General features: G+C 45.2%; 2 protein-coding genes across 2 annotated transcripts; both read right to left on the bottom strand.

Annotated features, from left to right (window-relative positions):
• Positions 1 to 26746: 26746 nt before the first annotated feature.
• LOC125535995 (uncharacterized GPI-anchored protein At3g06035-like) lies at positions 26747 to 28817 on the bottom strand. The gene is made up of 2 exons (XM_048699079.1): positions 28584 to 28817; positions 26747 to 27556 (listed from the first exon to the last, which is right to left on the bottom strand). The coding sequence occupies exons 1-2, from the start codon at positions 28660 to 28662 to the stop codon at positions 27045 to 27047; spliced, it is 591 nt and encodes a 196-aa protein (XP_048555036.1). The 5' UTR covers positions 28663 to 28817; the 3' UTR covers positions 26747 to 27044.
• A 2861-nt stretch (positions 28818 to 31678) lies between these two features.
• Positions 31679 to 54818, bottom strand: LOC125535994 (transcription-associated protein 1-like). Its single transcript, XM_048699078.1, has 36 exons — positions 54470 to 54818; positions 53167 to 53894; positions 52965 to 53093; positions 52799 to 52884; positions 52108 to 52216; positions 51405 to 51500; positions 50478 to 50540; positions 50339 to 50398; positions 49166 to 49234; positions 48951 to 49032; positions 48791 to 48843; positions 48561 to 48623; positions 47253 to 48482; positions 45242 to 46234; positions 44817 to 45152; positions 44388 to 44646; positions 43846 to 44068; positions 42777 to 43176; positions 41256 to 41405; positions 40941 to 41162; positions 40638 to 40859; positions 39901 to 40551; positions 39318 to 39578; positions 38841 to 39197; positions 37713 to 38116; positions 37209 to 37638; positions 35753 to 37054; positions 35406 to 35666; positions 35032 to 35322; positions 34488 to 34931; positions 33786 to 34217; positions 33356 to 33634; positions 32833 to 33235; positions 32572 to 32720; positions 32197 to 32403; positions 31679 to 32090 (listed from the first exon to the last, which is right to left on the bottom strand). Exons 1-36 carry the CDS (start codon positions 54531 to 54533, stop codon positions 31971 to 31973), a joined length of 11628 nt encoding a protein of 3875 aa, XP_048555035.1. The 5' UTR covers positions 54534 to 54818; the 3' UTR covers positions 31679 to 31970.
• Between the last annotated feature and the right edge of the window lie 17271 nt (positions 54819 to 72089).

Here is a 72089-nt window from a genome sequence, read left to right as displayed (position 1 = left end):
GGGGACGAGCGATGGTCTTTTCCTACCAATCTATCCCCCTAGGAGCATGCGTGTAGTACCGAGGTTTTTGATGACTTGTAGATTTTTGCAATAAGTATGTGAGTTCTTTATGACTAATGTTGAGTCCATGGATTATACGCACTCTCACCCTTCCATCCTTGATAGCCTCTTCGGTACCGTGCATTGCCCTTTCTCACATTGAGAGTTGGCGCAAACTTCGCCGGTGCATCCAAACCCCGTGATATTATATGCTCTTTCACACATAAATCTCCTTATATCTTCCTCAAAACAGCCACCATACCTACCTATTATGGCATTTCCATAGCCATTCCGAGATATATTGCCATGCAACTTTCCATCATTCCGTTCATCATGACACATTCATCATTGTCATATTGCTTAGCATGATCATGTAGTTGACATAGTATTTGTGGCAAAGCCACCATTCATAATTCTTTCATACATGTCACTCTTGGTCCATTGCATATCCCGGTACACCGCCGGAGGCATTCATATAGAGTCATCTTTTGTTCCAGTATCGAGTTGTAATCATTGAGTTGTAAATAAATAGAAGTGTGATGATCATCATTTTCTAGATCAATGTCCCAAGTGAGGAATATATAAAAAAGAGAGATGCCCTAAAAAAGAGAAGGCCTCAAAAAAAGAGAAAGGCCATAAAAAAAGAGAAGGCCCAAAAAAATATGAGAGAAAAGAGAGAAGGGACAATGTTACTATCCTTTGCCACACTTGTGCTTCAAAGTAGCACCATAATATTCATGATAGAGAGTCTCTTGTTTTGTCACTTTCATATACTAGTGGGAATTTTCATTATAGAACTTGGCTTGTATATTCCAACAATGGGCCTCCTCAAGTGCCCTAGGTCTTCGTGAGCAAGCAAGTTGGATGCACACCCACTAGTTTCTTTTGTTGAGCTTTCATACATTTATAGCTCTAGTGCATCCGTTGCATGGCGATCCCTACTCCTTGCATTAACATCAATCGGTGGGCATCTCCATAGCCCATTGGTTAGCCTCGTTGATGTGAGACTTTCTCCTCTTTTGTCTTCTCCACATAACCCCTCTCATTATATTCTGTTCCACCTATAGTGCTATGTCCATGGCTCGCGCTCATATATTGCGTGAAAGTTTATAGGTTTGAGATTACTAAAGTATGAAACAATTGCTTGGCTTGTCATCGGGGTTGTGCACGATGAGAGCATTCTTGTGTGACGAAAATGAAACATGACTAAACCATATGATTTTGTAGGGATGAACTTTCTTTAGCCATGTTATTTTGAGAAGACATAATTGCTTAGTTAGTATGCTTGAACTATTATTATTTTTATGTCAATATGAACTTTTGTCTTGAATCTTTCGGATCTGAATATTCATACCACAATTAAGAATAATTACATTAAAATTATGCCAAGTAGCACTCCGCATCAAAAATTCTGTTTTTATCATTTACCTACTCGAGGACGAGCAGGAATTAAGCTTGGGGATGCTTGATACGTCTCCAACGTATCTATAATTTTTGATTGTTCCATGCTATATTATCTACTGTTTTAGACATTATTGGGCTTTATTATCCACTTTTATATTATTTTTGGGACTAACCTATTAACCGGAGGCCCAGCCTAGAATTGTTGTTTTTTTGCCTATTTTAGGGTTTCGAAGAAAAGGAATATCAAACGGAGTCCAAACGGAATGAAACCTTCGGGAACGTTATTTTATCAACAGATAAGACCCGGGAGACTTGGACCCTACGCCAAGGCACGTAACCGGAGGCCACGAGGTAGGGGGGCGCGCCCTACCCTACCAGGCGCGCCCCCACCCTCGTGGCCCCCCTGTTGCTCCACTGACGTACTTCTTCCTCCTATATATATCCACGTACCCCCAAACAATCAGAGCAGGAGCCAAAACCCTAATTCCACCGCCATAACTTTCTGTATCCACGAGATCCCATCTTGGGGCCTGTTCCGGAGCTCCGCCGGAGGGGGCATCGATCACGGAGGGCTTCTACATCAACACCATAGCCCCTCCGATGAAGTGTGAGTAGTTCAACTCAGACCTACGGGTCCATAGTTAGTAGCTAGATGGCTTCTTCTCTCTTTTTGGATCTCAATACAATGTTCTCCCCCTCTCTTGTGGAGATCTATTCGATGTAATCTTCTTTTTGCGGTGTGTTCGTTAAGACCGATGAATTGTGGGTTTATGATCAAGTCTATCTATGAACAATATTTGAATCTTCTCTGAATTCTTTTATGTATGATTGGTTATCTTTTCAAGTCTCTTCAAATTATCAGTTTGGTTTGGCCTACTAGATTGATCTTTCTTGCAATGGGAGAAGTGCTTAACTTTGGGTTCAATCTTGCAGTGTCCTTTCCCAGTGACAGTAGGGGCAGCAAGGCACGTATTGTATTGTTGCCATCGAGGATAACAAGATGGGGTTTTCATCATATTTCATGAGTTTATCCCTCTACATCATGTCAACTTGCTTAAGGCATTACTCTGTTTTCATTAACTTAATACTCTAGATGCATGCTGGATAGCGGTCGATGAGTGGAGTAATAGTAGTAGATGCAGGCAGGAGTCGGTCTACTTGTCTCGGACGTGATGCCTATATACATGATCATACCTAGATATTCTCATAACTATGCTCAATTCTGTCAATTGCTCAACAGTAATTTGTTCACCCACCGTAGAATACTTATGCTCTCGAGAGATGCAACCAACGTAGTGCTCAAGAGGTAGCAAGAAGGATTTCTGGCGCCGTTGCCGTAGAGGTCTACGCAAAAGTCAATATACCAAGTATCCATCACATACCCTTATCTCCCGCATTACATTATTTGCCATTTGCCTCTCGTTTTCCTCTCCCCCACTTCACCCTTGTCGTTTTATTCGCCCTCTCTCTCTCTCTATCCTCCTTCTCTTTCACGTTTGCCTCTTTTTGCCCGCTTGCTTTTTCTTTGCTTGTGTGTTAGTTCGTTTGCTTGTTGTTATGGCTAACCCCTTATCTTCTCCATTGTCTCCCGAGAATGAAATTCTAAATTTTAAGCAAAGGGAGGGGGAAAATCTAAAAGACGCTTGGTATAGAATTTGCAATGCTCAAAATAGATCTACCAGGAAGCAATCTACTTCCGTTCTTCTTTGCAATTTTTATGTAGGCGTTATTCCTTGGCACAGATATGTCCTTGATACTATTAATGGAGGGAACTTCTTGGGTAGCCATACTTTTGATTCTTATAATGCTATGATAGATTTGTTTGGCTCACCCCCTCTTTTGGTTAATGGAACTGTATTAACTTTGGAGCATGTAATGCAAAGACTTGAAATTATTGAAAATAAGGTTGCCACCGTAGAGTTAATTGAAAATTTGGATAAAAAGATCCACAACCGAATCTCTCAATATGGATCTAAAGTAGGAGTCACTTTGAAAAATATTAAATAGAAGGAACCCATAGTTAATGAGAAAATAAATCACGATTCCACTAGAATCGATAAACTTGAGGATATTATTACCAACTTGGGAATCGCTTTTTCTTCCATAAAGAATACTCCAAGTCCTCCCACTAAAATTGCCAAGCTTATGTATGTTCCTAAAAATAAGGGTGAATCCTCTAGTAAGGAAACTGTGGATCTCAAATCCATAAGTATTCATCCCAATCTTTTTGCTAGCATTAAGGAACCATTTGTTACAAATGATTTTTTCGATCTTGTGCCAAAAAGTTTGATAATCAATAAAAATAAAGAAATTCCTAAAGATGATAGATGCCTCATTGAATAATTGCCTACCAAAGATGGCAATACCTAGATCTATCCTTGCTTGTTATGCCTAGCTAGGGGCGTTAAACGATAGCGCTTGTTGGGAGGCAACCCAATTTTATTTTTATTCCTTGCTTTTTTCTCCTGTTTAGTAATAAATAAATAATTTATCTAGCCTCTGCCTAGGTTGTGTTTTTTGGTGTTTGATTAGTGTTTGTGCCAAGTAGAACCGTTGGGAAGACTTGGGGAAAGTCTTGTTACACTTGCTGTAAAAAACAGAAACTTTAGCGCTCACGAGAACTGCTGCCATTTTTATTTGGATAGTTCTATTTAGTTAATTAATTTTGCATATGATTAATATATAAATTACTCACGTCCAGCAATTTATTTTAGAATTTTTGGGGTTCCAGATCTTGCGCTAGCTAAATATTACTACAGACTGTTCTGTTTTTGACAGATTCTGTTTTTCGTGTGTTGTTTGCTTATTTTGATGAATCTATGGCTAGTAAAATAGTTTATAAACCATAGAGAAGTTGGAATACAGTAGGTTTAACACCAATATAAATAAATAATGAGTTCATTACAGTACCTTGAAGTGGTCTTTTGTTTTCTTTCGCTAACGGAGCTCACGAGATTTTCTACTTTGAGTTTTGTGTTGTGAAGTTTTCAAGTTTTGGGTAAAGATTTGATGGATTATGGAACAAGGAGTGGCAAGAGCCTAAGCTTGGGGATGCCCATGGCACCCCCAAGATAATATAAGGACACCTAAAATCCAAAGCTTGGGGATGCCCCGGAAGGCATCCCCTCTTTCGTCTACTTCTATCGGTAACTTTACTTGGAGCTATATTTTTATTCACCACATGATATGTGTTTTGCTTGGAGCGTCTTGTATGATTTGAGTCTTTAATTTTTAGTTCACCACAATCATCCTTGCTGTACACACCTTTTGAGATATCCATACATGATTTGGAATTTTTTAGAATACTCTATGTGCTTCGCTTATATCTTTTGAGTTATATAGTTTTGCTCTAGTACTTCACTTATATCTTTTAGAGCATGATGGTGGATTTGTTTTACAGAAACTATTGATCTCTCATGCTTCACTTAGATTATTTTGAGAGTCTAAAATAGCATGGTAATTTGCTTTAAATCCTAATATGCTAGGTATTCAAGATTAGTAAAATTTTCTTATGAGTGTTTTGAATACTAAGAGAAGTTTGATGCTTGATGATTGTTTTGAGATATGGAGGTAATAATATCAAAGTCGTGCTAGTTGAGTAGTTGTGAAATTGAGAAATACTTGTGTTGAAGTTTGCAAGTCCCGTAGCATGCACGTATGGTAAACGTTATGTAACAAATTTGAAACATGAGGTGTTATTTGATTGTCCTCCTTATGAGTGGCGGTCAGGGACGAGCGATGGTCTTTTCCTACCAATCTATCCCCCTAGGAGCATGCGCGTAGTGCCGAGGTTCTTGATGACTTGTAGATTTTTGCAATAAGTATGTGAGTTCTTTATGACTAATGTTGAGTCCATGGATTATACGCACTCTCACCCTTCCATCCTTGCTAGCCTCTTCGGTACCGTGCATTGCCCTTTCTCACATTGAGAGTTGGCGCAAACTTCGCCGGTGCATCCAAACCCCGTGATATGATATGCTCTTTCACACATAAACCTCCTTATATCTTCCTCAAAACAGACACCATACCTACCTATTATGGCATTTCCGTAGCCACTCCGAGATATATTGCCATGCAACTTTCCACCATTCCGTTTATCATGACACATTCATTATTGTCATATTGCTTAGCATGATCATGTAGTTGACATAGTATTTGTGGCAAAGCCACCGTTCATAATTCTTTCATACATGTCACTCTTGGTCCATTGCATATCCCGGTACACCGCCAGAGGCATTCATATAGAGTCATCTTTTGTTCTAGTATCGAGTTGTAACCATTGAGTTGTAAATAAATAGAAGTGTGATGATCATCATTTTCTAGAGCATTGTCCCAAGTGAGGAATTAAAAAAAGAGAAAGGCCATATAAAAAAAGAGAAAGGCCAAATAAAAAATGAGAGAAAAAGAGAGAAGGGACAATGTTACTATCCTTTGCCACACTTGTGCTTCAAAGTAGCACCGTAATCTTCATGATAGAGAGTCTCTTGTTTTGTCACTTTCATATACTGGTGGGAATTTTCATCATAGAACTTGGCTTGTATATTCCAACAATGGGCCTCCTCAAGTGCCCTAGGTCTTCGTGAGCAAGCAAGTTGGATGCACACCCACTAGTTTCTTTTGTTGAGCTTTCATACATTTATAGCTCTAGTGCATCCATTGCATGGCAATCCCTACTCCTCGCATTAACATCAATCGGTGGGCATCTCCATAGCCCATTGATTAGCCTTGTTGATGTGAGACTTTCTCCTTTTTGTCTTCTCCACATAACCCCCCTCGTTATATTCTATTCCACCCATAGTGCTATGTCCATGGCTCGCGCTCATATATTGCGTGAAAGTTTATAGGTTTGAGATTACTAAAGTATGAAACAATTGCTTGGCTTGTCATCGGGGTTGTGCATGATGAGAGCATTATTGTGTGACGAAAATGGAGCATGACTAAACTATATGATTTTGTAGGGATGAACTTTCTTTGGCCATGTTATTTTGAGAAGACATAATTGCTTTGTTAGTATGCTTAAAGTATTATTATTTTTATGTCAATATGAACTTTTGTCTTGAATCTTTCGGATCTGAATATTCATACCACAATTAAGAAGAATTGCATTAAAATTATGCCAAGTAGCACTCCGCATCAAAAAATTCTGTTTTTATCATTTACCTACTCGAGGACGAGCAGAAATTAAGCTTGGGGATGCTTGATACGTCTCCAACGTATCTATAATTTTTGATTGCTCCATGCTATATTATCTACTGTTTTGGACATTATTGGGCTTTATTATCCACTTTTACATTATTTTTGGGACTAACCTATTAACCGAAGGCCCAACCCAGAATTGCTGCTTTTTGCCTGTTTTAGGGTTTCGAAGAAAAGGAATATCAAACGGAGTCCAAACGGAATGAAACCTTCGGGAACGTGATTTTCTCAATGAACAAGACCCAGGAGACTTGGACCCTACGTCAAGACACAAAAGAGGAGGCCACGAGGTAGGGGGGCACGCCTCCCCCCCCCAGGCGCGCCCTCCACCCTCGTGGGCCCCCTGTTGCTCCACCGACGTACTCCTTCCTCCTATATATACCTACGTACCCCCAAATGATCAGATACGGAGCCAAAACCCTAATTCCATCGCCGCAACTTTCTTTATCCACGAGATCCCATCTTGGGGCCTATTCCGGAGCTCCGCCGGAGGGGGCATCGATCACGGAGGGCTTCTACATCAACACCATAGCCCCTCCGATGAAGTGTGAGTAGTTCACTAAGACCTACGGGTCCATAGTTAGTAGCTAGATGGCTTCTTCTCTCTTTTTGGATCTCAATACAATGTTCTCCCCCTCTCTTGTGGAGATCTATTCGATGTAATCTTTTTTTTGCGGTGTGTTTGTTGAGGCCGATGAATTGTGGGTTTATGATCAAGTTTATCTATGAACAATATTTGAATCTTCTCTGAATTATTTTATGTATGATTGGTTATCTTTGCAAGTCTCTTCGAATCACCAGTTTGGTTTGGCCTACTAGATTGATCTTTCTTGCAATGGGAGAAGTGCTTAGCTTTGGGTTCAATCTTGCGGTGTCCTTTCCCAGTGACAGTAGGGGCAGCAAGGCACGTATTGTATTGTTTCCATCGAGGATAACAAGATGGGGTTTTCATCATATTGCATGAGTTTATCCCTCTACATCATGTCATCTTGCTTAAGGCGTTACTCTGTTTTCATTAACTTAATACTCTAGATGCATGCTGGATAGCGGTCGATGAGTGGAGTAATAGTAGTAGATGCAGGCAGGAGTCGGTCTACTTGTCTCGGACGTGATGCCTATATACATGATCATACCTAGATATTCTCATAACTATGCTCAATTCTGTCAATTGCTCAACAGTAATTTGTTCACCCACCGTAGAATACTTATGCTCTCGAGAGAAGCCACTAGTGAAACGTATGGCCCCCGGGTCTATCTTCATCATATTAATCTCCCAATAGTTAGTTATTTCCTTTGCTTTTATTTTACTTTGCATCTTTATCACAAAAATACCAAAAATATTATCTTATCATATCTATCAGATCTCACTCTCGTAAGTGGCCGTGTAGGGATTGACAACCCCTTATCGCGTTGGTTGCGAGGATTTATTTGTTTTGTGCAGGTGCGAGGGACTCGCGCGTAGCCTCCTACTAGATTGATACCTTGGTTCTAAAAAACTGAGGGAAATACTTACGCTACTTTGATGCATCATCCCTTCCTCTTCGGGGAAAACCAACGCAGTGCTCAAGAGGTAGCAACCTCCCTGCTAAACTAATAGCAAGGCACACATCAAGTCTAGTACACAGCATTGCATACATGATAGAGCCTATGGCTAAAGCATAGGGAATGAGTTTCATTTTCTCTCTATCTTCTACAGTGGTCGGGCATTGAGTCTAACTCAACTTCACACCTTATAACACAGGCAAGAACCCTTTCCTTGCTTGATCCATTTTGAACTTCTTCAAAACTTTATCAAGGTATGTGCTTTGTGAAAGTCCAATTAAGCGTCTTGATTTATCTCTATAGATCTTGATGCCCAATATATAAGCAGCTTCACCGAGGTCTTTCATTGAAAAATTCTTGTTCAAGTATCCTTTTATGCTATTCAGAAATTCAGTATCATTTTCGATCAAAAATATGTCATCCACATATAATATCAGAAATGCTACAGAGCTCCCACTCACTTTCTTGTAAATACAAGCTTCTCCAAAAGTCTGTATAAAACCATATGCTTTGATCACACTATCAAAGTGTATATTCCAACTCCGAGAGGCTTGCACCAGTCCATAAATGCATCGCTGGAGCTTGCACACTTTGTTAGCACCTCTTGGATTGACAAAACCTTTTGGTTGCACCATATACAACTCTTCTTTAAGATATCCATTAAGGAATGCAGTTTTGACATCCATTTGCCAAATTTCATAATCATAAAATGCGGCAATTGCTAACATGATTCAGACGGACTTAAGCATCGCTACGTGTGAGAAGGTCTCATTGTATTCAACTCCTTGAACTTGTCAAAAACCTTTTGCAACAAGTCAAGCTTTGTAGACAGTAACATTACCGTCAGTGTCAGTCTTCTTCTTGAAGATTCATTTATTCTCTATGGCTTACCGATCATCAGGCAAGTCAACCAAAGTCCACACTTTGTTCTCATACATGGATCCCATCTCAGATTTCATGGCCTCAAGCCATTTTGCGGAATCTGGGTTCATCATCACTTTCTCATAGTTCGTAGGTTCATCATGGTCAAGTAACATGACCTCCAGAACAGGATTACCGTACCACTCTGGTGTGGATCTTACTCTGGTTGACCTATGAGGTTCGGTAGTAACTTGATCATAAGTTTCATGATCATCATCATTAGCTTCCTCACTTACTGGTGTAGGAATCAATGGAACTGATTTCTGTGATGAACTACTTTCCAATAAGGGAGCAGGTACAGTTACCTCATCAAGTTCTACTTTCCTCCCACTCACTTCTTTCGAGAGAAACTCCTTCTCTATAAAGGATCCATTTTGAGAAACGAATATCTTGCCTTTGGATCTGTGATAGAAGGTGTACCCAACAGTCTCCTTTGGGTATCCTATGAAGACACATTTCTCCGATTTGGGTTCGAGCTTATTAGGTTGAAGCTTTTTCACATAAGCATCGCATCCCCAAACTTTAAGAAACGACAACTTGGGTTTCTTGCCAAACCACAGTTCATAAGGTGTCATCCCAACGGATTTCTATGGTGCCCTATTTAATGTGAATGCAGTCGTCTCTAAAGCATAACCCCAAAACGATAGCAGTAAATCAGTAAGAGACATCATAGATCGCACCATATCTAAGAAAGTGCGGTTACGATGTTCGGACACACCATTATGCTGTGGTGTTCCAGGTGGCGTGAGTTGCGAAACTATTCCGCATTGTTTCAAATGAAGGCCAAACTCGTAACTCAAATATTCTCCTCCACGATCAGGTCGTAGAAACTTTATTTTCTTGTTACGATGATTTTCCACTTCACTCTCAAATTCTTTGAACTTTTCAAATGTTTTAGACTTATGTTTCATCAAGTAGATATACCCATATTTGCTCAAATCATCTATGAAGTTTAGAAAATAACGATACCCACCACGAGCATCAACACTTATTGGACCGCATACATCAGTATGTATTATTTCCAATAAGTCCATTGATCGCTCCATTGTTCCGGAGAACGGAGTCTTATTCATCTTGCCCATGAGGCATGGTTCGCAATCATCAAGTGATTCCAAAAGTCCATCGGCATAGAGTTTCTTCATGCGCTTTACACCAATATGACCTAAACGGTAGTGCCACAAATAAGTTGCACTATCATTATTGAACTTATATCTTTTGGCTTCAATACTATGAATATGTGTATCACTACTATCAAGATTTAGTAAAAATAGACCACTCATCAAGGGTGCATGACTGTAAAATATATTACTCATATAAATAGAACAACCATTATTCTCTGATTTAAATGAATAACCGGCTCACATCAAACAAGCTCCATATATAATGTTCATGCTTAACGCTGGCACCAAATAACAATTATTCAGGTCTAATACTAATCCCGAAGGTAGATGTAGAGGCAGCGTGCCGATGGCGATCACATCGATCTTGGAACCATTTCCCACGTGCATCGTCACCTCGTCCTTAGTCGATCTTCACTTAATCCGTAGCCCCTGTTGTTGGTTATTGTTGCATAAAACAAAAAAAATTCCTACGTTTTCACCAAGATCCATCTATGAGTTCATCTAGCAACGAGTGATCGGATGCATCTACATACCATTGTAGATCACGAGCGGAAGCGTTCAAAGAACGGGGATGAAGGAGTCGTACTCGTCGTGATCCAAATCACCGGAGATCCTAGCGCCGAATGGACGGCACCTCCGTGTTCAACACACGTACGGTCAGCGTGACGTCTCCCCCTTCTTGATCCAGCAAGGGGGAAGGAGAGGTTGATGAAGATCCAGCAGCACGACGGCGTGGTGGTGGATGCAGCAGTCACCGCAGCAGGGCTTCGCCGAGCTTCTGCGAGAGGGAGAGGTGTAGCAGGGGAGAGGGAGGCGCCAAGGCTTCAGGGTGCGGCTGCCCCTCCCTCCCCCCTTTATATAGGCCCCCTGGCGGGGCGCCGGCCCTGGAGATTGAATCTCCCAAGGGGGGCGGCGGCCAGGGGGTGGAGTACCCCCCAAGGCAAGTGGGGCGCCCCCCCACCCTAGGGTTTCCAACCCTAGGCGCAGGGGGTGGGCTAAGGGGGGCGCACCAGCCCACTATGGGCTGGTTCCCCTCCCCACTTCAGCCCATAGGGCCCTCCGGGATGGGTGGCCCCACCCGGTGGACCCCCGGGACCCTTCCGGTGGTCCCGGTACAATACCGGTGTCCCCCGAAACTCTCCCGATGGCCGAAACTGAACTTCCTATATATAATTCTTCACCTCCGGACCATCCCGGAACTCCTCATGATGTCCGGGATCTCATCCGGGACTCCGAACAACTTTCGGGTTACTGCATACTCATATCTCTACAACCCTAGCGTCACCGAACCTTAAGTGTGTATACCCTACGGGTTCGGGAGACATGTAGACATGACCGAGACAACTCTCCGGTCAATAACCAACAATGGGATCTGGATACCCATGTTGGCTCCCACATGCTCCTCGATGATCTCATCGGATGAACCACGATGTCGAGGATTCAAGCAACCCCGTATACAATTCCCTTTGTCAATCGGTACGTTACTTGCCCGAGATTCGATCGTCGGTATCCCAATACCTCGTTAAATCTCGTTACCGGCAAGTCACTTTACTCGTATCGTAATGCATGATCCCGTGACCAGACACTTGGTCACTTTGAGCTCATTATGATGATGCATTACCGAGTGGGCCCAGAGATACCTCTCCGTCATACGGAGTGACAAATCCCAGTCTCGATTCGTGCCAACCCAACAGACACTTTCGGAGACACATGTAATGTACCTTTATAGTCACCCAGTTACGTTGTGATGTTTGGTACACCCAAAGCACTCCTACGGTATCCGGGAGTTACACGATCTCATGGTCTAAGGAAAAGATACTTGACATTGGAAAAACTCTAGCAAACGAACTATACGATCTTGTGCTATGTTTAGGATTGGGTCTTGTCCATCACATCATTCTCCTAATGATGTGATCTCGTTATCAATGACATCCAATGTCCATAGTCAGGAAACCATGACTATCTGTTGATCAACGAGCTAGTCAACTAGAGGCTTACTAGGGACATGTTGGTGTCTATGTATTCACACATGTATTACGATTTCCAGATAACACAATTATAGCATGAATAAAAGACAATCATCATGAACAAGGAAATATAATAATAATCCTTTTATTATTGCCTCTAGGGCATATTTCCAACAGTCTCCCACTTGCACTAGAGTCAATAATCTAGTTACATTGTGATGAATCGAACACCCATAGAGTTCTGGTGTTGATCATGTTTTGCCCTAGGGAGAGGTTTAGTCAACGGATCTGCGACATTCAGATCCGTATGTACTTTACAAATATCTATGTCTCCATCTTGAACATTTTCACGAATGGAGTTGAAGCGACGCTTGATGTGCCTAGTCTTCTTGTGAAACCTGGGCTCCTTGGCAAGTGCAATAGCTCAAGTGTTGTCACAGAAGAGTTTGATCGGCCCCGACGCATTGGGTATGACTCCTAGGTCGGTGATGAACTCCTTCACCCAAATTGCTTCATGCGCTGCCTCCGAGGCTGCCATGTACTCCGCTTCACATGTAGATCCCGCCATGACGCTCTGCTTGCAGCTGCACCAGCTTACTGCTCCACCATTCAACATATACATGTATCCGGTTTGTGACTTAGAGTCATCCAGATCTGTGTCGAAGCTAGCGTCGACGTAACCCTTTACGACGAGCTCTTCGTCACCTCCATAAACGAGAAACATGTCCTTAGTCCTTTTCAGGTACTTCAGGATATTCTTGACCGCTGTCCAGTGTTCCTTGCCGGGATTACTTTGGTACCTTCCTACCAAACTTACGGCAAGGTTTACATCAGGTCTGGTACACAACATGGCATACATAATAGACCCTATGGCTGAGGCATAGGGGATGACACTCATCTCTTCTATATCTTCTGCCGTGGTCGGACATTGAGCTGAGCTCAATTTCACACCTTGCAACACAGGCAAGAACCCCTTCTTAGACTGATCCATATTGAACTTCTTCAATATCTTATCAAGGTATGTGCTTTGTGAAAGACCTATGAGGCGTCTTGATCTATCTCTATAGATCTTGATGCCTAATATATAAGCAGCTTCTCCAAGGTCCTTCATTGAAAAACTCTTATTCAAGTAGGCCTTAATGCTGTCCAAAAGTTCTATATCATTTCCCATCAAAAGTATGTCATCTACATATAATATGAGAAATGCTACAGAGCTCCCACTCACTTTCTTGTAAACGCAGGCTTCTCCATAAGTCTGCATAAACCCAAAACGCTTTGATCATCTCATCAAAGCGAATGTTCCAACTCCGAGATGCTTGCACCAGCCCATAAATCGAGCGTTGGAGCTTGCACACCTTGTCAGCATTCTTAGGATCGACAAAACCTTCCGGCTGCATCATATACAATTCTTCCTTAAGGAAACCATTAAGGAATGCCGTTTTGACGTCCATTTGCCATATCTCATAATCATAGAATGCAACAATTGCTAACATGATTCAGACGGACTTCAGCTTCGCTACGGGTGAGAAAGTCTCATCGTAGTCAACCCCTTGAACTTGTCGATAACCCTTAGCGACAAGCCTAGCTTTATAGATGGTCACATTACCATCCGCGTCTGTCTTCTTCTTAAAGATCCATTTATTTTCTATGGCTCGCCGATCATCGGGCAAGTCAGTCAAAGTCCATACTTTGTTTTCATACATGGATCCTATCTCGGATTTCATGGCTTCCAGCCATTTTTTGGAATCCGGGCCCGCCATCGCTTCTTCATAGTTTGAAGGTTCACCGTTGTCTAACAACATGATTTCCAAGATAGGGTTGCCGTACCACTCTGGTGCGGAACGTGTCCTTGTGGACCTACGAAGTTCAGTAGCAACTTGATCTGAAGTTTCATGATCATCATCATTAACTTCCTCTCTAGTCGGTGCAGGCACCTCAGGAACATTTTCTTGAGTTGCGCCACTTTCCGGTTCAAGAGGTAATACTTCATCAAGTTCTACTTTCCTCCCACTTACTTCTTTCGAGAGAAACTCTTTCTCTAGAAAGGATCCATTCTTGGCAACAAAGATCTTGCCTTCGGATCTGAGGTAGAAGGTATACCCAATAGTTTCTTTAGGGTATCCTATGAAGACGCATTTTTCCGACTTGGGTTCGAGCTTTTCAGGTTGAAGTTTCTTGACATAAGCATCGCATCCCCAAACTTTTAGAAACGACAGCTTAGGTTTCTTCCCAAACCATAATTCATACGGTGTCGTCTCAACGGATTTTGACGGAGCCCTATTTAAAGTGAATGCGGCAGTCTCTAAAGCATAGCCCCAAAATGATAGCGGTAAATCGGTAAGAGACATCATAGATCGCACCATATCTACTAGAGTGCGATTACGACGTTCGGACACACCATTACGCTGAGGTGTTCCAGGCGGCGTTAGTTGTGAAACTATTCCACATTTTCTTAAGTGTGTGCCAAATTCGTGACTCAAGTATTCTCCCCCACGATCTGATCGCAAGAATTTGATTTTCCTGTCACGTTGATTCTCAACCTCACTCTGAAATTCCTTGAACTTTTCAAAGGTCTCAGACTTGTGTTTCATTAAATAGACATACCCATATCTACTCAAGTCATCAGTGAGGGTGAGAACATAACGATAGCCACCGCGAGCCTCAACACTCATTGGACCGCACACATCAGTATGTATGATTTCCAATAAGTTGGTTGCTCGCTCCATTGTTCCTGAGAACGGAGTCTTGGTCATTTTACCCATGAGGCATGGTTCGCACGTGTCAAATGATTCGTAATCAAGAGACTCTAAAAGTCCATCTGCATGGAGCTTCTTCATGCGTTTGACACCTATGTGACCAAGGCGGCAGTGCCACAAGTATGTGGGACTATCATTATCAACCTTACATCTTTTGGTATTCACACTATGAATATGTGTAGCATTACGCTCGAGATTCATTAAGAATAAACCATTCACCATCGGAGCATGACCATAAAACATATCTCTCATATAAATAGAACAACCATTATTCTCGGATTTAAATGAGTAGCCATCTCGAATTAAACGAGATCCTGATACAATGTTCATGCTCAAAGCTGGCACTAAATAACAATTATTGAGGTTTAAAACTAATCCCGTAGGTAAATGTAGAGGTAGCGTGCCGACGGCGATCACATCGACCTTGGAACCATTCCCGACGCGCATCGTCACCTCGTCCTTCGCCAGTCTCCGCTTATTCCACAGCTCCTGCTTTGAGTTACAAATGTGAGCAACTGCACCGGTATCAAATACCCAGGAGCTACTACGAGTACTGGCAAGGTACACATCAATTACATGTATATCACATATACCTTTCGTGATGCCGGCCTTCTTGTCCGCTAAGTATTTGGGGCAGTTCCGCTTCCAGTGACCACTTCCCTTGCAATAAAAGCACTCAATCTCGGGCTTGGGTCCATTCTTTGGCTTCTTCCCGGCAGCTTGCTTACCGGGCGCGGCAACTCCCTTGCCGTCCTTCTTGAAGTTCTTCTTACCCTTGCCTTTCTTGAACTTAGTGGTTTTATTCACCATCAACACTTGATGTTCCTTTTTGACTTCTACCTCTGCTGAATTTCAGCATTGAAATACTTCAGGAATGGTCTTTTCCATCCCCTGCATATTGAAGTTCATCACAAAGCTCTTGTAGCTCGGTGGAAGCGACTGAAGGATTCTGTCAATGACCGCGTCATCCGGGAGATTAACTCCCAGCTGAGTCAAGCGGTTATGTAACCCAGACATAGTGAGTATGTGCTCACTGACAGAACTGTTTTCCTCCATCTTACAGCTGAAGAACTTGTCGGAGACTTCATATCTCTCGACCCGGGCATGAGCTTGAAAAACCATTTTCAGCTCTTCGAACATCTCATATGCTCCGTGTCTCTCAAAACGCTTTTGGAGCCCCGGTTCTAAGCTGTAAAGCATGCCGCACTGAACGAGGGAGTAATCATCAGTACGTGTCTGCCAAGCGTTCATAACGTCTTGTTCTGCAGGGAGAGCAGGTGCTTCACCTAGCGGTGCTTGTAGGACATGATCTTTCTTGGCAGCTATGAGGATGATCCTCAGGTTCCGGACCCAGTCCGTATAGTTGTTGCCATCGTCTTTCAGCTTGGTTTTCTCTAGGAACGCGTTGAAGTTTAGGACAATGTTGTCCATTTGATCTACAAGACATGTTGTAAAGGTTTTAGACTAAGTTCATGATAATTAAGTTCATCTAAATTATTCAATGAACTCCCACTCAGACAGACATCCCTCCAGTCATCTAAGTATAACATGATCCGAGTTAACTAGGCCGTGTCCGATCATCACGTGAGACGGACTAGTCAACATCGGTGAACATCTTCATGTTGATCGTATCTTCTATAGGACTCATGCTCGACCTTTCGGTCTTCTGTGTTCCGAGGCCATGTCTGTACATGCTAGGCTCGTCAAGTCAACCTAAGTGTTTGCATGTGTAAATCTGTCTTACACCCGTTGTATGTGAACGTTGGAATCTATCACACCCGATCATCACGTGGTGCTTCGAAACAACGAACTGTCGCAACGGCGCACAGTTAGGGGAAACACTTTCTTTAAATTATTATGAGGGATCATCTTATTTACTACCGTCGTTCTAAGTAAATAAGATGCAAAAACATGATAAACATCTCATGCAATCAAATAATAGTGACATGATATGGCCAATATCATATAGCTCCTGTGATCTCCATCTTGGGGCTCCATGATCATCTTGTCACCGGCATGACACCATGATCTCCATCATCGTGTCTCCATGAAGTTGCTCGCCAACTATTACTTCTACTACTATGGCTAACACGTTTAGCAATAAAGTAAAGTAATTTACATGGCGTTTCTCAATGACACGCAGGTCATACAAAAAATAAAGACAACTCCTATGGCTCCTGCCGGTTGTCATACTCATCGACATGCAAGTCGTGATTCCTATTACAAGAACATGATCTCATACATCACATATATCATTCATCATTCATCACAACTTTGGCCATATCACATCACAAAACACTTGCTGCAAAAACAAGTTAGAAGTCCTCTAATTGTTGTTGCAAGTTTTACGTGGCTGCAAGAGGGTTCTAGCAAGAATGTTTTCTTACCTATGTTAAAGCCACAACGTGATTTGTCAACTTCTATTTACCCTTCATAAGGACCCTTTTCGTCGAATCCGCTCCAACTAAAGTGGGAGAGACAGACACCCGCCAGCCACCTTATGCAACTAGTGCATGTCAGTCGGTGGAACCGGTCTCACGTAAGCGTACGTGTAAGGTTGGTCCGGGCCGCTTCATCCCACAATACCGCTGAAGCAAAATAAGACTAGTAGCGGCAAGAAAGTTTACAACATCTACGCCCACAACAAATTGTGTTCTACTCGTGCAAAGAGAACAACGCATAGACCTAGCTCATGATGCCACTGTTGGTTATTATTGCAGAAAACAAAAAAATTTCCTACGTTTTCACCAAGATCCATCTATGAGTTCATCTAGAAACGAGTGATCGGATGCATCTACATACCTTTGTAGATTGCGAGCGGAAGCGTTCAAAGAACGGGGATGAAGGAGTCGTACTCGTCGTGATCCAAATCACCGAAGATCCTAGCGCCGAACGGACGGCACCTCCGCGTTCAACACACGTACGGTCAGCGTGACGTCTCCTCCTTCTTGATCCAGCAAGGGGGAAGGAGAGGTTGATGAAGATCCAGCAGCACGACGGCGTGGTGGTGGATGCAGCAGTCACCGCAGCAGGGCTTCGCCGAGCTTCTGCGAGAGGGAGAGGTGTAGCAGGGGAGAGGGAGGCGCCAAGGCTTCAGGGTGCGGCTGCCCCTCCCCCCCCCCCTTTATATAGGCCCCCTAGGGGGGCGGCCCTGGGGATTGAATCTCCCAAGGGGGGCGGTAGCCAGGGGGTGGAGTACCCCCCAAGGCAAGTGGGGCACCCCCCCACCCTAGGGTTCCCAACCCTAGGCGCAGGGGGTGGGCCAAGGGGGGTGCACCAGCCCACTATGGGCTGGTTCCCCTCCCCACTTCCGCCCATGGGGCCCTCCGGGATGGGTGGCCCCACCCGGTGGACCCCCGGGACCCTTCCGGTGGTCCCGGTACAATACCGATGACCCCCGAAACTCTCCCGATGGCCGAAACTGAACTTCCTATATATAATTCTTCACCTCCGGACCATTCCGGAACTCCTCGTGACGTCCGGGATCTCATCCAGGACTCCGAACAACTTTCGGGTTACTGCATACTCATATCTCTACAACCCTAGCGTCACCGAACCTTAAGTGTGTAGACCCTACGGGTTCGGGAGACATGTAGACATCACCGAGATGACTCTCCGGCCAATAACCAACAGCGGGATCTGGATACCCATGTTGGCTCCCACATGCTCCTCGATGATCTCATCGGATGAACCATGATGTCGAGGATTCAAGCAACCCCGTATACAATTCCCTTTGTCAATCGGTACGTTACTTGCCCGAGATTCGATCGTCGGTATCCCAATACCTCATTCAATCTCGTTACCGGCAAGTCACTTTACTCGTACCGTAATGCATGATCCCGTGACCAGACACTTGGTCACTTTGAGCTCATTATGATGATGCATTACCGAGTGGGCCCAGAGATACCTCTCCGTCATACGGAGTGACAAATCCCAGTCTCGATTCGTGCCAACCCAACAGACACTTTCGGAGACACATGTAATGTACCTTTATAGTCACCCAGTTACGTTGTGACGTTTGGTACACCCAAAGCACTCCTACGGTATCCGGGAGTTACACGATCTCATGGTCTAAGGAAAAGATACTTGACATTGGAAAAACTCTAGCAAACGAACTATACGATCTTGTGCTATGTTTAGGATTGGGTCTTGTCCATCACATCATTCTCCTAATGATGTGATCTCGTTATCAATGACATCCAATGTCCATAGTCAGGAAACCATGACTATCTGTTGATCAACGAGCTAGTCAACTAGAGGCTTACTAGGGACATGTTGGTGTCTATGTATTCACACATGTATTACGATTTCCGGATAACACAATTATAGCATGAATAAAAGAAAATCATCATGAACAAGGAAATATAATAATAATCCTTTTATTATTGCCTCTAGGGCATATTTCCAACACCTGTTTCGAGTTGCAAATATTAGCAACTGAACCAGTATCAAATCCCCAGGCGCTACTGCGAGCATTAGTAAGGTACACATCAATAACATGTATATCAAATATACCTTTCACTTTGCCATCCTTCTTATCCGCCAAATACTTGGGACAGTTCCGCTTCCAGTGACCAGTCCCTTTGCAGTAGAAGCACTCAGTCTCAGGCTTAGGTCCAAACTTGGGCTTCTTCACTTGAGCAGCAACTTGCTTGCTGTTCTTCTTGAAGTTCCCCTTCTTCCCCTTCTTCTTGAAACTGGTGGTCTTGTTGACCATCAACACTTGATGCTCCTTCTTGATTTCTACCTCCGCAGCCTTTAGCATTGCGAAGAGCTCGGGAATTGTCTTATCCATCCCTTGCATATTATAGTTCATCGCGAAGCTCTTGTATCTTGGTGGCAGTGATTGAAGAACTCTGTCAATGACACTATCATCAGGAAGATTAACTCCCAGCTGAGTCAAGTGGTTGTGGTACCCAGACATTCTGATTATATGTTCACTGGCAGAACTATTCTCCTCCATTTTGCAGTTGTAGAACTTATTGGAGACTTCATATCTCTCAATCCGGGCATTTTCTTGAAATATTAACTTCAACTCTTGGAACATCTCATATGCTCCATGACGTTCAAAACGTCGTTGAAGTCCCGGTTCTAAGCCGTAAAGCATGGCACACTGAACTATCGAGTAGTCATCAGCTTTGCTTTGCTAGGTGTTCACAACATATGGAGTTGCTCCTGCAGTGGGTTTGGCACCTAGCGGTGCTTCCAGGACGTAATTCTTCTGTGCAGCAATGAGGACAATCCTCAAGTTATGGACCCAGTCCGTGTAATTGCTACCATCATCTTTCAACTTAGCTTTCTCTAGGAACGCATTAAAATTCAACGGAACAACAGCACGGGCCATCTATCTACAACAACATAGACATGCAAAATACTATCGGGTACTAAGTTCATGATAAATTAAAGATCAATTAATCATATTACTTAAGAACTCCCACTTAGATAGACATCCCTCTAATCATCTAAGTGATCACGTGATCCATATCAACTAAACCATGTCCGATCATCACGTGAGATGGAGTAGTTTTCAATGGTGAACATCACTATGTTGATCATATCTACTATATGATTCACGCTCGAACTTTCGGTCTTAGTGTTTCGAGGCCATATCTGCATATGCTAGGCTCGTCAAGTTTAACCCGAGTATTCTACGTGTCCAAAACTGGCTTGCACCCATTGTATGTAAACGTAGAGCTTATCACACCCGATCATCACGATGTGTCTCAGCACGACGAACTGTAGCAACGGTGCATACTCGGGGAGAACACTTATACCTTGAAATTTAGTGAGAGATCATCTTATAATGCTACCGCCGAACTAAGCAAAATAAGATGCATAAAGGATAAACATCACATGCAATCAAATATAAGTGATATGATATGGCCATCATCATCTTGTGCCTTTGATCTCCATCTCCAAAGCACCGTCATGATCTCCATCAAAGCATCGTTGTCGTATAGCCAACTTTTGCTTCTACGACTATCGCTACCGCTTAGTGATAAAGTAAAGCAATTACATGGCGATTGCATTTCATACAATAAAGCGACAACCATATGGCTCCTTCCAGTTGCTGATAACTATGTTACAAAACATGATCATCTCATACAACAATTTATATAATCATGTCTTGACCATGTCACATCACAACATGCCTTGAAAAAACAAGTTAGACGTCCTCTACTTTGTTGTTGCAAGTTTTATGTGGCTGCTACGGGCTTCTAGCAAGAACCATTCTTACCTACGCGTCAAAAACCACAACGTAGTATAGTGATTGCTTTTTGATCTTCAGAAAGAACTCTGTTCATTGAAACCGATTCAACTAAAGTTGGAGAAACAGACACCCGCTAGCCACCTGTGTGCGAAGCACATCGGTAGAACCAGTCTCGCGTAAGCGTACGCGTAATGTCGGTCTGAGCCGCTTCATCCAACAATACCACTGAATCAAGAATCAACTAGTGACGGCAAGCAATATGTATATACTCACGCCCACAACTCCTTTGTATTCTACTCGTGCATATAACATCTACGCATAGACCTGGCTCGGATGCCACTATTGGGGAATGCGGAAATTTCAAAAAAAATCCTAAGCACACGCAAGATCCATCTAGGTGATGCATAGCAATGAGATGGGAGAATGTTGTCCACGTACCCTCGTAGACCGTAAGCGGAAGCTTTATGACAACGCGGTTGATGTAGTCATACATCTTCACGATCCGACCGATCCTGGCACCGAAGGTACGGCACCTCCGCGATCTGCACACGTTCAGCTCGGTGACGTCCCATGAACTCTAGATCCAGCTGAGGTCGAGGAAGAGTTTCGTCAGCACGACGGCGTGATGACGGTGATGATGAAGTTATCGACGCAGGGCTTCGCCTAAGCTCTACAACGATATGACCGAGGTGGAAATCTGTGGAGAGGGGCACCGCACATGGCTAAACAATCAACTTGTGTGTTTATGGGGTGCCCCCCTCCCCCGTATATAAAGGAGTGGAGGAGGGGAGGGCCGGCCCTCTCATGGCGCGCCCAAGGGGGGGTCCTACTCCCGGTGGGAGTAGGATTCCCCCTTCCCTAGTTGGAGTAGGAGAGGAAGGAAGGGGAAGAGAGAGGGAAGGAAAGGGGGGCCGGCCCCCCACCCAATTCGGATTGGGCTTGGGGGGTGCGCCCTCCACCTTGGTCTCCTCCTCCTCTCTCCCACTAAGGCCCATTGACTCTCCGGGGTGTTCCGGTAACCCCCCGGTACTCCGGTAAATGCCCGAACTCATCCGGAACCATTCCGATGTCCAAACATAGCCTTCCAATATATCGATCTTTATGTCTCGACCATTTTGAGACTCCTCGTCATGTCCGTGATCACATCCGGGACTCCGAACTACCTTTGGTACATCAAAACACATAAACTCATAATACCGATCGTCATCGAACGTTAAGCGTGCGGACCCTACGGGTTTGAGAAGTATGTAGACATGACCGAGACTCATCTTTGGTCAATAACTAGTAGCGGAACCTGGATGCTCATATTGGTTCCTACATATTCTACGAAGATCTTTATCGGTCAAACCGCATAACAACATACGTTATTCCCTTTGTCATCGATATGTTACTTGCCCGAGATTCGATCGTCGGTATCATCATACCTAGTTCAATCTCGTTACCGGCAAGTCTCTTTAGTCGTTCCGTAATGCATCATCTCGTAACTAACTCATTAGTCACACTGCTTGCAAGGCTTGTAGTGATGTGCATTACCGAGAGGGCCCAAAGATACCTCTCCGACAATCAGAGTAACAGATCCTAATCTCGATCTATGCCAACTCAACAAACACCATCGGAGACACCTGTAGAGCATCTTTATAATCACCCAGTTACGTTGTGACATTTGATAGCACACTAAGTGTTCCTCCGGTATTCAGGAGTTGCATAATCTCATAGTCATAGGAACATGTATAAGTTATGAAGAAAGCAATAGCAACAAACTAAACGATCATAGTGCTAAGCTAACGGATGGGTCAAGTCAATCACATCATTCTCTAATGATGTGATCCCGTTCATCAAACGACAACTCTTGTCCATGGCTAGGAAACTTAACCATCTTTGATTAACGAGCTAGTCAAGTAGAGGCATACTAGTGACACTCTGTTTGTCTATGTATTCACACATGTACTAAGTTTCTGGTTAATACAATTCTAGCATGAATAATAAACATTTATCATGATATAAGGAAACATAAATAACAACTTTATTATTGCCTCTAGGGCATATTTCCTTCATATATAGGTGGGGGAGAGGGGAGGCAGCCAAGGGGCGCCCTAGGGTTGGCCGTCGCCCCCTAGGGGCCCTGCCTTGCCATGCGCCCCCCCCCCCTTCCATGTATGCATGAAGGGGAAGGAAAGAGTGGGGTGAGGGAAGGAAGTGGAATCCTAATCCACACTTTCCTTTCCCTTCCTCCATTTCCTTCTCCTCCTATAGCCTTATAGGGCGCACCAGCCCCTTGTGGGCTGGTTTGTTCCTTCACAAGGCCCATATGGCCCATATGATTGCCGGGGGTACCCGAAACACCTTCCGGTGACCCGATAAGTACCTGATACCCTCTGAAACACTTCCGGTGTCCGAATACCATCGTCCTATATATCAATCTTTACCTTTCGACCATTTCGAGACTCCTCGTCGTGTCCGTGATCTCATCCGGTACTCCGAATAACATTCGGTCACCAAATCACATAACTCATATAATACTATATCGTGATCGAACGTTAAGTGTGCGGACCCTACGGGTTCGAGAACTATGTAGACATGACCGAGACACCTCTCCGGTCAATAACCAATAGCGGAACCTGGATGCTCGTATTGGCTCCTACATATTCTACGAAGATCTTTATCAGTCGAACCATTATGACAACATACGTTATTCCCTTTGTCATCGGTATGTTACTTGCCCGAGATTCGATCGTCAGTATCTACATACCTAGTTCAATCTAGTTGCCGGCAAGTCTCTTTACTCGTGCCGTAATACATCATCTTGTAACTAACTCATTAGTCACTTTTCTTGCAAGTCTTCTTATGATGTGTATTACCGAGAGGGCCCAGAGATACCTCTCCGATACTCAGAGTGACAAATCCTAATCTCGATCTATGCCAACCCAACAAACACCTTCGGAGATACCTGTAGAGTATCTTTATAATCACCCAGTTACGTTGTGATGTTTGATAGCACACAAGGCATTCCTTCGGTATCCCGGAGTTGCATAATCTCATAGTCGAAGGAATATGTATTTGACATGAAGAAAGCAATAGCAATAAAACTGAACAATCAATATGCTAAGCTAACTGATGGGTCTTGTCCATCACATCATTCTCCTAATGATGTGATCTCATTCATCAAATGACAACACATGTCTATGGTTAGGAAACTTAACCACCTTTGATTAACGAGCTAGTCTAGTAGAGGCTTACTAGGGACACCGTGTTTTGTCTATGCATCCACACATGTATCAAGTTTCCGGTTAATACAATTCTATCATGAATAATAAACATTTATCATGGTATAAGGAAATATAAAATAACAACTTTATTATTGCCTCTAGGGCATATTTCCTTCAAAATCCACAAGTCCCTTGATACCATTGCTTCTAATATGGTGGTCGCCTCTTTGGTGTGACATTGGTACACCATGTGTAAATCTTTGGGGCAGTTCTTCCATTGTCAATGCATGCAAACAATTTTTTTGACTATTTACTGTGAAGCAACAGCTCCACTACATGCAATCAATTGAACCAAGTATACATGGAAAACCTCTTGCTGCTCCAATAGCCATCAACCTTCCTCTATATTGCATAGTTGGTTCTCTCAGATACTCCACTCCAAACACTTGCACCACGATGCAGTCAAATCTCAGTGGTATCAAGTCATGTGCTCTCCCCCATCCGGACTATCTTCACGACTGTATCAATGGTGGTACCTACAACAAGCATCATTGGTGTAGCCATGCATTTCTGCAAAGGAAAGAACGAGAGTTTTCCGCAACAATCCTTCTTGATACTGAAGTAGGGATCATGTGCCTCCACTCTCTCCGTCACGCACAAGAATAATGGTTCGCGCATAGGGTGGCATCGACGAAAAAATGTTTCAGCGAATGTTGGTATGGGGTGAAAATAGTCCTTGTAAAGCAGCTTTGCGATCCTATCCCGGTTGTAAGCTCTCATCCCTTTGATCGAACCCTTGAAGTTCAGAATCTGCTCCATTTCCCCCTGGATGCTCATCATCATCTTATCATCTTCGTCGTCTGAATCTGAAGAATCAAAGAACTCCTTTTGAATTAATTCATCAATCTCCTTGTGTTGATACTCTTCATCTGACAAACCCTCCAAATCCATCGTTTTGCCTACAAAACAATCAAAAAAACTTCTCGAACAATTTTTTGCGCACATAGGGGGCAAGGCATACTATGAGAAGAGCCGGACGTAGCATGGCGGCGACGCTGATGGGAAGGAGTTTTATGGTTGTGGGGGCGGCGCTGAGTGGTCGGGATGGCAGTGGAGCTAGGAGAAGGCCAGCGCGGACGAGGAAGAAGAGAGGGGAGGAAAAGGACCGGTCCGACTAGGTTGGGGGAGGAGGAGAATTTGATGAAATTTTTGGTGAGCCCTTTCTGTCAGATCTTACGTGGTGGATGCATCCAGGCCTTCCCATATTTTCCCTAGATATGGCTGGATATGGGAGTGCTGGTCAGCCTGGACCTCCCATATTTGGTCTAGATATGGGCTGGATATGGAAGTGCTGGTCAGTCTGGACATATAGGGCTGGTTTGAGGATATCGGCTGAGTTGTAATTTTATGACAGGTCATTAACCAGACCGTTCGTCTGGACGTATCGCGGGGCATTTGAGGAGCCTGGTTGTAGATGCTCTTACATTACAAGGTCCCTTTGAGGAGGTGTGCGGCCTCTCCCCTCTAATTGAAAATCTACTGGTTATCTATGTGGTTTGTGAATAAGAGTCATTTTGACGAAGGATAAACTGCAAAGCGTAGTTGGGAAGGTAGTAGACGATGTTGCTTTTGTGATCACGACGAAACAATAGAACATGTGTTTCTCCTTTGCCCACTTGCAAAGTTACTATGGCGGATCATTCACGTATCCTTTAATGTTGCTCCGCCCGTCTCGGATACACATTTATTTGGGACTTGGTTAACCGGGATTAAGCCTAAAACTACGGCACATATTTGAGTAGGAGTGTGTGCGTTACTTTGAGCCATTTGAAATTGTCGGAATGATGTTGTCTTTAACAGACAAACCATCACAAAAAATTTGCAAGTTATCTTCAAGGCGTCAGCTTGTATACCTACATGGTCCTTATTCAGCCATGTGGACCACATGGAGCTTTATGGATATTGGGTTGCAACCGATGAAAGATGGTTGCACGAGATATATATATATATAACCGGTTTGGATGGCGGTCCAACAATCAACAATAGAATAGTTGTTTAGTCATCTTTATCTATTTTCGCCTCACCTGTTGTGGCATATCATTTTGTTCTTTCTTTGAGGTCCGTAAGACTCTTTGAGACCTTGTTTTGAACTTGGACGTTTAATCATATGGCTGTGTGCATCAAGAGATGCAGAGGCCGGCCAGGGGTATTCCTCCTTTTTGAAAGAAAAAAAAAATCTGAGCTACGAACACACAAGTTATCTCCTAGCAAAGAAGAAAAAACGCAAGTCATCTCAGCTTCACCAATATACTCTAACAATAACAAACTAAATGCGCAGTACAGATGTTAAAAGAAATTGAGTGCACAGTGCCAACACCCAACAAAGTTGAAGTTCTGGCTTTAGCTAAATGTTCAAAGATGAAAGATGTGGTTCAATAATGCACATCACCTGACCACAATATCCCAAAGCCGTTGCCAATTGTGGTCAAAGGAAAATACTGAAGAAAAAAAGTTTTGATCCCGAACCTCGCGGCATGTATATGCTACTGTACTGTGGTGTCAACTGGACCGAGTAGAAATGACAATCTGAAAGATACAGAAACGACTGACACGGGCATAAGATCAACACGCTCATTTGCAGCGGTGTAGCACGCGAGATGAGCAACACAACATTTATCTTCTCACTTCATCAGCAAAACTACGAACCCTACCAGCGAAACAATCATCCAGCTGAATGGCTGGACCGAAGGAGCCCAGTTGGAGCCCGGGGGAGCAGGGGAGTAGTCGCCGGAGTCGGTGCTGGTGCTGAGCACGACGACCACCCAGTCCCCCTCGTTGGCGATCCCGACGCCGGAGTACTTGGTGTCGTTGAGGAACCGGTTGTACTGGGACTTGGTGTAGTTGGTCAGCACAACGTCGGCCACGAGTCCGGGCACGCATGCCGGCATCACCTGCCCGTCCTCGGTCACCGACGCGTTGAGGTGGCAGCGGTTGAGGAACTGGGGGTAGTCGGGGAACTGCGGCTCGGTGCCGGGGACGGTGTTGGCTCCGGTGGTGTTGGTGCACTCCTGGCCCTTGAACTTCTTCGCTAGCTGCTCGGCCAGGCAGTCGGCATTGCTGTTCTCGGTGAGCGCCGGGACCTTGAGTGAAGCTCTGTAGCTGTTGATCCCCTTGAGGAGCTGGTTGTCCTCCCCTGAAAACAGTAACCAGTATTAAGGAAGCAGTTTAATTACACGGTGACTTTTTTTCCCGATAAAGGGCGTTTTATTAGCTCGTAATGAAGCATTGAGGGGATACAAACACAATGAGCACACAATCGGCCTCTGCACGACTAGGATGTGCACATCAAACATGAACGCGCCCACACAAAGGATCGCGCAGGCAACAAGGTGATAGGCTGCAGCATCAAAACAATGGGTGCAGAGTTCTCTTCATTTTGTGGCTAAAGCAACTATTTTGTGAGTGAGTACCCAGATCTCTACGAAGCAAAAGCACTCCCAAGTTTTTTTATTGCTGAATAAATCTTCCAGTATAAGTTACTACGGAGTAGATCATAGTACTACCTCTGTACCAAAATGTAGGGCGTTTTTTTGGTTTTGCACGGGGCATAAAAAACGGCTTACACATTTTGTTACGGAGGGAGTACCAATTAAGCGTTGTGTTCACCAACTCAAACAGCGAGCCGTTCATTTGTGGCCACGACCGTGCCCTGCAACAGAACATGAGCACCAGCAACCGAACACGAGCACCAGTAACCAGCTGGAGCGAACAGAAGAACACTGCAATTGCTCACCAACGAGACCTGACCATCAGATCATGCATGCTGAATCTTATCTGTGCTGCAACAATTTGACTAATTATCGTGTCTAAATGGAAGCTAAAACAGAGTAAGAGATCTTGGAAGACCCGATCTCAGACGATAGGCAACGGTAGGCAACCCACTAGAACCGCTTAGTGACATCCAAGAACTCGGCACATCGGTAGGCAACGGCAAGCTAAGTAGAATTCAGGAATTAGGATGCTATGTACCACTGAAAATGAAATTCAGACGAACATCCTCGCATGGAGCAGGTTCCTAGTCCATACGCCTACACTATGCCCATCCTCCTAAGCGGTTAGATTACAAGAACCACCGCGCGGATCAGATCCGGCCGAAGAGCTGAACCGAATCACAAATGCAGCAGCGAGCGAAAGAAAAGAAGAGCAGCGGCTGCTCTTACCGTCAGATCTGGCGGGGTGCAGGAGGGAGGAGGCGACGGCCAGGAAGCAGAAGAGGGCGGCCCTGGAACTGGAATCCATTTGCCCCGACAATCCACCGAGCTCCACCGCTGCGCGCACCCTCCGACGGGTAGGGTAGCAGGTATATAGGGGGGAGTGAGGAGGAAGGAAGGAAGGAGGCGAGCTGCTGCTGTCTGCGGCCAACCACTGCCACTGCACTTGCTTACTCCTCTGTCCTAAAAGGTAAAAGCGGCGCTGTTGTTAACGGAAGTGTCTTCTGCCGGCGTTAAAATGGTTTACCTGCCGTCGCTTTCTTGGTAGGAAAAGAGATCCCTAACTAACACTGTCGGTGCGCTACTAATAAAAGGCGCCCGGCAACGTGCGCGGCAGTGGCAGATTGATTACGTGAAGCAAACGAATTAAGAAAGCGGCGCACCGCGGGTTTTCCATTGAGTTGGTACCACCGGACCGGACCGACGCCGGGACGGGCGGACAGCTCAACGTCAGGGCGTCGGTGTTGCTTTCTCCTTTTCTCCCTACCAAATCCATCCGATATTTCAAGAGGTTCGGGTCTATTTCAAACCGTCGATTTGAAATATGAAGAGGATTCGAGTCATGATTATCTTTATAAAATGAACGCGGATGCATACTTCATGAAAGATGGAAGCGGAGCCACGGCAGCGCTTCTTTGAAACCACTGGGGTGAGGCTTTTGCTGGGTCAACAACATGTGCTTGATGCCACTGCAACGGAAGCTTTGGCATTGAAGAATGGTATGGAGCTAGTGCACTAGTAGAAAACTAATCTTTCATCCGAAGCACTAGTCCCGGTCGGGTTTGGGCATATTAGTCCCGATTCCAACGGCTAGGAGCGGACGGGGGCCCGGTCAGGATTAGTCATGTTGCTCGTCATGTCGCCGTACCTAGCACCCCCCTACGTCGAAGGCGTGAGACCACTTCTCCTTCAAAGGAAGGTGTGTCTGTATGAACTCCGAGCCATCATTGAACACAAACTTTAAGAGGTGATTCAGCCTTTGCTGGAACATGAAAGGCTCAAATTCACAGCACACGAGCTTCAATGCGTCAGTGCAGTCTTTGTTCTTTACCCTGGAGTAGAAGTTCTGTATGAAATGCCTCATGCACCATCTGTGAATCACATTCGGATAACCTTCTAATTGCATGCACATGGCGTTGATGATACCAGGGTGCCGGGCAGATATGATGCATGGTGACTTGTCAGCACCCAGAACGTGCACCCGGAGAAGAGTCAGAAACCATTTCCAGTTGGAATTGTCTTCCCGTTCGACGAGACCGAAAGCAAGGGGCACGAGCTGATTGTCGGCATCACAGGTTATGGCCACCAGAAGCACGCCTCGGACCTTGCCGGACAAAAACATTTCGTCAACAGAAAGAACTGGCTTGCAGTGACGGTACTCCTCTATGGACGCCCCGAAGGCCCAGAATGACCTCCTAAACACGGTGAATCTCCTGTCCCACCCCTCCGAGGTCTTGTCTGGGTATCCCTCCACCTCGTACACCATTCCTGGATTGCGGGCTTTCATCGCCTGAAGTTGTTTTGGGAGCAGACCGTACGACTCCTCCCAGTCACCGTATACCATCTTTAGAGCCAGCTGCTTGGCCCTCCAGGCTTTTCCATACTTGACATTGTACTCAAATATCATGTTTATGTAATCATGAAGCTGTGACGCGGACTGTGTCGGCTGCTTGGCGATGGCATGTTTCAGACGCTGGCCGATGAAGCTGGACGCCAGCTGCCGGTGATGACCTTCTATGCGGTCTCTCCCGCATTTGTGCGATCCTACGCAGCTAACGATCTTCCATCGATCGTCAGGGTTGCGCTTCCTGGCACACACCTTCCAGGGATAGCCTTGCTCCCTGTTCTCACACCACACCATGAATCGCTCTTTTTTGTCTGACTTTCAGACTATGTAAGGCCGATAGTGTTGCACTGCATACTCCTGTAGCATATCTTCATGTCTAGCATTGAGCTGAACACAAGCCCTGGATATATTGAAGGCTTGGACCTTGGACTTATCTTCTCTTCTTCCAATGTCTGAGGCCTTGGCACCGCCACTGCCTCCGGAACGACCGAGGGCATGTGCCGGCGTCATTAGCTTCTGTGTCGTCTCCACCGTCGGACTATCCGACCACCGTGGATTTGGGGTTGGGGTCGAGGTTGGTAACAGTGGCCTTAAGGGAAGAGGGGCCTGCCGCCGGCAGCAAGCTTCCAATGGGTCGTCGCTTCCGTGGGGAACACCCGGAGGAGCCGACGAGGTTGGGTGAACCGCGAGTGTGGCTCTGTGGAGGGGACGACTTGGTTTCGGGAGGGGGGGGGGAGGGGAGCGGAGCTCAAATGGACAAATTCCAAGAAGCCCTAAAAGGGACACGTCACCCGACGGCATGACCAGCCTATCTGACATGACACGCCTAACTCTAAGACGGCATCATAAACGGCCTGACACGAAGTTCGTGGGCGGTTCATGGCACTATAGTGTCAAGTTAAAAGGCGAGGTTGGCGGTGTTATGCTACGCCATACGCAAGGGCGTACTTACAACGTCCAGATGCCAAAAAGGAAGGCGTCATGGACTGGACACGCCATATTGGTTGATGTATTCATATTCATGTGCAGACACCTACCACTTAGGCATTTCATCCTTACATAAGAACATCTTATAAGTGTAACTCCTTACAATGTGGCGCGTCAGGCCGATGCCACGCTGGTGGTGTGACCGACAACCGGGGCTGGTCAAAGGCGCCTTGGCGTGCGGCGCCGCAACGTGCAAGTGTGGCGCTATAAGGCAGCCCAGGGTCTATACGCCGATAGGCTGATCACACGCAGGGCAGCATGCAACAGGGCACTCAGTGGGCGTACAGACCCCGCCCAATGACGGTGACCCCGGGTGCAACCCCTAGGTCCACCCATCATGAACCGCCCAGCCAGGTCGGGTACAAGCCATCTCAAATCGAAAGGATCAAACGCGGGCGAAGGGAGCACAGCCCAAGTTTTTAAAGGCAGTCTTCAAGAAAGAAAATACATGGTGCAACATCCAAGAGACAGGATTCGTCTGCCACAATTATGACAAAAGTCACAACAATTATTTGTTGAATCTCATTCTCTAGGAGTCATGTCTCGGTTTCGAAATTGGACATGTTACCGTTGGTTCATTCATGCTGCCCAGCTAAACCAACAAAATCAGACTATGTCAATACCGGCAGGAAAACAGAGCTGCACCCCAGCTTCCTCCTTTATCTACACTAACACGATACAAGCTAGCGGACCGGTTCTGCTACATAAGGTTATATTCACAGGAGATATTAACTAGGGAGACACTAGTTGCTCATTAGGCTACAAAATGTGATTCGCGTCCCTCAGAACCACGGGTGCCACGTCGGATCCATCATGCACAGGTTCCTCGAAGATAGCGCGGATTCCACCAGTTCTGTAACGCCTCTTTGGACAGACTGGGGCGGTTCTGTTGTGCTCTCCTCCTGAAATACCAAGAAAATGGTCAGAGATCGCACAACTTAAATGTCATCTGCAAAGATCAAGCGCCACGCAAACATCATGTTCAAGAAACTGCAAGAAACTGCATACCTCATCAGCAAGATAATGTGGTGATATGGATTTGATACGGTTGATGACGTGATCCACATTGTGTATAACCTTTTGCTGGAAATCCAATGGATTGATCATTCCAGCGGCAACTGGAACAGACGGAATGCCAAGCGGCCTTCTCCATGACCAAGATAACAGCTCGTCGCGGAAAAACATAGCCAGATGATGCCATATGTGTTGGGTTTGCTGAAAATCATAATAGCAGCAATTTCAACATGTGGCGCATGTACAACTAAATAGATGCACCCTATAATGAATCTTCAAGCAGAATCAGTACCAAGATAAGATCCTATCTATCTTAGTCTTAGAGAATATATCCTAAAAGAATCACCTATGCTGGGTGGAAATACTCACTTTAGGTGAAACCACAGACTGGGCAGCAGAACACATGGCAGAAACGATGAGACCTTCAACGCCAAAATTTGAGAAGAAAGCTTGCATGTTGCGTGTCAGCCTAAATGGAACTAGCTCATTGAACTCAATCAATCCATTTGGATCATAAGCTGCAAAAAAAAAATCAAATGTGAGTGATCATCAAGTTCCACATGCCATATTTACATAGATTGATTATTGACCCTCAAAAAGAAAAGGATTAATGATCATCAAGAAGAATACCTGGATGGAAGTCAGTCTGGAAGATCTTCCCGGTATTTTTCGCAAACAGAATTTTGTTAGGAGCCCTGCCACCAATCTGCAACATGTATGACATGAAGCAGGACAGAGCCACTTGGATTGCAAACTGTTTCTTGAAAGTCCAAAGGTGGTTGCCAGTTGGCAGAATCTTGTGCATGTACTGGGAGAAGATATTATCATTTACAATACTTTTAGTAATTTCATTGTATGCTTGCAAACGCAGTTCCACCACTTGTTCAGGAGAAACCTGCCCTGAGATGGCTTGATTTAGCTGCTCTTTAAAAATTGTTATAGGTGAATCAGCTTCTCTGTTATGCCGTGCACAGTTGATTTCATAAACCTCAAGGAAAGTGCTGTACATCAAATCATCCTCTACCATCCGAACCTGAATAATAAAAATTGCAATGTCAAGACATGTTCATTACATAATACCTTGAACCTAAAAGTTCAGGATAACAGATTATTATCAGGTAAAGAATAGGGCAGAACCAGGGGGTTAGTTCACCTGAGACCAAACAGGAATAATTATCGGGGTATGGATAGCAAGATGGCGACGTCTAGACTCCTTGTGTTTGTCAAACATTTTGTTTAGCACACGGAAAAGCTGCAGCATTCTTTCATCACTCCGAGCATTCGGAGTCAATGATGTCTGAACAATAAAATGGCGCTGCGAACCATCAGAACCAATAAGTGTCAGGCGCCGAAAGCTACTACCATGTCTCCGGACAATTGGTATATCAGGTCCAACTCTGTCCAACTTGACAGTGTGGTCAGGCGCAACCTCCTGCAAAAGAAATGCAAAGTGAGATAATACAAACAATAACCAGTGCGGGTCAAGAACTGGTGGGTAGCATAAAACTTTCAAAAGAATGTGGAGCATTATCTTCATCTGACACCGATCATGAGTGAAATAGTTCAAAAGAATAAGGACCGACCTGATCTGTAAAATACTGCCCCGGGAGTTCTACGTCAACAACATGAAAATCCCTAAGTACTTTACTTTCTTCCTCTAGCTTTAATACAGCAGGAAATCTGTCCTCAACATTACTCTGCAGAATATTCTTCCAGTGCTTCAATCTCTCAGTAAGTTCAGCAAGGGTTGATGGAAATGTAGTAGCACTATCTGGGTCAAGGTCACGCTCAAAATCTTGCTTGTACTCCTTGACAAAATCAACGTGTTTGTTAACAGCATCTTGTGAAAAGCAAGCCCTGCACACACCAGAAAGCTCCTTCTTGAGAGATTGCGGAACCTCGCCTGTGGTTGCAGTTGGATACTTGTAGCAGCGATGAAGCAGTGCATTAACCACAGCAAGAAGTCTTTCCTCGGGAAGAGTAACAAATCTTGATCCAATTTCAGACAGTAAAAGCTGAAACAAGCATGAAATAACACTATATTATAAACCTTCATTATAGACGAACTATATTGTACATAAGCATCACAGCTTTCTGCCGATTTTAAAGGGTGCCATTGTTTATCAAATTTCCTTAAAAATGTGCAAACAGCCTAAAACTATTTACTCTACAATTATAGAGCAGTTGGTGATTTAGAAATAATATATCACCTCTACCTCGCTTTTGAGATATGTACATCAATATGAATAATCTTCTTCTCACTAAACTACTTTGTTATTTCTTACCTCAAGTTCGTTGGCTAAATTGGTATGCTTGCTCCTAAGAGCTTCCATGATATCCTTTGCAGCATCAAAGGCACTTGCTGCGGAAGTGACCCAACCAAGTCCATTGTTACGTCTTAGTGCATTTTGTGAACCCTCTGCACCTGTTGAGCTCTGTTGACCTTGATCATGACTGGTACTTGTACCACCTTCAACCGTAGATCTGTCCACCTCTTGTCCTTGGAGGTTGCCCCCCTCATGAGAACCTGTAGCACCACCTGACTGGGCGGCCTGATGAACCTGGTTGTCAGAAGTCAAATTACCACCCGCACTGCTGTTATTTGCAGCATTGTTTGCCAACATAGCTTGTTGCATACGCTGCTGAGCCAACATATTTCTTCCCATTTCAGTTTTAGTTGCAACATCACGCCGCTCCATCAAGTATGTACGAAGCCAATAATACAAGGCCTGCATGAACAACTTTCAGATGTGTACATCCAGAGGCAAGAATATGCATTTTTTTAGTCCAAGAAGTTCAATAACAAGAAAGTTAAAGCATTGATTTTACCTGTGGATAAACTTGAGCTATCTTCAGCAAAACCAATTTGCAGTGTTGAGCTTCATTTCTCTGTAATGATAGCAACAATTGAGGGATCCAAGAAAGCCAAACCCAATGGGGCAGCTGCTCAAGATATTTATCTAAAGCCCTTCCGACTGGTTCATTTTGCGTATCAAAGCTGAGAAGATAGAGAATTCGAGCTAGATGGCTCCTTGAGTTCGAAACTCCATATTTAACGCCTTGGAAAAAACAACTTGCGGCATACTCAAGCCAAACCTCTTCTTGTGTTTCTTTGAAAATCTGCATAAAGGCAAACAATCATAATTACTCAATAAATCTGTAAACTGAACGGGCATTGTTAACAAAGAGGATCATAGCCATACCATGTCACAATAATTTCCCCAGCTAATCCACCCTTTTGGCAAATGCTTAAAAAGGGTGATTGCATTTGAATACGCAACATTTGCATTCTCGCAGTCATTCATTTTCAACATGAAGTCGCCTTTCAGACGAAATATTTCTGCTTTATTTTTCACAGGGAAAAATTCCAAATTGGTATTATTGATCAAGTTAAGACCACTGACTAGTTCGCCTTTCATATCTAAGTATGCCTTAGCTTGTTCGCATATCTTCACAAATGCTTCCTGCAATCAGATCAGAACGCAAACTAGTAAAATAGACATTGGATGAGTGTGCAGTAATACAAATTTTTAATGGTAGAGACAGTCACCTGGACTTCCATTGTAGCATGCCCATACATCTTATCAAGTATAGTAACACAAACATCAGGAAGACCATGCTTGCGAGTGATGTGAGCAAGCTTGTTCACATTCCAAGCCTTGTCTCGGTAACCAAGATGATGAAGTTGAGGATTTGTTTGGCCAAAATCCTTGAACGCATCTATTACCGAATTGTACATTTCATTCCTCCATTGGAGCAGGTCATACCAAATAGTTGTATTGTCCCAGTCATTAGGAGTCCTAAGTCTCCATGTCTCAAGGATATCCTTGAGATCAGCAAATGAATTCTGGTGATTTGAACTGGCACCGGAGTTCCCCGAAGCTGGTTTATTCCCATTTGCAATGTCAAGAAGTATTTTAGAGGATTCTTTCACTTCAACCAACTGCTGAAACTGCTGCAGCAGAGGCATTCGGGACTGCACAGACATCTCAGGCAACTGCCACCACTGTTCTAGTGCGAGTTCAACACCTTTGCTAACGAGGTTCTCAGCTTCTCCAACACCATTAGTACCTTTGTCATGAAGAGTGAAAAATGCTTGAATCAGACGTAACTTTGGTGTCTCTTCTACTTGAGCTTTCGGAATTACATGCTCCTTCATATATGTCCAGTCAGGCGCCTTCCAGAGGCAATCCAAAAGAATCTCATAATTCTCCACACCTTTTCCAAAATCAGCCAATACTTCCCACTGGCCTAACTGAGTTGCACAAGACAACCACTGTTCTTCCCACAGACACATTTCAGCTTTTGGGACAGTATTATTGTATGTGCCCTGAGTTGCTTTGATCATTGCCTGATAAAAGAGGGTTTGCGCCTGCTGCCAATATCCATGCTGGACAAGTGATAGCCCAGCTCTAGTTTCTGCAGTGATTGATCTTCTCTTCCATAATCCATACCTCATGTCATCTTCATTCAGAAGCCTGTATAACTCGGCCAGTGACTCGGAGCATTTAGCCTCATTCATAAGCAGCATGTGACTCTCAAGTAATGCGATTGAAGTGTGCCAGGCATTGCAAGTTTTTCCAATATATTTGATAAGCTCGCTCGGCATGCGTGGTTGAGGGTGGCTCAAATGAAGACCTTCAAGAAGTGCTTGGGCTACATTAGGCCTGCATCCCTGCTGCCTCTTATGGTAGTCTTTTGAGAGAAGTGCAATTATTGGCTTGGCTAGCGCAACTTGTTCATCTTTCTGTAAAGTAACCCAAACAATTGGAAAGACAAGAACCCACAAATGATACGCAACATTGGGATCAGCAAAAGCAAGTTCTTTCAATGGAGCCATGACATCTGCCACCTGCATAAATTACAGATAACAAAGGAATTAGTTCTTAACATGGATTACATTCAAGACAAAGATTTCTTCCAAGCGAAACTGGCAAAAGGGTTAAATTAAAACATAGCCCCATCAAGATTAGCCTGCCTCTATGAAAGTTTAGAATGGTATTTACCACAAGCTTGCTTGCTTCATTTAAGAACTGAGAATGCCTCGTCGTAAGAGAATCAAATGACAGGGAAGTGCCATCCAAGCTTTCATGAGCATCAGGAACCTGCTGTGGCATGATAATGCGATCTGGAACTGGACCCACTATCGTAAGCGGGGTAAGTCGGGCAGAATTTGAGGCAAGAGAAATTGGTTCATTTTCAACTAATATAGCTAAAATGAGATCCAAGCCTTGCTTCAACCAGAAAACATCACTCACTGCTTCCCAGTCCTGAGTCTGTATTATAAATTGCAATCTAGCAAATAACGTCTTTCCCACGTAGTCATGGTAAAGCCTGAAGAACCGCTTCCTCATTTCTGGATCTTTAGCCCTAAATCCAAGCATGTATTGTCTCTCAACCTTATGAAAATACTCTTGCCTGGAAGCCAATGGATATCTGCACAAACAAATAAATATCAAATAGAAACCAAAAACTACTAATAAAAACTTGCTGCATAGAGATGTTCTTACTTGGTAGAATCACCACAAAGTGAATAAAGAAGCTGCAGATACTTTGCATCCCATTCTTCTTGTGCGGATGAGGAGAAACTTTTCCTGTCAACCACTGATAACTTCTGAAGATAAGTTACTATATCTTTTGGGTTAAGAGAACTAACAGAGCCAGCTGATGAAACAAGTCTGTAGTCATCCTCAATCCAAGCTTTTATCATGTCTAGTATGCATAGAAGAACACTGGAATCGGTGCCTCTCTCTGAAAGAAGTGTTTGAAGTATTTGTCCCATATTTCGTCTGTACTCAGAAGAGCCAATCACCCTCTCACTTATGAGCTTTAGGACAGTCTTCATGTTGCATATGACAGTAGAATCCACAGTAGGGCGCGAGCTAACTGCTGAATCCATTTCAGGCCTCTGTCCCTAAAAGTATTGCAATGTCAATTGCCAAGGTTAATCAAACAAGTGTTCACTGAGTCTTATCAGAAAATTTGTGCATGGAATAGGAACCATACCACATAGTTAAACAATAATAACAAATAGCAGGTTTGGTCATTAAATGGGTAATCCTAATTCTAATTCTGACGTAAAAAGTTGTAGCTCATAGGAAAAAAATAACCAAAAGAAAACTAAGGGACAAAGTGGAAGCTGAGACTGAAACGGACTATAGCGTTGACATTTAAGGGTAGAGTGACAACTAGTCAATCATGTACTAAGCTCCGCCTGGGTTTCTTACCCCCCCTTGTATTTTTGGGTCAAACTTTGTGACATACAACGTACACTTTGTGACATACAACGTATATTTTGTTTGTGTTAGTCAAATCTACGGTCAAAATTGGGCACAAAATACTAAGGGGGGCAATAAACCCGGACGGAGGTAGTACGTGGGTACACGATGCGACAAAGTTTGCTGGACAACAAATTTAAAGTGACCTGTGTTTCACCCTGGATAAGTTATCTTGATTGATGTCACTGTTTATTCAGTTCACCAAATATAATTAATCAATAATAAGGTTTGCTACAGCCATACAAGTAAAAGATAAGTGAGATCCACGGATAAGAGATCAAAAATGCAGATTGCTTGCACCAAAATATGTTAGCATATTTAAGGTAAGTTAAAAAACATAACAAAATTAAGTCAACATACTTGTCGGGCATGGTTGCCAGCAGAAGATCCCATATCCCGTGCAAGACGTTGCAGGACACGAAGAAGCAGCACAATAAATGGATCAATGAAATTCTTTTGTACTTCTGCAAGTGCATTGAGGACGAACAGTGCAAAGCTTATTATAGAGTTAGCATTGCTAGCTTCGAGTGTTATCTGTGGAGTTGTCACAGCAGCAAGATGCTTCTGAATGAGATCTTGAACCCTTTGATACAACATTTTTATATCCTGCGGTGTCGTAGCCGCTTCAAGTGGAAAAGCGCTGAATACCATCTTTAGCAAGGAACAAAGGGACTTTCCAGCATCCAGCATTTTGTTATTGAAGCAAGGTTCCAGTATCTAAGCACAAGAATTCACAGAACATATCAAAGATTAGAAACATCTGTGTAGACCCCCTCAAAAATAGGAATCTAAGGAAGACCTTGTCAAGAGAGGAGAGATAATTCTGGAGTAGCTTACTTGAGAAATATGATTGATGTTATTCCGAATGAAGAGGCGGGGTTGTTTTTCCAAGACTTTGTTCATAACATCAAGACCCTGTGCAAGCGCCGTTGCAGGGTCCTTTGACTGGGAGGGTGTCAGATTCCCAAGCAGCTTCTCGAGATAATTGAATTTAACATTGGCATTGGGCCAGACTTCCAAAGCTTGTGTAAGCAAATCAAGAGCTTGCTTGTACATTGAACTAGATTCTTTTTCCTTGGGTTCAATCACCAGTGACACCTATTCTCCAAATCAATGAATTTATATGAGTATCCACTACTTCAAACCAAATATAAAACGCGACGTGGACATGCTGATTGTTTAGGAGAGTGCTATATGACAAAAGAGCAATGAGCCAGCTAATCCACAGGTCCCCTTAAGGGGAGAAAGCACAGGTTATCAAGTTGTGATATATGCCGCAAGTATACAACACCACAAAACAAGAGATATACCTTAGAAACATGCACGTATTTTGAAAGAAAAATATTATTTTAACGCACGCAATGTACTGATGCAGTGTGTTATTTAAAACAAAAGGTGTAAAACTAAAAAAGATAATCACCCTTATAAGGAAAGTAATAATCATCTCTTCCATTGCAGCATTGGGTTTATATTCCTCATCCGGTTGCCCAGAAGATCCTGGTGTTTCAATATTAGGTATGGATGCCCCACCAGGTGACATCACAGGAAGAGGTTGTAAGCCTGGCTCAACCTTTACCCTCTTACTCAGATCATCAGCAAACATGGGAACATCTGAAGAGCGTTTTGGATCACCACCAATAACAGTAGGGCTAAGCATATCAACAATCTGATTCTGGCTCTCACTTTCCTGCACAACTTTCATTTCACTCTGCCTCTGTCTCTCCCACGCCACTACCAATCCAGCAAGTTCGATTGCAAGACGTCGGTTTTCAGCAGTTGTGTTGTATGGTAATCCAAGACGACTAAGAGAGTTAACCATCTGGGGAACAAAATGTGCTCTGCAACTATAGAACAGTTCTGCATGGCGAACAATTAGCTGGAATATGTGAATCATGTTGGGAATAGAATGGCCTTCCTCCACAAGGATTTTCTTCGTGTATCTGATCCATATTGGCATGCGAGTATCCCCAGGAGGGAGTCTTCTAGGCAGAGCAGGCATAAGGATATCAAGAGCTTGCTTCACTAGCAACTTATTTTCTGGTTGGCATGTCCGTAATAGAGCAATAAAAACCTGGGCAATATAACAGGTCAGACTGGCTTGCTGGATAAGCTGGTAACAATGCACAGTTGTTACAGGAGAAATTTATGTTAACCTACCTGTAGAATTATCTTTTCGGGGGCTTGATATGCCTCTAAGAAATGGCACACGTTCACAAAGGCCCACTGTTTGCTGGAATTGTCTTCACGTTTAAGATGGTTCCAGCCAAACTTTATGAGTTCCTTTCGATGGTGAACAAGGTCATTCTGAAGATACTTCAGAAGTAATGTGGCAAGCTGAAGGAGTTCTATTCTTAAAGGCTCGTCATATTCAGCACTGACCTAGACACATGAAAAAAAATCCCATTACCCTCATGAAGAGAAAAAGACCAGGCATGTGTTAAGGAGTGGACTATAGTTCACCTCTTCCGGAGGATCAAGAAGCTTGTCAACAATAATTTTAACTATAGAAGGATCAACAACTTCCCAACTTTGTCCGTTTTGGAAAGAATGAGCTAGCATTGGAAGAATGAGTATCTGCATAGCAACAACCAAATGATCTTGCCCATACTGTTTTAGTTGGAATATGTTCAGAAAGTGAGTCAGAATAGTTTTCTTCAAATTTGGAGCATATCCTTCAGCAACCTAAATGCAACATGTAAATGTGTAAGAAATGGTAAGCACTCAGAAAATACAAGCGAACAACTTGCACGAATTAGAAACAAGAAATGGGGTTACCTCTATGACATAAAATTCCTTCAGAAAGCTATAATCTATTCGGCTTCGGTACAAGAATATTGATAGCATATCAAAGAGTGCACTAACTTCAGTACGATCGTGCCTTAAGTAATTCAGGAAGCATTTTATGAGCCGTTTGCTTTCCATCACCTGGTCAGAAAGCAAATATATTTTAAAAAACAAGATCTGGATAGAATGTGGAAATCTGCAATATGCTAAGGGATCAAAGTAACTCAGAATATTTACCACAGCATTAATAAGTTGCAAAAGAGTAAATTTTGTCTTGCAACAGGAACTCAAGTACCAAACTTCAATTATGAGCAAGTATGTGCATAGGAGTGAATAAGCACTCAGTGCAAGAGGAAGTATGTGCATCGGAGTGAATAAGCTCAGTGCGCGGATTTTTGGCTCTGGGGAGCATATGCTCCCTAATGAACAGTAAAATCAAAATAAATAGTAAATAAATTTCAAAAATTCTGAAATTTTTTGTAGATGTTCATATTAGTGTAGCAAGTGTGCTTGACAATTTTCATGCCACATGGGATAGCAGTGCTTCGTCGGTGAAAAAAACAAAAATACGTGTAACATTTGGCGTTCAACTTGTTTTTTCTTTCACAGGTCAAAATGCTAAGTTTTTCCCCTGGAAATTTGCACGTACTCCCTCCGTTTCTTTTTACTCCGCATATAAGATTTGGTCAAAGTCAAACTACACAAAGTTTGACCAAATTTATATAAAAATATATGAACATCTACAATATTAAAACTATATAATATGAAAATACATTTTGTGGTGCATCTAATAATATTGATTTCATATTGTTAATGTTTATATTTTTTAATATAAAGTTAGTCAAACTTTACAAAGCTTGACTTTGACCAAACCTTATATGCAGAGTAAAAAGAAACGGAGGGAGTACCATTTGGGCGCGACAATGAACACATCTTTTTTTCAAAAAAATAAAGACATTTGTAAAATCCATTTTTGGCACGCAGGAGCATGTGCTCCCTAGAGCCAAAATGGATTTCCGCAGTGCAGCAGAGTATTCAGATAATGCAGAAACCAGAAAAAATATCCATGTGATAGTACTAATTGCTTAGGAAGTTAGGATTGTCAAACTGTGCCACTGGTAGGGTACTAAAGTAGCATTTCAGAAGGATCTGTGGAGCACAAAAATTGCCAGAAGTTTGAAGCGTTATTAAATCCTTTAGAGTCCGACAGAATTTTTTTCTTGTGCCATAAATTGATGTTGCAAAAAGAGAGGCCAAAACTGAAGTAACGAACATCTGAAAACAAACAAAAAAAATCGAAAAAAGAGTCCAGCTTGATAGCCAAATATGATCTGATACACAGAAAGATGACACAAGCAAAGCAAAGAATGCAGGAAATGAAATATAAGTAATGCACAAAACAGAAAATTAAGAAAGGTTAAAACAGGAAAGGCAGCGGTCAAAATATCAAAGATGTTGTACATGACCAGTGTATAAAGGCATCAGGAGTAAGTGGAAAGATAAAACACCTACCTGGGGTAAACTTAATTCCTGCTCATTCTGCAGGCGAGCAATTCTTGCAGGTGATTTCCATGCAAGCAACAATGTGTCGAAGACATCCCTGTTGTCACGGAGCCACTCGGGCATCAATTTCACAAGGGTCGAGATAAGTTCTAATCCATTGAAATAACTATCTGAACCAATAACCATGTTTGATGAAGATTGGACAGTAAAACTATTGGTTGTGGCTCCAGCTCCTTCATCCTTTACCGAGGACAACAACTGATTACCAGGTCCCGAAGATGGTAGTTGAGCAGCACCTGCTTCAGTCTGAGAGTTAAACTGTGAAAAGGCACTAGCAAGTATCTTTTGAGGTGACTTCGCAAGTTCATCCCGTAATTCCCCAGTATCAGAGCAGATTATGTACATAAACCTGTATTTTCAAAAAGGAAGAATTAATCAATTTTTGGACGTGATAAATATAATTACCCCTATGTTAACCATAGGAGCAAGAGGTGCATTTCAAAGATGATAACGCCACAGGACCAAAGGCTGTTCACATATGTATATCTCCCAATATAACTTTGAAGGGGAAAATAAGATGTCAGCAGATAACGACAATCTGATGGAAGAATGATTCTGGGGATGCTATTTTTTACCAACCTATTATTTCAATCACCTGGTCAGTGTCTAATTTCAGAGATATGTTGCAAAAAATGTGCATTGCACTTGCAGAATGCCTAAAGTAATTCCCTCTGGATTATGAAGGTACAGTGGTAAAGTACAGTTTTGAAAACACGTGTAAAAATGAATCCATAATAACCCAAAAAATCGCTTCTGGATTAAGCCAGCTAAAAGTCTTTTAAGTTAATTATAATCTACCCAAGTTTAGTAGAGTAGTACTCCCTCCGTCCCATAATGTTAGACCCTTTTTGACTCTAGTGTAGTGTCAAAAAACATCTTATATTATGGGACGGAGGGAGTAGCATATAACCACAAACTGCATGCAGTACTAAACTGTGCTTTTGAAGCTTCCCATTATTGCACAAAGTAGTACTATTCATACATCATCGATAAACGCATGATCTGGTAAAGTGTCTACCTTCTGAAATACTTTTGATGACTTAACCGAGCAAGAAAATAGTCCACAGCCTCCACAGCATAGCGGTTCAAAAACTTGGAGAGTGGAGCACGGTAAGGGCTGTTGATTTCACTATAAAATTGGTCTTCAGGAAGTGCGCTCTCCAAATCTATTACCAAGGTGACAAGGTCATCCAAGAACTTGCTCGCCGCCGCGGGGAGAAGGTGAAAAAGCTCAATCATAGCTGCCCAAGCAAAGAAAAAACATTACGTAAGACCATATACAACTACCAAGCAAAAGAAAGTTAGAAATGAGGACAACATGATTTTGCCAGACAATACAAGGATAGCTTCACATTAGATCACTATTTTTAAATGATTCAGATATTTCCTAATGAAGATTATAATCATCTATATCTAAGTAGGTTCATGTAAAATATGTCACAACTAACAAAGTTAGTGAAGTCTTGGTTTATAAAATGTAGAGTGGCATGTAATCCCTTCCCACACACAATATCCTATTTGAGAGAAATAGAATACATGATGAATAGCAAAATATGTCACCTGCAGCTATTTTTGGTTCATCTCCAGTTTTCCAAGATTTTTGACTCTGGGCAAGCTTCTCTGGCTCCAGCCATTTTTTCAAGTGATCCAATAACTTTGCACCCAAAGTTACATTGAACCAATTAGACAGTAATTCAAGCAGACGGGCCAATCCTTGGAGTAACGGCATGGTGAGACTCCTTGTCTGTGCTAAGTTAACTAAGATGGGCCTTAAGCTACTCTGTAAAAGATCTTTTGGCATCCTCTGTTGCTGAACAACCTGTAAATGCAATTACAAGTGAGAACATAACACACGGAAAACATTTTTTTATGTTGAAATAGTTATTAGTAAAGCAGAGATTAACAAACAAAAGGGTAGCAATTAGCAAATATTCTAATTTACATCGCAAAGTGTCAATATAACAGAACATAAGTGCAGATAAACATTACCTGACGAAGTCCCTCCTTGGCAACATTGACAATTTCAGTTGTCCTACATGTAAGAGACTTGAAAAACATTGAGATAATCTTTGCCCGCAATTCACTGTGAATTGGAGCTTTCAGATCTCCCCAAGCCATCGCAGTACAGAGCAGTTCAATGCATGCAGTTCTTAGTTTATTCCATGTCATGACTATTTTGGCATTCATCAGCTTGGTGACCCATACTGTTTCATCAGCCTCCGCAATTTGCAGTGCTTCTTGCAAAAAATTGACGAGCTCAGGCGACAACTTCAGAAGAGGTGGTCTTAGTGCTAGACAGAAGTTCAGGGCTGTAACAGTACCCACCTGTGACAAAAAGAAAAGAAAAGAAATCTATCAACTGATATTGTCAATGTTTAGTCTGGGTGAGTAAAAGATTAGGAATCCAAGGAAACCTGTTGCTCAACGTTCTTCGAACGCAGAGGTCGTGAAATCAGAGGCTGAAGCAATGGTAGATACAAAGGCTCAAGCAATTCAGAGACTTCACTGCCAGTCCTACTTGCAAGCAGTGATAAGCATGCCTGCACATTCTTTCTCACAACAATTGAAGCATTGGGGTTAAACAGCTCGAAAGCAAGAAACTCAACAACTCCCTGGAAACTTTGTCTGCGGGGTTCACTGTTTGCTTCATCTGCGTTGTTTACTACCCGTAACACTTGTGTTAGGACATGGTTTGTCTCCTCCTGCTCTTTGTTTGCATGCACTGGAAGCCTCTTAAGAACATATATAAGTCCACGTACAACTCTGACCTGAAAGATACATAGGGTTTCCACAGACACTTTACCAACCAATGCTCCAAGGCCTATTACACCACCCATCTGAGCTTGCCACGTGCTACCATAACAACAGTGCAATAAACGGGGCAATAGTTCCTCAAACACGGCAACCCGCACACTCGGGGGAGGAGAATATACTGGATTCAAAGATGGACTAGAAACGAGCATAGGAGTGCTTGGGCCTCCTCTTAGCACACCAGTGTGTTTCATCCGTGCGAGAAAGATTAGTGTCTCAGCAAAAGTATTCAAAGCAGATAGAGCAGCTTTTGCATGTTGACGGTTTTCACTAGATAGAACTTCAACTAATGCATCCAAAAATATTAAAGGGTCCAACTCCCGGAGATTAGATGATGTGGTGCTTCTTGGTCTAGACCCCATGGTGATGCTAGATGACAGGGACGAACCAATAGGCTGCCCAAATCCAGATTGATTGGAGGATGACGAATCAACATGGAAAAGTATAGCAAAATGCCGGCATATATCAACAACAAAGTCATCCTTCTCATCTTGAAGACTGGTATCAGCTTTAGCGGCGATGATAGCTACAAGCAAAACCTTGAAAACAGATTTTTCTGCCAATAATTGTGTCTTTGTCTTGACACCTAAATCTCCCTAAATACAGATAAAATAAAGGAAAGCATCAGTACGAAACAATAAGATTGCTAGAACACAGAGGCCAAGAAAAAAACTATGGTTCCAAGTCCAGAATCAATTACCACTAATCTATGAAATCATTTTGCTTTGGACATGGATCACTAAAACTTAAGGGCTAACTGATCAACAGATCTGCAAAGAATCTAAAAGATCTGTATGCATAGAATTGCAAGTGTGACGACACCTGATTAAACACCTAGTTGCAGTTAGCTACAATCAGAAGTGCAGATATTGCATGCAACCCAAAAATCACGTGTGCCAACTTGGCAATGATAAAGGCCCAGTATAAGCCAAAGACTGAAGATGGTTAGTTTAGTAGAAATTACTAATTCAAAATGATAATTATTAATAGTGGCTTTTAGTTTAGTAGTCCCTCCTTCCCATATTAATTGTCGCTCAAACGGATGTATCTAGCATAGAAATACGTCTAGATACAACCATTTGAGGGACAATTAATATGGGATGGAGGGAGTAGTACCACATTGGCTTTCATTTACAAAGAGGTTACCAGGTAAATAAAAGCCAACTGTTAGTTCCACAAACAAACAATCATCTGCAAAGATATATCAAGTAACTCCAAATGAACACCAAGTCAAAATAAACCTGACTATACATTTTAGCAACTTTGGTAACAGGTAACCATGGGGAATGTACAAATAAGGATATCATATTCCATAAGAGAAAAAAGGTCTGATTAAACAACACTTCAACCCATTCTCTTTAACTTGTGCTCGATACTGATCCAGTCCTTAATATAATGATTGAGGGTATCATTTATGACACGTGTCACAACAATATTGGCATATGGTAGATCCAAATACTAGTGTGCATCTTAGGGTCAGAATTTTAAGATGTAGACTCATGCATTCTAAAGGACATCAAAAGGAGAAAGGGGGGGGTACATAATAATATTTAATGCTAGTGCTCAATAGTATACACAGGATGTCTTGACGGAAGTCTTAAATAGTATACCAACCTTCATATCTGAAGCATCGTTGCGACGCCTTGAGGGATCTAATGAAGAAATGAGCAGATGCCCAAGAACGCCAGAGCTCACACCCTCCGCAGGTACATTTTCCCTCAAATTTAACAAAGAGTTCAAGCATACTCGAATAAACTGAAGGGCCTGTTTCCTGTAGAAAGCTTCCATACCATTACCTTGCATAACAGCACCAACAGCAAAATGTATGCATCTGTCCAGAGGAACTAAAAATGGTGTTGCAGGCTCAAAAGTCAGAACTAAACGAAGTCCATGTTCCGGATTTTCTTTGCATTCAAGTGCTAAGGGCTCCTTCAGAAATCGCCTGTTTCGACCGCCTAGCTTACCTAAAAGTTCCAAGGACTTTGTACCCCATTTGTAGGGAAGGGGCCTTAAGTGAGACCATAAAGCAAGAATGACCTCAGACATTAAACTGGCCATGCTAGGTTCCAGAAAATCAGGATTTAGGCTATCAATCCAAAATTCAAGTGTACAAAGAGCTAAGCTCACAAGATCATCATTCCCTTTCAGAGCAAGAACAAGAGGTTTCATCAAACGAGGAATGTGAGGTAGCAACGAACTCAAACGGGCAGGTAATATCAGGCAAAGCTCCAGAATCAAGTCCCGCATATCTGCAGTTGTTGGCCCATCAAGCATCGAGAGTAACAAATTGAGGCAAGGTTGAAGAGATGGAATAAGATCACGCATCAATGAATCAAATTTAGCACTGTTCAATGCACGGAACATGCTACGGAGAAGGTGCATGTAACCAAGAGGTTTCTCAACTTCAGTGGCACTCTTCATGCAAACTTCCATTATTACTGGCACATGTGGCTGAAGAGTGCGTTCGCAGCTTTCTGGAGCCTTTGCGGCAGCAATAAACAAGAAGCGGAAGAGTTGCAAGACAAGCTTTGCTGCAGGTGAATCTGGTTGTTTCAGAGCATCAAGCTTTGAGCTAACAAGGAAATTAATCAATACATCTGTGAAGGGCCGAAGAACCTTTGGAGCTTGCAGAAGGGAAGAAAATATGTGTAAAAGCTGGTTGTTGGTTATCATGCAATCAAAGAGATCCGGCATGCAGAAGGAAAACATATCCATGATATCACGAGCTTCCATTATAGCTAGCATTTGTGAAAAACATTGTAGTATGTCCCTCTCCTCATCTTTCTCCTTAAATAGAGCTAAACAGTGAACACCAGATTTTAGAACACCTGAAGTCTTCCGCACCTAGAATAGATGGTCAAGATTTATTACAAAAACTCGAATCAAACCAAGAGGAGAAAAGGCTCGGACAGAGTGATGTACCTCATCCTCCCGCAGTCCCCTGAAGGGTTGAACTGACAAATTAGCAGATTGCTGATTCTGTTGCTGCACAACACATGATAGGATATAAGAACTTAAGGACTAGAGCAAAAAGAAAGTGACAAGCGGACAAATTTACTACTCCCTCCGTCCCAAAATGTAAAGACCATTTTTGACACTTCTTACATTTTGGGACGGAGGGAGTATTTAGCAATTCAGAAAGTCCATAATACCTGTGGGCGTGGCCAATGAGCATGGGTTATACTCCAAATTATTGTCTTCATTCCTGGTGTGTTCAATATGAAAATTCATAGTTCAGACGTGTAGCCACAAGATGCATATCATCGCTTAAAAACTTTGAATTGTGTGAATACTGTATATCAAAATGCATACCCATTACGAGTGTCCTTATCAGACTTTTGTAATCATTAACCTCCTTCGTATATTCCAAGGGTGGTTGCAAATTCAACACAGTCTGCAATAGATGTCAAAATGGTTTAATAAACAACAACAAAAAAGCAGCAGCTGTATCAGATTTAGGCATGGATCCCTAATTATGTTTCATGGTGCTTGGTTTATCAGATTCAGCTGCATCACATAAAACACACCTGCAATGGGACTTCGAGCTTCATTCTCAAATTTGGACGTTCCTTCCCTTCCTCAACTTCTTCAAGCAACTACAGAGAACAAGAGTAAGGTAACATAATATAAAACACTAAATGGAAATGACGCAGTAATAATGGGTGCTTGAAAGCCAATTTATGTACTATGGCTCAAAAGTAGATCATGAGATACACATATTAGTAAGCACAACATGAATCTACCATTACATTTTCAGTTCTCATGTATAAAGAAGCTGAAATTGAAGTAAATGATAGCTTCCTTTCATTGTTGTTCATAATAGAAATCTTAAGAACTGATATGTTCTGTTGCAGGACAAGATGGAAATATGTAAAACATGTAGATACAAAAGAGACAGGGCACCCAGCCAATCACAAAAAGCTACATGACACTTAAAAGAAACCTTATCTTAGCCAGAGTGAGCAGAGCCCTTAGGTCAACCCTACAGTTGATGATTGGGCCTTAACAATTAGGAGTACTAACAACATTATTCCCCATGATTTTCCTACCTCATCACCTGCTTTTGTGGATATTTAACAGGCAAAGTAAAGCATGCCGCCAAACAGAAACGTATCGTGTGGATAGGCAATGACGGCAGGGAGAATATATCATGCCGGTAACTAGCAGGGGAAGGCATAAGGATAGTTGGGGGAGATCTTATGATAGCTACTTTACTGCAAACACCAAGGCCTGCGCTTTGGCCTTGGAAATTCCAAATGGATAGTAGATTTCTGCTAGAATAAGACTGAAAGACTGATAATATGAATCTTCTGTTGTGTATATAGTTGTATACTTATACAACCGCCGTCCCATATTTCAGTGCTAGATACATTCGTTTGAGCGACAGTTGATATGGGATGGAACAAAAATTGCATACCAAAAAATTAGAGGGACCAAGACTACCAACGCAATCCTACACACATTTGCATTAGAAATTCACACAGCTAGCTCGTACTCCATTCCATACAGACCCTGCAGGAATTCAGCTGAGCAGAACTGCCACATTGTTTTGGAACATAGAAGCATTAGAAAATATTGCCTATGCTTTATAGCTGTGTACTGTAGTTCTGCAGTTTGAATTATTGCAATATCTAACCAATGTGGCCATGTGTGTATAATGTGCCAATGGATTGAAGAAAGATTCTGAAGTTCCCATATACCTGAGGAATCGTGCGCTTCAGTGTCCTAAATTTCCCAACAAATGCATCCAATATGCGCCCCTGGTAATTGGCCAATCAGGAGTATTTTTTAAGGAAAAAGTAATCTTTCATGTGTACATTATGAACAAACAATTCTTACCAACAATACTCGTGCTTCATCCATGCTTTGCTGGTCAACACCTTTTTCATATATGGGCTCGACCTAGAATGGTACCAGAAAAATTAGCGGTTTACAAACGCTATTTTCACTAAAACTACTGTTTAGCTTTATGGTTATGCATGAATATTGAATTACAGAAGGAAAAACTCAACAACAAAAGTAATATACAAATCACTAGAATTATCTCGGTACTCTGGAAAATCACGGCGACCCCAGGGCACCAGGACAACTAAGTGCATAGGGTCATCTTCGACGAGAGTAAATGATACCAAGTACTTTATTTAATAAATATACCATTTTGGTAGGAAGTTAGGAGACATAGCATCCAAGGTTACCTAATGTAAAATGTAAGGTACATAATATAGGATAAGCATATTTGGAGAAGAGAAGAGAGAAAGAAAAAGGAATGGGAAAAGAAATAACACAAAAATGTAACAGGAGTGATTGCTTGGACCATCTGGCGATGTTAGGGATAGCTCTTGATTTTTTACGTATGCATTTTCCCTCCCAGCAGGCCACCGCCACAGAACACAGAACCATATGTAGAGAGGAGACTCGATGATAGAGATGATCGTTGGCAGGCAACCATCGTATCCTGACATCATCATCATCATAGGCCAGCAAAGCCATGATCGAGATCGAGATCGAGCTCAAGTTAAAGGTCTATGTTCAAGGATTTTTTTTAAAGATCTGCTATCGTGGAACGGATGTGACGGTGGCAGTGACTTCACTCGCTTCCTCCCCTATCCCCCTCTTATCCCCTCCTTTCCACTCCTTCCAAACACCCACCTAAGTCCAGCTGGCCTGATTAAGCCCACTGACGCCTGCCTCCAGCAGCCAATATGATTTGAAATCCTTGGTAAATGCCATTTTTTGTACTAAAGAAAGGAAGAATAGTAAGCATACCAGATTAAGCATTAGGCGGGCAGACGTCGTATGAATTACGAGAGTTAACGAAGAATCATGCATATTCCGAGAGAACAAATAGATGATCCGTGACAACTGCACAAAAGTGAAGTTACTGCTTTAGTATAAACATCCCCAAAACTCGGTCATGAATATAGTAGAACAAAGCAAAAGTCTGCTCTCGTAGATACTTGCATAATCTTTGCTGAATAAGGAAAATTACAGTATCTGTGTTATAGCTAGCAAAAGAAACATCTGACAAAGCACCTAATCAATCAAACAACTAGCTGCCTAAGCCTTTATATTGATGGTGTTTACAATGAGCAAATAAGATAGTAGTTCTCCCTCTAAAATCTATGGAACTGCAGAAATTATGGGTGTGTTTGATTTTAAGCCCAAGTCTACCAAACCAAATTCTACCTGGCCAAAATTTTGGCCATGGTTTCTCATGCCCATGATTTGGCCAATTTCGGCAAGAAAAATAAACTAAAATAGGCAAAGGAGCAAGGCATGTCAAAATATTGGTAAGCATCCAAACAATGACCAAAAATTAGGTCATACCCAAAAAGTAGGTAACGCATGTTTTGGACATAAGCCGGACATACCCTCTGACTGAGCAGTGCCAAATTTGTGATCTTGTGAAATAAAATAAATATTTTAACATAACAAGATTGACATGCTAGAGTTAAAGAATAAGATCAACCAGCGGAAGGGAAAGGTCTCCTCGAACATAATGCACCAACTCTGCAAGAAGGGTATAAGCAAGCGGCCTTAATGTCTCGATACAAACTCGCCCTGTGCCAACCAAAACCCTGGAAGACAAGCAATCAAGAGTTAAAACTTGTCTGAAACTAAGAATAAAGCATGACATGCAAAAAAGCAAGCAATCAAGTGCTCCAATATCCATAACAGGGCATAAATGGCATAAGATTACCATGTACCCAGTTGAGTTATAACACAGCAACCGTAAGAAAAGAAGGATAAGGTCAGCGTAACACGTAGTGACTCATTGACAGCTCAGTGGATATGGTATTGCTCTGCTTACAGTTTTACAGCGATTGTCTACAAACTAAAATTGAGGAGTTCAAACCAATCCAAATCAAGGGGAGGGATGATTTTTTATAATTCCTTAGTTTCCAACTGCTTTGAATTATCCTTGTCTTCAATGAAAAGGAGTTTATGTGACCTTGTTTATTTGGACTATATCTAGAAATATTCAGCCCTCTAAAAGTAACTTCGAAAGGAAACAGCGAAAGAAACAGGTGGTCATGAGTTATGACATCAGATCAATAGCTAGCTAGCACACCGCATGGTAAACCATCTTGCCTCCGCATTTAAAAATCATGGAACAAAATATGGTAGTGAGCATTCAAGAAGTGAAATGGTTTATGTACCTTTCATCAAGAAGTGTGTCAATCAAGGGAAACAGCCCACGCCTGTATTCAGTGTTGAGAACTTGCTTCAGCCCAACTAGCAGCTCCTGGAATTACATAAATGGAAGTGTTTTAAAATAATGCATGATTCAGCACCTAACTAAGGGAGTTTGCAAAGCATAGTAACCTTTCTTATGGAGACTGAGTCTGCGGGGCATGTAACAAGCAATTTCACAATACTGCTGCATATACTGTTCTCATATGGCTTTATATAATCTGCGTTGCTTTTTAGCAGGTACGTCAGGAACGACAATGTCTGCAGCACAAACCATCAATCAGTTAAGAACTCCGCAGGCAAGGCAACAGAAGTATAGTGAACTAAGCCCTACCTTGACTTGTGCACCCTTTAACTCAACAAAGGGCGTCTTCAGGTGAGGCGGCACCTTGTCTGGCCCGTTCTCAGCAATTGCTTCCACCATGAGTGGCAATAAGAACGGGATATTTGTCTGCACCAGCTTAGCATACAACTGAAAGAGGAACATCACCACAAGAGGGCTCTCGGTAACTATCTTGAAAGACTGTGCGCTTGGATTGAGTTGTCCACCACTTGGCACTGCCAACATGCCTGGGCCATCGGCAGTGGGGTCCAAATGCTGATTGGACACGGGAGGAACGACATTGGCACTGGCATTGGGGTTATCGAAGAAATGCTTGACGGTAAATTTGAAGTTGCGGTATATTGCAACAACAAAATCAAGAAATGGCTGGACCTCCGCCTCAACAGTAGGGCGGAAGTTGCGGAGAAGGTCGAATACGATTCGAATGGCAAGAAGGGCATTGTCCTCATTGTCCTGTGTCAGCACGCGGAGAGAGAGCTTGAGAAGATCCTGCACAAAGGGTCGCAGCACCTCACTGTGCGGAAGCCGGTTGAGGATCTCGATCACCACATTGCGCAGCTTGTGCTCAGCGTTTTCGGTGGCCTGTGGTGAGGTGTAGGTGCTCAGGATGGCTGAGAAGGCCCTGAAGTAGCATCGAAGGAAGTTGAGGTAATCCGGAGTATGTGTCATCTCCAGGCTGTCCCGAACTTCCATCACAAGCTGCAGCCGGACTTGCACAGCTGCAGAACAGTCAAACGGATGATTAGTCAGCGGACCATTGAGCCAAAAGAGTCAGCAACTCCAGAGAAAGTATTATGGCTTTCAAAATTTGCAACTTGGGATTGAACAAAAAGTGTCCTTTACTCCTTTATGGTGAATTTCGACAGGAAACTGGAGAGCAGGCCATTTGACAAAATTCTAGGATCGAGAACTATATGCTTGATTAATTACGAAAAAAATGGAACAGCTTCATTCGGTTCCAGGCAGCGGAAACCTGACACTGCAAAATTGTACATTGGGGAGCAATATACCTCTAATTAATCCACACCGTATAAAAAAGATACAGACTTAATAAATCAGAAGGGGAATGCGGAGATTCAGTAAGGTAAACAGGACTGCAAGAGCGACAGTCCAACTGCAAACAAACAGAAAAGGTTGCGAGGAAACAATGGGCGGGTAAACTACATACGATCCGCCGCCCCCTAGCGAAATCGCGAGCGCGTCGCGCAAGGACGGCTGCAAAATTGACGCGGCGGCGCATACAAAAAAAAGACGAATAAACAGGGCATGTGCGGAGGGGAACGCGGGGGCGTACGTAGGTCGGGCTCGAAGAGCTTCTGCGAGTGCATCTCCATGTTGGAGCTGTTGATGGGCGCCATGGCGGCCCCAGCCCCGCTCGGAGGACGCGCGGGCCACAAACCCTACCGCGCCAGGGCTTAGGGTTTTGGGGATCTGCGCCGCCCGGAGGGGACGACCCGGCGCCGCCGCCGCCGACCGAGGGGCGGGGAGGGTGGGGAGCGGCGGAGGGGGACGCGCGTTCGATCTTTCCGGCACGAGGCGGGCCTCGCCTCCAGTTTCAGAGCTGACCTCGCGCTCGCGGGCGAGCTGAGGGTTTGAGGGAGGGGGGAAGGAGGGGAGAGAGATGGAGACGAAGGGAGAGAGCGACGGTTTTAATTAGGGAGGGTGGTGGTGCGTTTGGGGCTGGTTGGGTTGGGTTGGGTTCGGTCCCTCCGTTGCGGACGGGCTCTGGCTTCGGAAAGAAGGAAGCGTGCCGCTCTCAGGTCAACGCACCCCTTCAAAAGAAGGAATTCTGAAGTTCTGCAAATCTGTTTTGGCAGGAATTTCCCTTCAAATCAAAACAAGAATATATGCAACCATTGTGCAATTACATGCCGCTAATCTTTTTGGTCATCGAAGAGATAAACAAAACATGTGGCGAAAACATGCTACGGGCAGAGAGATTGTGAATACACCATCGACTATTGTCGTGTGTGTAGGGTGTGTTTGGTCGAAAAATTAAGGGTGTGTTTGGTTGAGGAATGTAGTGTCATGGTACATTCTATCGGAATGGGTCAGTTCCGTTCATGTGTTTGATTGAGGACAATGAGGGTTATTGCAAAGACGGAATGTAACAGGTTTGATTTCAATTTGCAGTTCAGGCATTTATAGTGAATTGAGGATGAGACGGGCACTTGTTAGTATGATTATATAACTAAGGGTATGTGTTGACCAAGATGCTATTCAAGGAGTTATTCAAAAGATTGGTCATGTGAGAGTTGAGCTTATTACAAGTATGTTTTGAAGAAGATTGTGTGAACATTCATGTTTACCATTAAGACATCGTCTTTATGAAGAGAGAATATTTGATTCAAGGTTGCGGTGTGCAAGTTTAAGTGGAGCATCACGAAGAATCGCATTCTTGAAGCTTGTCGTCCATTTGGTGACAATGGACATGTGAAGATGCGCTAAAAAGTGGTTCACCCATAGTGGAGTATCGGGGAGCAATCTACTAGCCTTCACCGAGCCAACGCAATCAAGAAAGGTAGTCCAACTTGAGAAAATCAAGGTCGTCATCATCTAGCTGTCGGGGGTTGGGTGCGACATATGCCAATGGATGGCTTATCGTGGTGGGAGCGAGTAGAACGTCGTCGGTGCCTGAAAGCGGGATAAGGCATAGACACGAACGCCGACGCACTTTACCCAGGTTCGGGGCTCTCTTAGGAGATAACACCCCTAATCCTGCTCTGCGGGGTCTTCGCATGATCACTAAGGCACTAGTGAGTACAATGGTACCTGTCGGTGTCAAAATCGGCGGATCTCGAGTAGGGGGTCCCGAACTGTGCGTCTAGACCGGATGGTAACAGAAGGCAGGGGACACAGTGTTTTACCCAGGTTCGGGCCCTCTTGATGGAGGTAAAACCCTACGTCCTGCTTGATTAATATTGATGATATGGCTAGTACAAGAGTAGATCTACCACGAGATCGGAGAGGCTAAACCCTAGAAGCTAGCCTATGGTATGATTGTATGTTATGGTTGTTGTCCTACGGATTAAAACCCTTCGGTTTATATAGACACCGGAGAGGGTTAGGGTTACACAAGGTCGGTTACAAAGGAGGAGATATCCATATCCGTATTGCCTAGCTTGCCTTCCACGCCAAGTAGAGTCCTATCCGGACACGAGACGAAGTCTTCAATTTTGTATCTTCATAGTCCAACAGTCCGGCCAATGGAGATAGTCCGGCTGTCCGGAGACCCCCTAATCCAGGACTCCCTCAGTAGCCCCTGAACCAGACTTTAATGACGATGAGTCCGGCACGCAGTATTGTCTTCGGCATTGCAAGGCGGGTTCCTTCTCCGAATACATCACAGAAGAACTTGAAAACGAGGATAGTGTCCGCCCCTGCAAAATAAGTTCCACATACCACCATAGAGAGAATAATATTTTCGCAATTCTAATTTGCTGACTTGTCTTGACAGTATGACGTTATGTCATGGCCCGGTGATTATTCGAACCGTTCCCTTTAACCAGCCCCGCACATAACGCGAGGCAGTTTTTCGACACGTCTTGTCAAAGCAGAGATCGTGTCCCCTTATTACGGGATTCTCATCAATATGGGTGTGGGTAACCCAACCACGCCATCAATTACGGCGCTTGGGGGATAAGCGAGTTTACCAGGCAAGTGGGAACGCTTAGTTTCGTCCGCCCATATAAAGGGATAAGGATTCACCTTTCTATCCACGCCTTCTTCCTCATTTGCTCATCTGTTTTCGCACACTCGAGCTCTAGCGCCCAAGTCCACACTTCCCACCTCAACCTTCTCCAACCATGTCCGGAGCGGAAGGCAGGTGGATGGTCTCCTCCGTCACGGAGGGAGACATCAAGAAGCTGCGCGGAGCCGGATACTTAGCCGCGAACATTGCGCATCGGCTTCCCGCTGTGGGGCAGATCATCCCTATCCCGGAACCTCACGAGAGGGTAGTTTTCCTTCACCACTTCCTCCCGGACTAGGGTTTCCCCTCCATCCATTCGTCCGTGGTCTCATGTTCTACTATGGGCTGGACTTTCATGATCTGGCCCCGAACTTCATCCTCAACATTTTGGCGTTCATCGTCGTGTGTGAGGCTTTCCTCCACATCCGGCCCCACTTCGGCCTGTGGTTAAAGACCTTCAATATCAAGCCGAAGGTGGTACGAGGCCAACAAGCAGAATGCGGCGGAGCCATGGTGGGCAAGATGCCCAACGTTATATGGCTCGAAGGCTCCTTCGCGGAGACAATAAAGGGATGACAATCGGCGTGGTTCTACATCACCGAGCCGTGCGACGCCAAATGGGTGGCAGCCCCCGAGTTTCGATTCGGATTCCCTACACGGCTCACTTCCTGGAAAGAGAAGGGCTTGCCGTGGGGTTTGTCGGTGGAGCTGGATGGACTCCAGAAATGTATCCGGAGTATGGCGAGCAAGAAGCTCAAGCTTGTCAACATAGTCCAAGTTATGCTCATCCGCCGGATCCTCCTGTGTCAACAATGGGATTTTACCTTGTGGGAGTTCGACCCGGCCCGGCCCGGCACCAGACTCTGAGCGAGCTCTTTGATACGACACACAAGGACGTCTGGAAGGTGCTGTTCAAGGGCGCCGAGGTCCCTCCTTCTCTCGCCGAGGACCGCGGACTAAGCGAAAAGCGCCTAGCGCGTTCAGTGAGTTCAATACATCCCGTAGGACATTTATTTTCCCTAGCTTAATTATGTGCGGGGTCTAATCTCCATGCTTTTGACAGGACTGGGTGGAGATGTCGGGGCAGATTAACTGCCCGGCCCCTTTGCCCGAAGATACTGCGGGCGCTCTCCTGATGGAGATGCTGACTCTGGCTCCTTACAAGGTGCCGGAGAAGACCAAGAAGGCCAAGGGAACCCGAAAGAGTTCCTGGCGCCAGGTGTTATCAGACTCATCGTCCGATAACTCTGCGGCACACTCCTCCCCCGAAGACGAGGAGGAAGAAGAAGATGCTCCCCCTCCAGGTGGGGGAGACAAGAAAAGGAAGGCCGCCCCAACTGGGGAGGCCAAAGGGTCCAAGAAGGGGAGGATGAAGGAAATATGCCCTAGAGGCAATAATAAAGTTATTATTTATTTCCTTATATCATGATAAATGTTTATTATTCATGCTAGAATTGTATTAACCGGGAACATAATACTTGTGTGAATACATAGACAAACAAAGTGTCACTAGTATGCCTCTACTTGACTAGCTCGTTAATCGAAGATGGTTATGTTTCCTAACCATAAACAAAAGAGTTGTTATTTGATTAACGGGATCACATCATTAGGAGAATGATGTGATTGACATGACCCATTTCATTAGCTTAGCACCCGATCGTTTAGTATGTTGCTATTGCTTTCTTCATGACTTATACATGTTCCTATGACTATGAGATTATGCAACTCCCGTTTGCCGGAGGAACACTTTGTGTGCTACCAAACGTCACAACGTAACTGGGTGATTATAAAGGAGCTCTACAGGTGTCTCCAAAGGTACATGTTGGGTTGGCGTATTTCGAGATTAGGATTTGTCACTCCGATTGTCGGAGAGGTATCTCTGGGCCCTCTCGGTAATGCACATCACATAAGCCTTGCAAGCATTGCAACTAATGAGTTAGTTGTGAGATGATGTATTACGGAACGAGTAAAGAGACTTGCCGGTAACGAGATTGAACTAGGTATTAAGATACCGACGATCGAATCTCGGGCAAGTAACATACCGATGACAAAGGGAACAACGTATGTTGTTATGCGGTCTGACCGATAAAGATCTTCGTAGAATATGTAGGAGCCAATATGGGCATCCAGGTCCCGCTATTGGTTATTGACCGGAGACGTGTCTCGATCATGTCTACATTGTTCTCGAACCCGTAGGGTCCGCACGCTTAAGGTTTCGATGACAGTTATATTATGAGTTTATGAGTTTTGATGTACCGAAGGAGTTCGGAGTCCCGGATGAGATCGGGGACATGACGAGGAGTCTCGAAATGGTCGAGATGTAAAGATCGATATATTGGACGACTATATTCGGACATCGGAAAGGTTCCGAGTGATTCGGGTATTTTTCGGAGTACCGGGTAGTTACGGGAGAAGCAATGGGCCTTGATGGGCTTTAGTGGGAAGAGGAGAAAGGGCCAAGGGGCTGCTGCGCCCCCCCTCCCCTCTAGTCCGAATTGGACTAGGAAAAAGGGGGCCGGCCACCTCTCCTTCTCCTCCACTTCCTTCTCCCTTCCTCCCCTCTTGGTGGACTCCTACTAGGACTTGGAGTCCTAGTAGGACTCCACATCCTGGCCGCACCTAGCCTTGGCCGGCCTCCTCCTCCTCCATCCTTTATATACTGAGGCAAGGGGCACCCCATGAACACAAGTTGATCCACGTGATCATATTCTTAGTCGTGTGCGGTGCCCCCTTTCACCATAGTCCTCGATAATATTGTAGCGGTGCTTAGGCGAAGCCCTGCGACGGTGGTACATCAAGATCGTCACCACGCCGTCGTGCTGACGGAACTCTTCCCCGACACTTTGCTGGATCGGAGTCCGGGGATCGTCATCGAGCTGAACGCGTACTAGAACTCGGAGGTGTCGTAGTTTCGGTGCTTGATCGGTCGGGCTGTGGAGACGTACGACTACATCAACCAAACGCTTCCGTTGTCGATCTACAAGGTACGTAGATCACACTCTCCCCTCGTTGCTATGCATCACCATGATCTTGCGTGTGCGTAGGAATTTTTTTGAAATTACTACGTTACCCAACAGAGGACTCTCCTTCCGGACAGTTCCACCGCCGCCGACGAGGGCGAAGACGAGTGGTTGCCCCGGGCCAAGCCCCCCGGGGAGATCGTAAGTATTCGGATACCAGAGTAACTCATAGAATTCCTTTGTTGCACTATTTTTCCTAACGCCGGACATAATTATGCAGGCCGCCATGAGCCAGTATTGATGTATCATCGGACGACTCCCTGGGCTCGTCCGACATGGATAGCGATCCAGTCCCGACCGCCACCTCCCCTCATCTTGCTGATGACGCCGAGGTGCTGTCTCAAGAGGCACCGGGTCGAGGGGAGACAGTCCTGGAGGAGCCTCAAGGCGACCTTCCGGACTCCGGGAGTCGAGGGGACGGGGCCCATGAGAGCTCCGAGTTCGGCCCTCAGCCGAACACCGCGCCGGAACCTCCAGCGGTTCCAGGCTCGGGCAGGCGGCCTCCTTCTAAGAGGGGCAAGACGCCTGTGCCAATGACCTTTGTCCATCCAGAGGCGCCGGACAATCTGCTGGAAGCGCTTCGCAGCGCTTCCACCGACGAGGAGCACCGTACTGTTATGAGTGCGGTGGTCCAGAAGGTTCAGTCCGCCAAGAGCAGGTTGACTGAAGCCTGTGCCAGCCTTCTAACAGGCTTTGAGGTAAGTGTTCTAAAATGTAGTAGAAATATTACCGCATAGACAGTAGTCCCTGATGCTTTGTTCGGTGTTCACAAAGAAAAGCCGAACAGAGGATCAAATAATATCGTAGGAGTCTAATATAAATGTGTCAATATGCATATGCAGGCTTCGCTGCTGGCGTCCGCCGCACTGACTGCGGAGGTCGCCATACTGAAGCAGGACCTCGAGGGGTCCAAGAAAGAGCTCGGCCTTGCCAAGAGGTAGCTCGGGGAGAATAAGGGTAAGTAATACCCTGTCTATAGATATGTATATATAAAAGAAGATGCGATTGCAAAATGACAGGATCATCGTATATTTGCCAGGGGCCACGACCGAGGTGGCGACCCTGAAGCAAGCGCTAACCAAGGCCGAAGATAAAGCGGCCAAGGAGCGCGCCGAGCGAGAGAATCACGAGGCTCGGGTGGGCGAGGTGCAGCAAGAGCTCCAGGCTCTCGTGGCGAAGCACGAGGCATTGGAGCTTGACTCAAAGACGCGGGAGTCTGAGCTTGTCGCGGCCCTCGAGAGCGCAAAAAGTGCCAAGGCCGAAGCGCAAAAGGCTCTCCAAGAGATCGACGCGATGAAGAAGATAGCGGCGGGTAAGGCTTTCTATATGCAAAGCAAGCATGTAAAAGTAAATTACCGATTACTTACCCGAATCCGGAGCTCTCCAGGAGCATTCGCAGATTTGTCCCGCAGCGTGTCCGATGCCGCACAATTTTACCAGGCCGAGGATGGAAGCTCAATGGAGAAGCTGTTCTGGTCTCAATATGCTGAGGCCGAACACCCGGTGCCAATGAGCGACCAGCTGAAGCAGATAGTCGAGCTACATAAGGCGGCCGATCGGGCCATGAAGAGCTTTATAGTCCGGATGTGGCCTGGAGACGCCCTTCCGAACAGCTTCTTCGGCCTGGTGAGGCGGCTTGTGGATGCCTGCCCGCGGCTGGAGGTCGTCAAGCGATCTGTCTGCATTGAAGGTGCACGCTGGGCTTTCGCCCGTGTGAAATTGTAGTGGGTCAAGCTAGACGCCGTGAAGCTGATCAAGGAGGGGCCGCCGGAGGGCAAGGAGCACCGCCACCCCGAGATGTACTACAAGGGTGTTCTGCCGGGTGCCCGTCTCATAGCGGACGAGTGTTCCAAAGATGTAATATTTGAGTGAGACTTGCTCGTGTGATCCTGTATGATGAAAACTTATTTCATATGCGCTTTGCAACGCTTGTTTGAATTTAAAATATTACCTTCTGTTTGGCTATTATCCAATCTGAGAGATGGCTAGTCCTCGGCTTTTGCCCCATGCCACGAGTGCTGGGGTGTTCGGGATAAACCTGAGCACTCTTGTTCCCATGTTTGGGTCCTTCGAGGGAGGTGCTCAGCACAGTGAACAAGGCAACCGGACTAATAATGCTTTATCACTCTCACTTAGCCATAGAATTCTATAATTTTAAATTTCGGCGAAGCCCCTGGTATTCGGAAGGCCGAATTTGGGGCGCGATACACGCCTTTAAGCCGGACTGGGCCGGCCCCTCGCTCTAAGTGGCATAAGTCTTTAGGGACTCGAAAACCTCGCCGAACAGCGACCAATCTCTCGCCTTATCATGACAGTCAGTTTTAGCTTTCTCTACTGAGGTGCTGAACCTAGCAGAACCGGGGCACAATCGCAGTAGTTCTCCTAGCGATACCTTAGCCGATAGAGCGGAACGTAAGGTACCAAAACATAGGAGCCGGGCAAACCCAACATTTGACCAAAGACATGATTCGGAGCTGATGCATATAATGCTATAAGTTCGGGGTGCCGCACTTGTGAAAGTGTTCGAACTTTTCACACCGCATTGTGGGGTACGTAAGCCCCTGGTGTATTGGTCGTACCAAAGTGTACGGTTGCAAGGCGTCGTTAATGAACACACACACACACACACACATATATATATAACAAGAATGCAATAATAGTCGTAATGTCATGCATTGTTTATTCGAAAAAATTGCATTAAAGCAGAGTGATACAGATAGTGCGATAAGAAAAGAGTAGGACTATGTCCCTTCCAAGGGCAAGCTGAGGAATGATATTAAATCGAATATTTCGCTCGTTACTGTAAACCACTTGGGAATTCCATGGTATGACGTAGCTGTCTGCCTCCTTGGTTGCTGCATCATGTGTTCGGCAATAGTGCTGCCGGACAGTGTTTCCAGAGATTAAGGTCCTGAAAAAAGGAAAATAACCAAACGGGAAGCCCCTAGTGTGGTTTAAGCCGCGTCCTAGGGCGTGCCGCAGTTGTGCCCCCCTCCCCATCTGTGCCCATGGTATTTTTAATGTGTAATTATGTATGCGCGGCGCGAGTTTCACCGTTGGGCTGGGATTGGGGTGGCCGCCGTATTGCTACGCGAGCTCAGATCGCGCCAGGTGGTCTATTTGCCGATTGCTCCGAGCGCGCTTGAAGGTGTCTGGGCTTTGAAGCGACGAACTGGTTGATTGCCTTGAGAGGCTGCTTTGCGCTTCTGCTGCGAGGGCCGCGGTGTGCTCCTCTGTTCGGAGAGCGTGCTTTGTGTTTCCATTGACTGTAATAACTCCGTGAGGTCCTGGCATCTTGAGCTTGAGGTATGCATAATGCGGTACCACATTGAATCTAGCAAATGCGGTTCGCCCGAGCAGCATGTGATAACCACTGCGGAACGGGACTATATCGAAGATTAACTCTTCGCTTCGGAAATTATCCGGGGATCCGAAGACCACTTCCAGTGTAATTGAGCCTGTGCAATGGGCCTCTACACCTGGAATGACGCCTTTAAAGGTCGCTTTTGTGGGTTTGATCCTTGAGGGGTCTATACCCATTTTGTGCATTGTGTCCTGATAAGCAGGTTCAGGCTGCTGCGGCCATCCATAAGGACTCGAGTGAGGTGAAATTCGTCAATGATTGGGTCTAGGACCAGTGCGGAGAATCCGCCATGACGAATACTAGTGGGGTGGTCCCTGCGATCGAAGGTGATCGGACAGGAGGACCAAGGGTTGAACTTTGGGGCGACTGGCTCCAACGCATATACGTCCGTGAGCGCACGCTTCCGCTCCCTCTTGGGGATGTGGGTTGCGTATATCATGTTCACCGTCCGCACTTGCGGGGGAAACTTCTTCTATCCTCCAGTGTGCGGCTGCCGGGGCTCCTCCTCGTCATCGCTATGCGGCCCCTTGTCCTTGTTTTCGGCAATTAACTTGTCGGCCTGCTTGAACACCCAACAATCCATGTTGGTGTGATTGGCTGGCTTGTCTGGGGTGCCATGTATTTGACACGAGCGATCAAGTATACAGTCCAAGCTGGACGGACCCGGCGTACTTTGTTTGAATGGCTTTTTCCGCTGGCCGGGTTTAGAGCCTTTGAATCCGGCATTGACTATCGTATCCTCAGTATTTTCGCTGTTAATGCGGCGCTTATGTTTGTTGCGACGTGACCTGCTATTGCCGTCCTTGGTATCTGAGGTACCATGGTTCTTTGATATGTTATTATTGCGAGCTAGCCAGCTGTCTTCTCCCGCACAAAAGCGGGTCATGAGCGTCGTGAGAGCTGCCATAGATTTCGTCTTTTCCTGACCAAGGTGCCGGGCTAGCCACTCGTCTCGGATGTTGTGTTTGAAAGCCGTTAAGGCCTCTGCATCCGGACAATCGACGATCTGATTTTTTTTGTAAGGAACCGAGTCCAGAATTGCCTGGCCGATTCTTCTGGTTGCTAAATTATGTGGCTCAAGTCATCAGCGTCTGGTGGTCGCACATAAGTGCCCTGAAAGTTGTCGAGGAATGCAGCTTCCAGATCTTCCCAACAACTAATGGAGTCCGCTGGCAAGCTGTTAAGCCAATTCGCGCTGGTCCTTTGAGCTTTAGTGGGAGGTATTTGATGGCGTGCAAGTCATCACCGCGGGCCATGTGGATGTGGAGGAGGAAATCCTCGATTCATACTGCGGGATCTGTTGTGCCGTCGTATGATTCAATATTTACAGGTTTGAAACCTTCTGGGAATTGATGTTCCATTACTTCGTCTGTGAAGCATAAGGGGTGTGCGGCGCCTCTGTATTAGGCTATATCGCGACGCAGCTCGAAAGGGTCTTGCCCGCTATGTTCGGCCCGGCCGGATTTGCTTTTACTGTATCCGGCGTGACGTTTATCGTCTCGCAGAGTAGTGTGCCCTCGTGATCCGTAGATCGATCTTGCATGCTTTGCTTTGTCCTCCAATATGTGTCGCAGGTCTGGCGTATCTCCCCATGCCTTTTTATTTGAATGGCGTTGGGGTGGAGGCTGAGCTTTTGGCTGGAATGCTTCTCTATCGCGGCCACGAGGTGGCCGATCAGCCGTATCATACGCTTCCTTCTCCAGTCGGGGTAGTAACCTGCACTTTGGGTAATTCTTGGAGGGGCGCTCAAGTTTATATTCCTCGGTCGCGAGGATTTCAGTCCATTTGTCAGCTAGCAGATCTTGATCAGGTTGAAGCTGCTGCTGCTTTTTTTCAGGCTATTTGCCGTGGCCATAAGCCGACGCTTGAAGCGCTCTTGTTCGACGGGATCCTCTGGTACAGCGAATTCATCGTCGCCGAGGCTTGCCTCGTCTTCGGAGGGGGCATGTAATTGTCATCCTCCTCCTCTCCGTCTGCCGCTCTCTCAGGAGAGCTCGTGAGGGAGTCCTGGATTAGGGGGTGTTCGGATAGCCGGACTATACCTTCAGCCGGACTCCTGGGCTATGAAGATACAAGATTGAAGACTCCGTCCCGTGTCCGGAAGGGACTTTCCTTGGCGTGGAAGGCAAGCTTGGCGATACGGATATGAAGATCTCCTACCATTGTAACCGACTCTATGTAACCCTAACCCTATCCGATGTCTATATAAACCGGAGGGTTTTAGTCCGTAGGACAACATACACATCAACAATCATACCATAGGCTAGCTTCTAGGGTTTAGCCTCTTCGATCTCGTGGTAGATCTACTCTTGTACTACCCATATCATCAATATTAATCAAGCAGGACATAGGGTTTTACCTCCATCGAGAGGGCCCGAACCTGGGTAAAACTTCGTGTCCCTTGCCTCCTGTTACCATCCGGCCTAGACGCACAGTTCAGGACCCCCTACCCGAGATCCGCCGGTTTTGACACCGACATTGGTGCTTTCATTGAGAGTTCCTCTGTGTCGTCGCCGTCAGGCTCGATGGCTCCTACGATCACCAATAACGATGCAATCCTGGGTGAGACCTTCCTCCCCGGACAGATCTTCGTCTTCAGCGGCTTCGCACTACGGGCCAATTCACTTGGCCATCTGGAGCAGATCGAAAGATACGCCCCTGGCCGTCAGGTCAGATTTGGAAGTTTAAACTACACGACTGACATCCGCGGGGACTTAATCTTTGACGGATTCGAGCCACTGCCGAGCGCGCCGCACTGTCCCGACGAGCATGATCTAGCTCTGCCGCCGAACAGTGCCCTGGAGGCTGCACCCGCATCGGCTTCGACCCTTAATTCGGAGCCAACTGCGCCGATCGAGGTGGGTGGTTGGACGCCGCCTCGGGGGCTGCGATCCCAACGGCGATTGAGCCGAACACCAGCCCCGCACTCCGCGAGACTCGTGACTCCAAGGAGCCGGACTCCTCTCCGGACCCTGAACCCTCCGCGCCCCTGCCGATCGAATCCGATTGGGCGCCGATCATGGAGTTTACTGCCGCAAACATCTTCCAGCACTCGCCTTTCGGCGATATTCTGAAGACACTAAAGTCTCTCTCTTTATCAGGAGAGCCCTGGCCGAACTACGGTCAGCAAGGTTGGGGTACGGACGATGAAGAAATTCAAAGCCCACCCACCACCCACTTTGTAGCCACTACCGACGATTTAACCGACATGCTTGACCTCGACTCCGAAGACATCGACGGTATGGATGCCGATGAAGGAGACGATGAAGAACCAGCGTCTATTGGGCCCTGGAACGCCACCTCGTCATATGATGTATACATGGTGGATGCACCAAAAGATGACGACGAGGAGCGGAAGGACGCACCGAAGGCTTGTTCCCCCGAAAAGCAGTCAAAGAGGCGACACAAGTGCCGCCCCAAATCCCGCCTCGACAGAAATAGCGATCACACAGACCCAGCGCTGGAGCAGGGCGAACCGCTGCCGCACAACGGCAATCCGGATAATCAAACCGAACAAACAAATCCTATCAAGGATAATGGTCCGGACGACATAACGCCGGATAGGTACCTGGAGCAGCAGACTGCCCGTAAAAGGCTTGTTGCCATCGCGAGGAGTCTGAAAAAACAGAAGCAAAGGCTCAAGGCCGCGCAAGACACACTCCAAATCAGATGGAGTAAAATACTCAACACAGCAGCAAGGTACGACGACAATCACCCCTACAAGAGCTACCCAAAGCGGAAGCTGCTGCCCGAATTCGATGAGGAGGCCTCAGACCCCCCACAACCAAATATCAAAGCAGCCAACTGGTCGGATAGACGACCCCTCTACCAACACAGAGCGGCATACAACGCCGCTCACCATACAACACGCAACCAATGCGAGGGCTCGCACCCAAAGGACGGTGCAACAAGATCCATCTATGGACCACGCAAGCGCGCCCCAGCATACAATGCAACACAACAAACATCCGAACAACGCGATACACCCAGCTACAGGGGTGCCGCACACCCCCTATGTTTCACCGATGAGGTGCTGGACCATGAATTTCCAGAGGGATTCAAGCCCGTAAACATAGAGGCATACGACGGAACAACAGACCCTGGGGTCTGTATTGAGGACTACATCCTTCATATTCATATGGCTCGAGGAGATGATCTCCACGCCATCAAGTACCTACCCCTCAAGCTCAAAGGGCCAGCTCGTCACTGGCTCAAAGGCCTCCCCGAAAGCTCCATTGGAAGTTGGGAAGAGCTCGAAGACGCCTTTCGGGCAAATTTTCAAGGGACGTATGTCCGACCTCCGGATGCGGACGATTTGAGTCATATAACTCAACAGCCCGGAGAGTTAACCCGAAAGCTTTGGAACATGTTTCTTACTAAAAAGAACCATATTGTCGACTGTCCGGACGCCGAAGCCTTAGCAGCTTTCAAGCATAGTGTCCGTGACGAATGGCTCGCCAGACACCTCGGCCAAAATAAGCCGAGAACGATGGCCGCATTAACAAACCTCATGACCCGCTTTTGCGTGGGGGAGGACAGCTGGCTAGCCAGATGCAGCACCAGTGACCCCAGTACATCTGAAGTTAGAGATGGAAATGGGAAATCACGGCGCAACAGCAATAACAAACGCCGGAATAAAGAAGACAGCACGAAAGGCACGACAGTAAATGCCGGATTCAAAAGCTCTCGGCCAGGCCAAAAGCCGCCCCCCCTAAAGGTACCAGGGACGAACTGTCCAGCCTCAATAAAATTCTGGACCAAGTATGTCAGATTCATAGTACCCCTGGTAAACCTGCTAATCATACCCACAGAGAATGTTGGGTCTTCAAGCAGTCCGGCAAGCTCAACGCCATACACAAGGGGGAGGATACACCAAGTGAAGACGAGGACGAGCCCCCCAAGCAAGACACGGGGGAACAAAAGCAATTTCCACCAGAAGTCAAAATAGTAAACGTGTTACACGTAATCAAGGGAAAAAACAATGCGGCACTCCCAGGAAAGTATACCCAAGTGCCTATCACCACGAAGTCCTGCCACTGGTCATCTCAACCGATCACTTTCGACCATTGCGATTACTCAGCAAGTATCCGACACCCAGGATGGGCTCCCCTGGTATTAGACCCAGTAATTGGCGGATATCACTTCACAAAGGTCTTGATGGACGGCGGCAGTAGCCTAAACCTAATATATCAGGATACAATCCGCGGGATGGGGCTAGACCCAACACAAATTCGCCATAGCAATACTACCTTTAAAGGAGTAACGCCAGGCCCAGGGGCTCGTTGTACGGGCTCCCTCCTACTACAAGTTACATTCGGCTCCCCTGATAACTTCCGTCGCGAGCATTTAACTTTCCACATCGCTCCATTTCAAAGCGGCTATCAAGCACTGCTCGGCTGCAAAGCTTTCGCTCGCTTTAACACAATACCACACTACGCCTCCCTCACACTCAAGATGCCCAGTCCACGTGGCATCATTACAGTACACGGAAATATCAAGCGATCTCTGTGCGCCGAAGAGAGTGAGGCTGCCTTGGCCGCCGCACACTAAAGGCGCCCGGACAAACGAAAGCATCCAATAGGTCGTCAAGACCTCAGATACAACTAATCAAGTCCGGCGCCGCTATTTATACGGAAATAAGTGGTCACACCCCTATTTTTCAATACAAGGGGCTCAACGCGCGTAGACAAGTGGCAATTTCTTATCATCTTGAATTATACATGGTTTCTTTAAAAGCTATCCTTTTGCACGACAACTTTTTCACTTAACTTCCTCTCTTTTACAGACGATCATCGTGCTACACCCGTCCAGGATACGGCACAACGGAGACACAGGCGCAGACGTGCACCAGGGACCCGCTCCAAGGATTCTTTTTAGATTAAGACCCTGCGTAAACCTTTTTTTACTGTCTCTTGTTGATACATATCCACCGTTAAGAAGGATGCTGACGTCTTGGCATGTGGACACGCCAGAACAATGCACGTACCTGGACACACGAGGCTTCTTACAAAGGCCACTATTTAGGCCCGGTTTATACCACAGAGACCGAATACCTTAGGGAGTGTTCGGCGTCGCGAGTTTGGCCCTATATGCATCAGCTCCGAATCATTGTCTTTGGTCAAATGTTGGGTTTGCCCGGCTCCTGTGTTTTGGTGCCTTACGTTCCGCTTTGCCGGCTAAGGTAGCACCAGGAGAACTACTGTGATTGTGCCTTGGTTCATCCGGACGAGCACCTCAGTAGAGAAAGCCGAAAACTGACTGTCATGATATAGCGTGAGACTGGTCAACCACTCGATGACCTGTGGGAATGTTATAATTCCTCCGCCTTAATGGAGGGCCGTTTTCCGGCCAGGCATGTACACACCCCGGAATCGGGATAGTGCGGTGCCACTAGGGGCTATCTAGTAGCCCCACTGTCAAACTCCTATGGCTAAGTGAAAGTGCTAAAGCATTATAGTCCGGTTGCCTCGCTCGCTCCACTATCACCTCCTTAATAGGACCAAGATGTTGGGTTAAGTGTGAACGCATGTTTTTTCAAGCACCTCCACATTATATGCGTGGGGGTTGAAGCCAACGACTGCAATCTTTCAGGTTATACGCATGTATACATAAACGGCCGCCCAGGAGGCATCATATTACTTTCAGGCAAAAGTATAAAAATAGCCTTCTAAAAATTCATAAAAGCATTTCGCTTACAATGAGATTACATATCACTCAAACATAATATTTTTTGAGCACTGGGTCTCTATCAAACAGGCACCCTCAAGAACTTCTTCAAAGTAGTGCTCAGCAGCCTTTCGACCTATAGCCGAATCCCGCGCTGCAACATTGGTAGCATCCATCTCCGCCCAGTATGCATTAACACGGGCAAAGGCCATCCGTGCGCCCTCTATGCACGTCGACCTCCTCATCGCATCAATGTGTGACACCACGTCAAGGACCTGCTGCACCAAGCCGTAATAGCTGCTCGGTTTTGACCTTTCCGGCCATAGCTGATCCACAACAGACCTCATGGAGAGTCCGGACAACCTATTTAGTTCGGCCCATTCGGCTAATTGGGCAGTCAATGAAAGTGGATGCTCGGGAGAATGGAATTATCTCCAAAATAGCTGGTCTACTGCACGGTCCGTCTGACCCTGGAAGTACTTGGCTGCATCGGTAGCGCTTGCCGTCAAATCCATATACACATCCTCCGAACTCCACAGCCGATCTAGAGGGGCATACCGTGGATCTCCGAATTTCCTCCGCAACATAAAGGATTTCCCAGCTACAATATCCCCGGCTTCCCGCAGCTCCTCCTTCTTTGTCCTCATAGCAGAGCGGAGATCCTTTTTCGTCGCAGCAGCCTTCTGAAGGTCCGATGCCTTCGCCTGGTTTTCCTTTTCAAGAACCCGACAACGGTCGGCGGTGGATTTTAATTCTATAGCCATCTTGGCCATCTTGTCTCAGGTCTCGCCATGCGCGGCCTTCTCGGCTTGCAACTCTTCGGCCGCCTTCACAGCAGCCGCATTACCCAACCTCGCTTGTTCCTTGGCTCGGGCAAGTTCTACCCGTAAGGCTTCAACAGTGGCAGCTCCATCTGCAGTCACAACATATTAAAGATACTGGCATCATGCTGCTCTTCCTATGTGACGTTTACCAGATAATGACACTTACCCTGCGCCTCGTCAAGCCTTTTGTTAACAAGCTCGATGTCGGCGTCTGCCGCATCCAACTGCCGTTCTAAATGGGCAAACTCGCTAGTCCGGCTAGCCACCGAAGCTTCCATCACCTGCACATAGAGGCAGTATGGTTATTACCTGGGAATATGATCCTCCGTTTCTCGTCGTTTCCGACAACAACCAGAGTCTCAGGGGCTACTATCTACACAGGGCACACCTAGCATGTGCAGTACTATCATACATTCTTTTACGTACCTCAAAGCCTGTCAGTAGACTCATAAAAGCTTCATGCAATCCGCTTTCGGCGGATGATATTCTCTCCATCACCGTGTTCATCAGCACACGGTGTTCATCTGAGATGGCCGCTCGCCCCACCAACTCCCTCAGAACATCCGATCGCACACCAGACGGTGCCAGACTCTTTTGTCTGCTCTCTTCGGGAGCCGGACACTGGGAGCTTCGAGGGTCAATGGGATTATCTTCTGGCCTCACCGGACTCGGAGAGGCCCTCCGCGACGACACTTCAGGGTCCCCCGCCTCTGGCGCGGAGGAGTCCGGAGGAGGCGTTTCGCTCTCCATCATCTCTGGAAGAAGATCCCCCGAAGACGAGCTCATTTGAGAGGGGCTAAGGCCCGAACTGCAAAAATATATGCGGTGGTTATTTTCTCAGAAGAAGAAGATGGCATATCTGTACCATTAAAAGTATTTCGGGTCACTTACGACTCGCGGGAGAATTGATCCCCCCGCGGACTTTGTGCGGCAACGACGCCCTCCGAGGTAGGACCCTCTGTGGGAGACTTCTTCTCCCGTTTGGAAGCTTTGGCTTCCGAATCCCCGGGTGCAGTCCTTTTCCTCTTCTGGTCGCCTTCCTTCATGGAGATGCTCGCTCCCTCGGCTAGAGTGGGCAGCGTTGGGGGCCCGCGTCCGCCCGCATTATCCTCCATAGTGTCTTCCTTCAAGGGCTCCGGGCAAGGTGCGGTCTGGAGCATCTTTTCCAATACCGGATTTTCCAAACTCTCAGGGAGGGGGGCCGAACACCGAATCAACTTCACCTTTGTTAGCCAGCCCTGGTCAAAAAGCAAACTTTCAGAAATAACTTCGTAACGAAGAGAGATGTTCGGCCGGAAGATGCCTTACCTCATTGGCGGCGCGGTTACTACTCAGGCCCATGTCCTCGG

Source organism: Triticum urartu, chromosome 2, assembly GCF_003073215.2.
Source record: "Triticum urartu cultivar G1812 chromosome 2, Tu2.1, whole genome shotgun sequence".
Classification (NCBI taxonomy): domain Eukaryota; kingdom Viridiplantae; phylum Streptophyta; class Magnoliopsida; order Poales; family Poaceae; genus Triticum; species Triticum urartu.
This window is presented reverse-complemented; position numbering and strand designations above follow the sequence as displayed.

Coding starts and splice junctions, on each gene's coding strand:
- LOC125535994 (XM_048699078.1), bottom strand. CDS start 54,533: ATGGCGCCCATCAACAGCTCCAACATGGAGATGCACTCGCAGAAGCTC. Junction 48,624..48,790: donor CTCATTGGCCACGCCCACAG/GTATTATGGACT, acceptor TGTGTTGTGCAG/CAACAGAATCAGCAATCTGC. Junction 37,639..37,712: donor CTTTGTGGTGATTCTACCAA/GTAAGAACATCT, acceptor TTGTTTGTGCAG/ATATCCATTGGCTTCCAGGC.
- LOC125535995 (XM_048699079.1), bottom strand. CDS start 28,662: ATGGATTCCAGTTCCAGGGCCGCCCTCTTCTGCTTCCTGGCCGTCGCC. Junction 27,557..28,583: donor GCACCCCGCCAGATCTGACG/GTAAGAGCAGCC, acceptor TACTGTTTTCAG/GGGAGGACAACCAGCTCCTC.